Source organism: Ips typographus, linkage group LG6 (assembly GCF_016097725.1).
Source record: "Ips typographus isolate SLU linkage group LG6, UJ_Ityp_2.0, whole genome shotgun sequence".
NCBI lineage: Eukaryota > Metazoa > Arthropoda > Insecta > Coleoptera > Curculionidae > Ips > Ips typographus.
The window spans coordinates 246,108-317,643 of NC_138427.1; the positions used below are offsets into that span (position 1 = coordinate 246,108).

Consider the following 71,536-nt stretch of genomic DNA (forward strand, 5'->3'; position numbering starts at 1 on the left):
TATAGGATGCGGAGTAACACAAAGTCTTCTCAACTATAATTGAAGGGCTTAATGTGAAACAATGACAAGCCACACATGAGTTCAAAAAGAGTGCTATGCTCAGTTAAAGCAATAGTATAATAAGACACTAAAAAATAATTTGGCCCTTCGTATGATGCATTGACATAACTAAACTAAAACAATGAGTTACTACAAGTTGTTACTGGATTTTATATATCATTTATATGATATTATATATATCATTTTTTCCTTTTTGAGGCTTGTCATTGTTTCACATTAAGTCCTACAATTTTATTATAGCCCTCTAAAAGTAAGGGTGCGCTCGACTAGTTTAGAGAACAGAAATGCCCATCATTGCTGCCGTATTTCTACACAGGGACAGACAGCCAGATCCGTTGTGTAGAATATTTTAATTTTTAATGAAACATTGTTAAATAAAGGCCAAATAAACCTATGTTGGAGGAAAAATTAAGAAGGAACTTAACTATAATAACACATAATACGATTTTGTTCGCTTTTACCTTTAGAGGACTGTAAAATTATAGTGGAGAAGACTGTGTGTTATTCCGCATCGGAATTCAACATTTTTTATTCGACATATTTCTGCATACTTACACTGTTGTATATGTTTCAGCCAATGCCCAAGCACAAGGAAGTCCCCACGTTGAAGACGCTGAGCGTCCGAAGTGTCGGCGCCTATGTCATCAATCTAGCCCCAAAAATAGTGTCGGAGTTAAAGGGCGATGCGAAAAAGATAGCGCAACGATTTCAAGCGCACATCAACCACTTGAACGCTATTTTAGAGTTGCACGTGCCGTGGAATGTGTATGATCTAGTAGCTGTTGAAGTGCTAAATGCTATTAAAACGTCAATTGACAAGAAAGAGCGCGGTTATTATATGACAGCTTCAATGACACAATACTTAACGGAAATGAACGTGACGGTTAATTTGGCCGAAGTGGTGTTGAACCGCAAATTAAAATGCCTTGATTTTTTGCGTTGGCCAGCAATAATACGTCACATTTTTTACCAAAATCTAACCAAAATGACCGGATTGGAAGTGTTAAACATTGGCTCATGCGCCTTCAATTACGACACTCGAATCGTCGACGGGTTGCACGAAATGTCAAATCTACGTTCAATTTGTTTGTGCTTTGACTGTAACGATCAAATGGTTGAAACGATTGCTAAAACTTGCCCGCGCATCCAAATCGTTGACGTCACATCATCCAGATCGGTGACTGATCGCAGTGTTCGGCACTTGCTCAAATGCACACTATTGCAAGAGCTTCACTTGCACCGCACTTCTGTTTCGGTTGAAGGACACGCGCAGCTGATTGCTCAGTTGCCACGTTTACAAACTATTGGCAGATGTGATGAGTTGCCACGCATCCTAAAAGTGCTACAACCAAACCGCTATGTCAATTTTAAGAAAATTGACACCCGGGATGTTACAGTTGACACTTTACGCTTGTTGACTGAGTTTTTCCCTGCCATTGAGTGTTTGTCATTGCTATTTGATCTTCAATCACCAGATTTGACAGAACTTACCCAGTTTAAGTGTCTGAAACAAGTGAAACTAGTCAGAGTGTCGTGGTTTACGCAGTGTTTGCCCATCTTTTTTGTAAAAAGCGGCCACCAACTTCTCCATCTACACTTGGAGCACTCCGAGTCACTCCCTTTGCACTCGCTAACATTGATCGGCAATCATTGCCCTAATTTAAGCAGTTTGGTGGTCTACAACTGTGATTTTTTTACCGACTACCGATCACTAACTCACTTACACTCAAAATCATTTAGTAAACTGAATCGACTGTTTTGGGTTGTGGATCACAGTTGCGCCATTTTGCTCGAATTAATCCTTTCCCATTCGATCGACATTGAATCGATCCATTTAGGATCTTCGAGCGGTATTCAACACTTAAATATTGTAAACGTGTTGCGTGTTAATCCAATGTTAAGTTTGAAGGAGTTGAGAGTTTTATATAGTGACGATTTGAGCATGCGTACTGTGCAATTGCTTGTTGCCGCTTGTCCTAATTTGACAGTGTTGTCAGAATTGGAAAGTTGGGAAGGGATTTCCTCGGACGAGTTAATCGATTTTAAAGAGTTTATACGTAAAAACAATTTTGATTTGGATGTTAGTCCCACTTTGTCGTTTAACAGTTACTTAAGCTGAAAGTTACTTTGCCTCTGACAAAAATGGCCGTAAAAAATCACAGTGACACTGGGTTCTGACAACTAGTTAGGGACGTGAAACTCCTCTGACATATTCATATGTCAACATTTTATTTTAAAAAAGTGAAAATTACGCTTTTCATCTATTTCTATTTTGTTAAATTTCCTAAAACTTTGACAGTTTACATTTTACAATGTCGCTATTGTTGATTGTTTAGTAATATTGAAAATTTACACTGCTTAGCTGCTACATTTCAAAATGTTGGAAGATTCAAATGGCACAACTTCAAAATTATTGGAAATTCAAAAACGTACTGTTATTGATATATTTAATGGCAAAATTAAAACAATTTGTATAAACTTTTTTTTTCAGATTTTATTCGTGTTTTTATAAGTTAAAGTTGTTAAAGTTATGATTTTTTTTTGAGTAAATATGGTCCTGGATTTTTTTGCGAACCATGAGACGGTTTTTTCTATTAACTTCTTTGAGGGTAGACATTTAAAAATAAAGTTGGTTAATATAAGTTTTATGTAAAAATCGATTGTAAGTATGTTTTTTTTTTGCTTCCAAATTAATTTTCCCGTAGCAAGGACATAATTAATTTTTTATTTTTAGGTCGGCATGAAGTGAGAACATTTTGATGATTCTGAGCAGAATCTCTTTGTTGAGACGAGTTACTCATTTCTTCTTTTCTAGTTGGGTCTTCTGTCTCACGACACAAACAAACCTTTTTTGTAGCAGGAACTAGAAGCTAGAAACACCTTTGTGTCTTGAAATGAAATGAAATGAAAATTGATCATCCATTTTGTCCTGACTGCCTGTGCGGAGTTAGTGGAATTGGGTTCAAGGGCTGTAGCTTATTTCTTTGGGGCTCACCCTGACCCAAGGCCAATGTAGCTCTTTTTAATTATGTACTCAGTTTAGTTTAGCTTTTCACATGTTTTATATAAATTTAACTTGGGTCTCAGTATCTCCCTCTAGAAACTGTCTAGAAAGACAGTCGGCGGTAGTTTACCAAACTTTAAGCCACTGAATATGAGCATCCATATGCTCGAAACATGTCGGGCGTTATGACTTTTACCTCAGTTTGAGGGTCTAATAAATATATTGTGGAGAAGATTGCGTGTTTATCCACCACTTTTATGAAATAAAAAACTTAAGGGCTAAGTTACACGCTTATAAGTAACACATCAATATGATTATATTGATTTTTTTTTTGCAGAACTGCCTTATCGTAGAAATTTGAAAGATCGTTTTCCAAATTTTTACAATAAAATGTAATATTAACTTGATTAATTAGTTTTCACTTTCTGGTCTTCAATCGGGAATACATTTTCCATTACAAAAATATACTGAGTATCTACAATCAACAACTCGCATTTACAGTGGTCTCTAGCCCAGTGCACCCTGGAGGATCTCCAAGTAGCAAAGCCAAATGCTATGACGTCGCCTGCTTTTGGGCTAAAAATGTTTGTTACCTGTAAAATGTCAACGCTGTATACCTAAGTACCGCGTACGGCGTACCAAATACGAAGTGTCACGTAATAAGCGGCAGTGTCACGTGGAGTTAGCTTAGGGTACGAACATAGTGTAGCGACAAGCAAAACAGAGAGCTATGGCCTGAACCATGAAAGAAATCTCATCTCACTAGGCTCCTATAAAGTAAGCATCCAGAGCGGAGGGCAAAGTGACAAAAATTAACATGCAATTTTGAGTCTACGCTTTGCTCGTCACTATGTGTCAGAAACTTTGTTTTCGTCGCTTTCCTCTTCGCGCTGCTCTCTGCTTTGCTCGCCGCTCCACTCTATGTTTGTACTCTAACAAGAAATTTTACTGCACAGTGTTTTTATTAAACTGTAAAGAATTTCACGGCCGGTTAAAACTGAAATATGTAAGTTATCCAGGCTGACGTTTCGTCCACACCTGCAGCGGACATTATCGCCCCAGTCCGCCGCAGATGTGGACGTCAGGAAGAAATTCCATTGGACCACGGCTTATAAGCACGGATAAGTTACATATTTCAGGTTTTTTATTGTTTACCATTGTAAATTTTATTTTTACTTAAATTTCAGTTTAGCTGTGATAAGTGTCGGTATAGTTAGTTTCGGCAAATTGCCTATACATTGTTATATTAGTTACAACAGGTCTCGTGCAGTTACACCAAAAGAAAGTATTCTAAGGCAAGCACAAAAATTATCCGGCTAAATCTGAGCTCCTAAGGCCGATTCAGTAACATTAACAGTAAACCGTAAAAAAAGTAAACAGTTCATATGTCATACCAACTGTTTAATTTCCTTACTGTTTACTGTTACCTCTTACCTCATACCGTTACGGTAATCTGAATCGGCCTTTACGGTATTGCCCCCGACAGTTCCACTCATGTACAAAAAACATATCTCATCAAATCACGGTTTGCTATCGGCTAATAAGGAAGGAAGAGAGTTGCATTTGTCACCAAAAAAGTTTTTCAGGTAGGGAAAATAGTGACTTAAAAATCTTAGTAATATAAGCCTTTCTTAAAATGAGACTAGCCTATATACGAAATAAGATGATATATAAAATGAGACTAGATAATATAAGCCTTTCGCACATTCTAGCAAGTGTCTTCTGTCATATGCTGTTTAAAAAAATATATTTTTTAAAATTTAATTTGGGTTAAAAGATAAAATAATAAAATAAAATGCATTGAATCTCCCATAAGACGTTTTGCTTTACCGATGCCCTTAAGCAAAAGCTTAGCTCAAAAGAAGCAATCCGTAGTTTTATTCTAGTGCTGGTGTCAGTGGTGTATTGTGCTTTTGCTAGACAACATTGATTTTGTACCTACAGACAAAATTTATCCGATAAAATTTGAGGTCTTGTTGTATTATACAGTGTGTCCAGGATAAGGAGGGCCACTATGGGGATCTTGTAAACGGTTAGAGATACACATTTGGTTAAATAGGAGAAAAGTTGTGTAATCATGACCTTAAGAAAACGATATTTAGAAAACTAAATTTTCTTTGGTTTTTGAGATTTATTTTATATTTGAGATAATGTATGGATTAGCGGTAAGGTAACGCTGCTGAAGCACGTCGCCTTTATGCAGATCGGTATGTTAACAGCAGGCTTCCACATTGGCAAACATTTGTGCCAGTTGACAGACGATTGAGAGAAACTGGTAACTATACAAAATATAACTACTAGAATATCTTATTATTAATGGTTTTATTAGGATCTTTCCAGCCAAAACGAAGTGGAGAAGGGCGTACAAGGATTATAAGAACAGTGTGGCAGTGGAAGAGAAAGTCTTGCAATTAGTTGATGCAGCGCCCTGTAACTACTATAGTGTGCGAAAGATATCTGCGGCCACAAACATTTCCAAATCGACGGTACATGCTGTTCTTCAGGAGCAATTGCTTCACCCTTTTCATATCCAAAGAGTTCATGCAATGACTGAAGACGATTATCCTCCGCGACTTCAGTTCTGTAGAAAATGTTTGGAAAAACAAAGACTTGATCCCCAAATGGGGATCAAGGTTCTCTTTACTAACGAGTCTGGAATTACCCGAGATGGCATAATTAATTCGCATAATTTGCATATGTGTAATGAAGAGAACCCACACACAATCATTCAAACTAAACACCAACGTTAGTTTATCGTAAACATATGGATGAGTCTAATTGGAACGACGTTAATAGGACCGTATCATATCGACGGAACATTAAATGGACCAAAATATTTAAATTTTGTTACGAGAAGACCTGAACCCGTTGCTGGAAGAAGTCCCACTGAATATTAGGAACAACATGTGGTTAATGCATGATGGGGCACCACCCCATTTCCCCTTAAGCAAAAGCTTAGCTTGCGTTGAAGCGATCCGTAGTTTTTTCTAGTGCTGGTGTCAGTGGTGTATTGTGCTTTTGCTAGGCAACATTGATTTCGTACCTACAGACAAAATTTATCCGATAAAATTTGAGGTCTTGTTGTATTATACAGTGTGTCCAGGATAACGAGGGCCACTATGGGGATCTTGAAAACGGTTAGAGATACACATTTGGTTAAATGGGAGAAAAGTTGTGTAATCATGACCTTAAGAAAACGATATTTAGAAAACGAAATTTTCTTTGGTTTTTGAGATTTAATTTATATTTTATTTTTTTGTGATGTTAATATTGGACTTAGATCAAAACTAATAACACTTCTCCACAGCAACTTGTAAAGCTCTTTAAAGTGGCATTATCAGTTTTTCATTTCAAAATTTCTTCTTTGCGAAACCATTATCAACCTCATTTTTTTAATGCAGTCATTGCTTTTTAATATCAAATTCTGAAAGCCCACTTTATTCCGAATTCAATGATTTATGACACTTTATGATTTAAATACGTTTTACTCTGTTTGTTTTTTTTTAAATTAAAAATTGTCGATGCCACTAAATTTTTCAAGTTATTTAGATGGTTATTATTAATTTAAATTTAAAAATAGAAAAAAAAAAAACAGTTTTCTTTAATCCAAAAAAAAAAAAAAAAAGTTAATAAGTTTCATACATCTAACATAAAAACATCAGGACCGTATTTAAAAAAAATAAAGTTGATGATGGTTCCACAAAGATGAAACGTTGGAATAAAAAACTGATAATGCCACTTAAAAAAGCTTTAAATGTTGCTGTGGAGAAGTGTCATTAGTTTTGATCTAGGTCCAATCGAAGTAACCATCGTCCATGGAAATATAGGCTTTCCCGCACTGGTAGGGAAAGAAATTTTTATCTATGCTTAGCATGGTAATGACTCCATTGCTCGTTTTTATAATAGTTACGTAATGAGCGATTTTACCACAATAGTGTGATAATAATTGATTTTACCGCACTAGTGAGATAAAGCACCGCAATTTGCGTACTCTTAAGAGTACAATAAAACAATCATTATCGCACTAGTGGCTGGGAAATCTACCATTACGTAACACCGTGGAGTTAAAAAATGACTAATTTCCGTGTAGATCGTAGATAAAGTATTGTATATACATTACTCGTGTGGTATGGCAAATTAATGTACTCGTGTGATCACTACAAACTCTGTCTACGATCTCGCCGTGGCAATACTTCCCACTCGTGACTATAAAAATGCCCATATCACACTAGTAATGTAACGTTCTTGCACGCTTATACTGGAGTTGAGCATCAGTCCCGCACGTGATAAGAACATAATTTTTCCACATAATTGTATTCCTAACAGAATTTCACTACTATTTAGTTTACTTGTGAATAAAACAATGTTTAAATCGTTGCTAAGCGTTGAATAATTGACCTATAATAGAACGAAATTTAATAAACTCATGGAAATTTTTGCTTGTTTTATTTACACCAAATGCCAGAATAATCAAGTAGGTACTTCTTTAATTCAAGTATACTTTTTTTTCAAATATTTGTTAAAATTCAGTTTCACTGATAGTTGTTGTTTGTAGGTTCAGAGAACAATTTGATGATGAATTCACTATTGATATTAAAGAGGAGCCTTTGGATACTGAGACTCAAATTGCTAACTACAAGACCGAAGATGAACTTGATCATAAATTTGAGGAGTTTTTTTTAGGATTCCAAGGTTTCGATAAATTGGAACAACATTCTATAGTTTGTCATAACTATGAGGCTAAACCAGTAATAGAATCTAAGTCTGTTAAATGCGAAGTAGGTCTGTATAAAGAACACAGCAATGATATTCAATGTAAGGGTGCACCTGCAGAAAGTAATCAGACAACAAAAGATTCTGAAGACTTATCTATAAAAAGCGTTGATAAAAGTAGAATTAAAGCTGCTAAAAATTCGTATTACTGCAAAGAGTGTAAAAAATGTTTTGCGAGTAATGGCAACTTCAAACTTCACTTAAAGATTCACACTGATGGTAAAAATAAGCAACATAAATGTCAAGAATGTGGAATATCTTTTGCAAATAGAATTAAGTTGCGGGTTCATTTGCGAACACATAGCTGTACAATAGCACTTAAATGTAAGGAGTGTGATGAATCATTTACGAGTAAAACTAGCTTGCAGAGACATATACAGGATCATAGCAATGAAAAACGTTTCAAATGCAGCAAATGCAAAAAATGTTTTGCAACTACAACTGAGTTAAAAATTCATTTAAGAATTCACAATGGTCTGAAAATATTTAAATGTAACGAGTGTAATAAATGCTTTCTGCGCGAAATTCTTTTGCAGAGGCATGTACAAGTTCATACTGGTAAAAAATCATTTATATGTAATGAGTGTAATACATATTTTTCGGATCCAACTACTTTTCAGAGACATTTACGTGGTCATATTAGTGCAAAACCTTATAAATGTACGCAATGTGAAACATGTTTTGAAAGAGGCGATCTTTTGACTAATCATTGGCGAAGAAATCACTGTTTGAAACCATTTAAATGCAATGAATGTGATGCAACCTTTGCAAGAGAAAGACTTTTGTGTGTTCATTTTAAAATTCACACTGATGGCAAACCATTCAAATGTAATGAATGTGGTAGCGGTTTTTCGCAGAAAGCTCATTTACAGGGCCATGTCCGACGGATTCATGGTGACGAAAAACCTTAAAAACCACGAATCTCATAAATGGTTTTCGAAACCATTTATAGCTTATAGAAACGTTTAGGACATATTTAAATTAGACGTAGTCATGCTAGAGATATTTTTTTACATGTAACTATGATTTATTTTAAAAAAATATGAATTATTTAATTTAATAAATAAAAGGGTTCTTGGTTTTCCAATAATTTGTACACACGTTCACTTAATTGGACCTGGTTCCTTTCTAACGAATTTAATCATTTTGATTTTTTTACGTATCGAGTTATATGAAGACCATAAATACCTACATATGTTCTGTGTTTGAATTGAAATCTATACAACTGTTACGATATTTAGTGTAGATTTTAGTTTTAATTTACTGTAACTTTTAGAGTTTCCTATATTAATACTTATAGAGTTATAGAATAGTAATAGAAAAGTAGTGCTTTTATAAATGTTTGTTTTGTGCCTCATCGTTTTTTGAGAGCATTGGCTGTATTCATAGGACCTAATTGATTTGCTCAAGTGCATTATTGAATTGAATACAATATTTTTAAATAGATTTGTTCCTATAAAGGTCAAATGATTTACTACATCATAGTTGTACAGCAAAGTATAATGTACCGTTTTTTACATTAAAACCAAAAACACACGCGATATTTTTATTAACTCGCTCCGTATATTTCGTTTTTATACAAACCTTGACAACTGCTGTCTAACCTCAACTGTTTATACAGGGTGTCTCTAAAAGGTCTGTACAAAATCCTATGACATATTCCTAATATCGAAATAGGCCGATTTGAAGCATTATACTGCGGCCGTTAGAGGGCGCTTTACAGTGTACTTCTGATAGTTACCACAACTTGCCTCAGACGAAAAGTTTTTCAATTTTTCCTCGTACATGCATCGCACCGAATACTTTAATTGCAAATATCTCAAAAACTATTGATCTTAGGGTTACCAACAAGGTATACCTTTTTAGTTTAGAACATATTGGTGAACAGATATTCGGATTCCAGTTGTCACTTGGGGTCCTACAGCAAAAAAGTTGGGGCGATTTTAAAGCAAATTATTTACCACAACTGGCGCCCTCTCTGAACTGGCTTAAAACTGAGTTGATAATCAAATTTGTCACCCTCAAAAAGCCCCTTAATTCATAATTTCAGTTCTCAAGTTATTTGAAAAATACTATTTTTAAAAAATAACTTTGATCCCCTGTATTTCTGTTTCCCTTGACTTTTCGTCTGAGGTAAGTTGTGGTAAATCGGATAATTTTGACCTAATAAATACGCCATTAAATTATTTACCATTACTTATGGGACACCCTGTATACTTATTGTTATATTATCGAAGATGACAAAATATAAGGCGAAATGTTGAAAAGCTTGCATTCTCATTTCGATGACCAAGATTTCGTTTATAATGTTATCTACCCATCAGTAAAATCGAAAACTTACTTAAAATGAATTGAATATTTTTTAATAATCTTTGGAATCTATGAAATGTTCAGCATATTTTTTAACTTAAGTACTTTGAAAGGGTTCTGCCACTTATTTGTTAAATTACCCTATTCCCTATTTATATATGTATATACTAATTAAATAAGGATAACAAGTTAGGGGTCACTTTTTAATAAAATTACCCTTTTAACCTTTTTTGCATTTTTTAGAAAAGATAACTAAATAACATACTGCACACATTGGTAGACAAATTGGGGTATTTTTGTGATAAATTTGTAATTGTCTCGAACTGTAATAGGTACGGAACAAATTAAAGAGACATAAAAGTTTTTAAATTGAACAATAATTTTGCTTAAGACAACATTGACTTTTTTCTATTACATTTTTTGGGGGGCCAAATTGGACGTATTTAAATGGGAAGTGCTCTTATTAATCGATAAAGGCGAAAACTGATGTCGGTGTCTGAAGCTCAAATTTGATACATAACTTAATGACGAAAACCGTTGGTTAATATCTGTCACCGTTTGACAGATATAGGGTGCTTCTCAGAATTTGTACTTTTCTTCAAAACTTCCAGGTGCATTATTTTTTATTTCTACACCAACTTTTCTTGTAGAATCCAGTAGTGGAAATAGTTTTTTTTCTATTAGACACGGTTTTTGAGATAATGTATGGTTTAGCGGTAAGGTAACGCTGCTGAAGCACGTCGCCTTTATGCAAATCGGTATGTTCCACATTGGCAAACATTTGTGCGAGTTGACAGACGATTGAGAGAAACTGGTAACTATACAAAATATAACTACTAGAATATCTTATTATTAATGGTTTTATTAGGATCTTTCCTGCCAAAACGAGGTGGAGAAGGGCGTACAAGGATTATAAGAACAGTGTGGCAGTGGAAGAGAACGTCTTGCAATTAGTTGATGCTGCGCCATGTACTATATACTGCGAAAGATATCTGCGGCCACAAACATTTCCAAATCGACGGTACATGCTGTTCTTCAGGAGCAATTGCTTCACCCTTTTCATATCCAAAGAGTTCATGCCAATGACTGAAGACGATTATCCTCCGCGACTTCAGTTCTGTAGAAAATTTTTGGATAAACAAAGACTTGATCCCCAAATGGGGATCAAGGTTCTCTTTACTGATGAGTCTGGAATTACCCAAGATGGCAGAATTAATTCGCATATGTGTAATGAAGAGAACCCACACACAATCATTCAAACTAAACACCAACGTTAGTTTATCGTAAACATATGGATGAGTCTAACTGGAACTACGTTAATAGGACCGTATCATATCGACGGAACTTTAAATGGAACAAAATATGTAAATTTTGTTACGAGAAGACCTGAACCCGTTGCTGGAAGAAGTCCCACTGAATATTAGGAACAACATGTGGTTAATGCATGATGGGGCACCTTCCCATTTCGGTAGAGCTGTAAGGAATTACTTAAATCATGCATTTTCTGATCGTAGGATAGGCAGAGGCGGTCCTTTTCCATGGCCAACTAGATCTCATGACTTAACCCCCCTAGATTTTTTTCTTTGGGGTCATCTAAAACAATTAGTGTATAATACCCCTATAAATACCAGAGAGGAATTGTTAAACCGGATTAAAATGGGCTGTGAAGTCATAAGAAACGACCAACAAATGCTATTTCGAGTTCAGCAAAAGTGTATTATCAGTGTATTGCGGTTCAGGGTTCGTATATTGAACGCCTTCCATAAATATTTTGCACAGAACACAGTAAAGTTCTAAGTAAGTTCATTTAAGATTTATTTATTTTTGTGTTGTGTGTTGTTAATTAAGAAAAACAAAAACGGCCAGAGATGTCGCTTAGAAATACGTATGCCTTTTTTTAGCAAACCTTTGAAGGAATCAAAATACTGTAAAATATCTAATCACTGAAACATTTAACTTTTACACATCCTTTATAAACTTGTCGTTTAGCTACACAATTATGAGTTACTAATAGACAAGTTACATACCAAAATTTCATGGTTGCCATCGCAACCGTTTAAAAAATAATTTGGAAAAAGTTTTTACCAATTACATTTTTGAAGCCCTGTATATCCGACAGGATGCGAGATAGACAAAAAATTTATATGAAGAACTAAATTTATTTTCGTGCAATACTTCCTGGACACCCTGTATATATAGAAGAGTATACACAATACAGCCCTGTCTTACACCGCACTTTGGACTGAAATACTTAAACAGCGTGTTGTTGACTTTCACCTTCCCGCAGCCGTTGTACAGATTTTTAAGCAAAATAATCATACGAGGGCGTATCGAAAAGTAAGGTCTCCAACGATGCCACTTTCGGACGTGAGTTGCTAGGCGAAATTTGACAACAGCGCTGCATTCCTCGGTTTCCCCACCACAGTGTAGAATTGGTAGAATCATTCGCGAGACCTTGGGACGGCCAGTCGCTTAAGATGGAGTTCCCGCTGAGCTCGCCCGCCAGGGGCAAACTGCACTCCGTCATTCAATTTTTGAACACAAAAAAGGTTTTTCCGATAGACATTCATCGCCAGTTAACCAGTCAACTCAGAAAGCTACTGCGAGACTCTCAAGAAACTTCGGCGACCCATCCAAAACAAAAGAAGGGTTAGGCTCACCAAAGGAGTGTGTTTGCATCATGACAATGCGCGCCCACATGTGTCACACCAAACGACCACCCTACCTACAATCCGGACGTTGCCCCCAGCGACTACCACTTGTTTCCCGCTCTCAAAAAACACCTGGGGGGACGGAAATTCAAGTCAGACGAGGAAGTGCAAAAAGCAGTAGTCAGTTGGCTTTGCGACGCGGCGGTAGAGTTGTACAACGCCGGCATTAACAAGCTGGTTACCAGGATGCGAAAAGTGATTGAACGACAATGCGACTATGTAGAAAAATAGCAAAATGTTCAACTACTTCCTCGTATGTTTTGGTACTCCCATGATTTCCAAGATAAGCCACAAATTATTCCATTTTACACAGTCGAATGCTTTGCTGTAGTCGACAAAGCACAAGTAAGTTTTTACTTTAAATTCATATGCTTTTTCTATTATTTGTCTTACATTCAGGATTTGTTTCCTTGTTTCCTTTCGTGGCATGAATCCTGTCTGTTCGTTGGGAATCTGTGGAATTACATGGATAGACCCTCGAATTTTAAGCCTTTAAAAGTATTAAAATAGAGGCTAAATATACGCCTTCTGACATGACGGATTTTGATTGGTCTTGGTGATAATTTAGAGTGGCTGCAGAGTTATCGGCATGGCTACTCTTAAGAAAAACTACTGCTGACTGACTGAAAATAGTTTTAAGAATTAAACAACTCGATCTATATGAATAAAATTTTATTTTGTGAAAAACGAAAAGTAAATTTTGATCAAATTAATAAAATGTAACGGAATCAAAGTCGTCACCACTTAAATTGGGTAGCCGATTTCAGCTTACTCCATCTTCAGAAACATAATATAAGTATGCGAAACCAAGAGACATGGTGTTGGATGATTCAAAACTAAAGATGGTGGAAACTGAAATTGGTAACCCAATCCAAATATGGTATAGTGTCACTACGGCTTTGAAGTTTGATTTGCCTACACTGTTATTAAAATGGAACACTTGTTAATAACAGTGTGGGCTTGAACATTTTTTTCTAATAAATCAATAAAGTGTAAATAGGTACTGTCTATTTTTGTCTTAAACGTCATCTTAAACTAGTCGCAATACCCTCATAAAGCACCAGTCAAAAAACGCAACCCTCTATAAATCGAAACCCATTCCGACTGATGTTTTTTTGCTCGATTTCGTTTGTAATCCCAAACTATTCAACTTAGTTTCAGTTGAGTTAGACTTTTAGCGAATCTTTTTTGGACCAAATATCAAATCAGCGTCGGGAGCCCCTTTAGGATGCTGATATTTCTTCCTTTCGCGATTCAAATTTTGCGTAACCGGTCTACTTTGTTGCGATATGGATTCTTGGTAATCTTCCTCTTCGAAACGCTCCGTTATATTTAAAGTCAGTCGCTTTACGCGTTCCTTTTCCTCTTTCTGCGCCTGTTCTTGGTCTTTTAACTTTTGGACTAACTCAGAGTCGGCTTCCGCTTCAAACTGCTTATATTGTTGTTTGTTTCCCTTGCGGAGCATAAGCACAAAACCTATTTTTGCTTTGTTATCTTCGGAGGGCTCCTGTACGAAAAAAAAAATTTTATGTTATAATATAAACAGTGTATCCAGAATAAGGAGGGCCACTATGGGGATCTTGAAAACGGTTAGCGATACAGATTTGGTTAAATGGAAGAAAAGTTGCGTAATCGCGGCCTTAATAAAATGACATTTAGACAACATCGACTTTGTTTTCGGTTTTTGAGATATTTTTCAAAAAGTGGATTTTTTGGTTTTACGCTTTATTTTTTTGTGATGTCATTAAACTAATGACACTTCTCCACAGCAACTTTTAGTGTTCAGTTTTTCATTCCGACGTTTCGTCTTCGAGGAATCATCATCAATTTTATTATTTTTTTTAACTCGTTGGTGATGTTTTTATGTTAGATCCTGAATTCAATAATGTATGAATCTTAACTTTTTTTATTTTTAGGATTGTAGAAAACTGTTTTTTTCTTGTCATATTTTTAAGTTTAAATTAATAATAACCAAAATAACCTGACAACTTACTGGCATAGGCAATTTTTAATAAAAAAAAAAAAAAATAATTTTAAAATCTGTAAAAGGACATTTATTTATTAAGGTCAAAAAACAGAGTAAAACGCATTTGAACCATAAAGTGTCATACATCATTAAATTCGGAATAAAAGGAACTTTCAGAATATTGTTACGGTTTGGGCCTACTATGCTCGATACTCGATGAAACCGATGCGCCGCAATATCTGACCGGGCGCGTGTTAAAGTAGGCCACAGTGAGGAAGCGACACCTGGAAGCATCTTTGATATTCGAGGCAAATCGCGAAGCGTTTTGCGGTCATTCTAGAACGTGGTTTGCGAATATAAAAGAAGCGGTGTCGACGACGGCGTAGTAGTGGATTTGGGAACGCGGTAAAGTTTAAATAGTGGAATAAGTGTGGAATTGTAGTAGTGTTTTTAGTAGCTGAGTTAATTATTGTACGGAGTGTTTTGGAGTGTAAATAAATTTATTAATTGTTGAGTTAAATTGACTTTGTGTGAACCCACGGGAAAATCGTAACAATATGATATTAAAAAACAATGACCGCATTTAAAAAAATGAGGTTGATGATGGTTCTGCAAAAACGAAACGTCGGGATGAAAAACTGATAATGCCACTTTAAAGAGCTTTAAAAGTTGCTGTGGAGAAGTGTCATAGTTTTGATATAGATTCAATATTAACGTCACAAAAAAATAAAATGTTAAATCAAGAAAGTCACTTTTTCAAAATATCTGAAAAACCAAAAAAATCGACGTTTTCTAAATGTCGTTTTATTAAGGTCATAATTACGCAACTTTTCTTCCCTTTAATTAAATCTATGTCTTTAACCGTTTTCAAGATATTCATAGCGGCCTCCTTATTCTGGACACACTGTAGAAATAGAAATTTCTCAGAAATTAATTTTTGGAGAAAATGCTATAAGATAATTTAGGACATTTTAGAAGAATTCAAGAAAATGATGAAGAAACGGCTAATAAATGCACATCGAAAGCAACAATTCTGGCAATGGAATTTGGACTATTTGGAAATTATAAAATTCCAAGTAAAAGTGTTTTTTGAAGGAACCACACTGTAAGTAGTCACTACAACTCGGTAGAGCCAAATTTGACAGTTCTGGCGTTAAGGAACACTTTTATACTTTTCTTACGTCACGTGACAGCTGTCATAACTGTCGAAACTCGTTCACTTGAAACACTTGAAACTATAAAATTACAAATAGTTGCTTATTTGAGAAATTACATTGGAAGTTGTGTCAGATGACGTAAAAGCATTTCAAAGTGTGTGTTAATGTCACAACCATTAAATTTAACTCTATGGAGCTATAAATACAACGCAATGCGATATATGAAAGAAATACAACTAATTTGAGTATTTAAGTTGTATGATAGCGCTAAATGAGTTTTGACAGCTGTCAGATGACGTAAGAAACATATCGTAATGACACTTAGCCTCACAAATCTCAAATTTGGGGCTTTATTGAGATGTAAATACAACGAATAACTGTTTTGCATTTGATAGTTTCATTTCACTTCAATCACTGCTGCATGAGTTTTAATAGTTTAACAGGTGTCACCTGACTTTAAGCAACGCTGTGTAGTATAATAACTGTCAAATTTAACGTCACAACTGCCAAGTTTAACTTCACAGCGTTACGAATAACTATTTGACATTTTACAGTTTTACGCAACTATTTAATGAGTTTTGACAGCTAACAGGTGCCTAAAAACCTGTTATTGAACGTCATAGCTAGTTCAGTTCGTCAAAGTGGTCCGCGTTATTCCAAACACACAAAAGTTCTGGAGACGTTGAATGAATCAAGAGTTTTGGCTTTAGCAACGTTGATGCTTTTCCACGTGGAAAAAGTCTTTTAAAAGTCTAAAAAACTGATTTTTTTTCAGTTTGTAAAGGTGTGGGGTGAGTTTAAAACGGCAAGGTTACTCGTCCAAAATTCCTTTGCCTAAATTGTTGCAAAGCCATACTTTTCATTTTATTATTGGAATCTACCTGAAATTTTAAGCAATATTTTATTATTTATAGATTTATATGAGCTATTTAGCTCTATCCTGTTCAGTAACTTCTGACTGTTGCGTCACAATCACCAGCCAAAACCGTATGTCAGTACTTAAATGTGATATTGATTGATTGTCAAAATGATTATAATTTTAGGTTATAACTTAAGACAGGGGCTATAAATTATATAGTATATGACCCACCAAATCAATGTTTATATACCCACAATTAAACAAATATTATAAGGTTTAGAAAGTTCTAAGGGGAACATTTAAACGTCTATGGATCTTTCAAAATGGTTCTAGAGGCCTAACAAGTTCAAAACAATAATATTGTAAAGTTTCCTGTTTAAAAATTTGTTTTAACTGATAATTTTAAACTTTACGCCACTAGTTTTTTTTATAAAAAACTGATTAAATACTAAATTGAGCTTGGCACACCCCTGCGCGTGACGTATGTATGGGACAATTCAATATGCTAAGGTATGTGGAATTCTACATTCATAAGCACATTAGGCATTTACGAAAATTATACCTGCTAATTCCACCGTTTACCACAATCGGTGTAACTTTTAAGGATCTGGTTCATTACGGTTAAATGAATTTTAGAACGCGATTGGTAATCCTATGTCTTTGAGATCTGGCATCCAAATGTTCATTGTTGAAATGTTTTATAATATCGGCATACTCTCCCTCCATCTCGCAAACAGAACATATTCCAATATCCATTTTAATTTAACAGGTCACTCTCATAAGCTTGCTAAACTGTGGAACAAACCGCCAAACCGTCAACCATAAACTAATTTTTGAGGTTATGAGTCTAAATTTTAAGGGAAAACCTGTCAAAAGTCACTTTTTTCTTAATTTACCGACGGAACTTCTCGATCCATAAATCATAAACCGGGTACATATATTCGGTATATCGGTAAAATTTCAGAACGGCAATGGTAGTTACCAAAAACAATTTTCGAACGCTCTAGGTTAAACAGGTATCTACCGGCAGAATATTCGTAAATGCCTATTGTGTATTGCCGGTGTTACCACCTGCATCTGTGTCAACCAATGAGTAAAAAGAACAAGTATCAGGAGGTAACAATAATACAAATTATAACCCGTTTGTGCATTAAGCGAGGGGGACGGAAGTTGATTGCGCATTCGCCTACTGCGCAGTTGAATTGACGCAGTCATTGAAAGTTTGGAGTTTCAAACCCGCAAAAATTTGTTGTTTGTATTTGTTGTAGTATAGTGTTAGTTTGTTTTGTTTGTTTGTGGTTCTTTAACAGTTGAGTTTTGCAAATTTAAATTAAGTTGTACAGTGGACAAGATTAAATTTAGATCTGATAGTGCCAACCGGAAGTTGACGGCCGCCATATTACTCCCCCCGCCTCCCCCTTGTTTCTGTCCCCCTCTTTGATTGCTATTGCTTCTTCCTGCTATGTTTACATTTTTTTTATTCATTGGTGTCAACTGTCGGTAGTGTCAGTTTTCAGTGCTTTCATTGTCGACTGGCGACTGCTAATATCCGACGTATATACTCTATTTTGCTCGAGGATCGCTAAGATGAAAAGAAACAGCGAACACCGTTTTACGTCAAAAACTAGTCCCCTTATGACGTCAAACGGGATACAATGTATATAGGGTGAAACAAGCAAATACAATTTTTATTGTCATTTTTCTTAGGTTTAAATGCTTCTCAAGCCGAAAACAAAAAATACGTGTTAAATATTTTTTGAAGCGCTATCGATTAACAAAATTAAAAAAAAATGGTTGATGACCCCATTGTAGGAAGGTATAAGACACTTATAAAAGACTCTTGCACTTTTTTAGAAGGTCAGTAACATTTAAAGGTCTATGGAAGTTTTAAAATGGTCTTAGAGGCCTCTGGCAATTTAAAACAATTCTAGGAATGTTTAAGACACTTGTAAAACATTCTGGCACTTTTTAGAAGGTTGTCAGTAACATTTAAAGGTCTATGGAAGTTTTAAAATGGTCCTAGAGGCCTCTGGCAATTTAAAATAATTCTAGGAATGTTTAAGACACTTGTAAAACATTCTGGCACTTTTTAGAAGGTTGTCAGTAACATTTAAAGGTCTATGAAAGTTTTAAAATGGTCCTAGAGGCCTCTGGCAATTTAAAATAATTCTAAGAATGTTTAAGACACTTGTAAAACATTCTGGCACTTTTTAGAAGGTTGTCTGTAACATTTAAAGGTCTATGGGACTTTTATAATGGTCCTAGAGACCTCTGGCAATTTAAAAAAAATTCTAGGAAGGTTTAAGACACTTGTAAAAGACTCTGACAGTTTTTAGAAGGTTGTCAGTAACATTTAAAGATCTATGGAACTTTTAAAATTGTCCTAGAGGCCTCTGGCAATTTAAACCAATTGTAAGAATGTTTAAGACACTTGTAAACCATTCTGGCACTTTTTAGAAGGTTGTCTGTAACATTTAAAGATCTATGGGACTTTTATAATGGTCCTAGAGACCTCTGGCAATTTAAAAAAAATTCTAGGAAGGTTTAAGACACTTGTAAAACATTCTGGCACTTTTTAGAAGGTTGTCTGTAACATTTAAAGGTCTATGGGACTTTTATAATGGTCCTAGAGACCTCTGGCAATTTAAAAAAAATTCTAGGAAGGTTTAAGACACTTGTAAAAGACTCTGACAGTTTTTAGAAGGTTGTCAGTAACATTTAAAGATCTATGGAACTTTTAAAATTGTCCTAGAGGCCTCTGGCAATTTAAACCAATTGTAAGAATGTTTAAGACACTTGTAAAACATTCTGGCACTTTTTAGAAGGTTGTCTGTAACATTTAAAGATCTATGGGACTTTTATAATGGTCCTAGAGACCTCTGGCAATTTAAAAAAAATTCTAGGAAGGTTTAAGACACTTGTAAAACATTCTGGCACTTTTTAGAAGGTTGTCTGTAACATTTAAAGGTCTATGGGACTTTTATAATGGTCCTAGAGACCTCTGGCAATTTAAAAAAAATTCTAGGAAGGTTTAAGACACTTGTAAAAGACTCTGACAGTTTTTAGAAGGTTGTCAGTAACATTTAAAGATCTATGGAACTTTTAAAATTGTCCTAGAGGCCTCTGGCAATTTAAAATAATTCTAAGAATGTTTAAGACACTTGTAAAACATTCTGGCACTTTTTAGAAGGTTGTCTGTAACATTTAAAGATCTATGGGACTTTTATAATGGTCCTAGAGACCTCTGGCAATTTAAAAAAAATTCTAGGAAGGTTTAAGACACTTGCAAAATATTCTGGCACTTTTTAGAAAGATGTCAGTAACATTTAAATGTCTATGGATCTTTCAAAATGGTCCTAGAGGCCTCTGGCAAATTAAAACAATTGTAGGAAGGTATAAGACACTTGTAAAAGACTCTGCCACTTTTTAGAAGGTTGTCAGTAACATTTAAAGGTCTATGGAAGTTTTAAAATGGTCTTAGAGGCCTCTGGCAATTTAAAACAATTCTAGGAATGTTTAAGACACTTGTAAAACATTCTGGCACTTTTTAGAAGGTTGTCAGTAACATTTAAAGGTCTATGGAAGTTTTAAAATGGTCCTAGAGGCCTCTGGCAATTTAAACCAATTGTAAGAATGTTTAAGACACTTGTAAAACATTCTGGCACTTTTTAGAAGGTTGTCTCTAACATTTAAAGGTCTATGGGACTTTTATAATGGTCCTAGAGACCTCTGGCAATTTAAAAAAAAATTCTAGGAAGGTTTAAGACACTTGCAAAATATTCTGGCACTTTTTAGAAAGATGTCAGTAACATTTAAATGTCTATGGATCTTTCAAAATGGTCCTAGAGGCCTCTGGCAAATTAAAACAATTGTAGAAAGGTATAAGACACTTGTAAAAGACTCTGCCACTTTTTAGAAGGTTGTCAGTAACATTTAAAGGTCTATGGAAGTTTTAAAATGGTCTTAGAGGCCTCTGGCAATTTAAAACAATTCTAGGAATGTTTAAGACACTTGTAAATAATTCTGGCACATTCTCGAAGGTGGTCAGTAACATTTAAAGGTCTATGGAAGTTTTAAAATGGTCTTAGAGGCCTCTGGCAATTTAAAACAATTCTAGGAATGTTTAAGACACTTGTAAAACATTCTGGCACTTTTTAGAAGGTTGTCAGTAACATTTAAAGGTCTATAGAAGTTTTAAAATGGTCCTAGAGGCCTCTGGCAATTTAAAATAATTCTAGGAATGTTTAAGACACTTGTAAAACATTCTGGCACTTTTTAGAAGGTTGTCTGTAACATTTAAAGGTCTATGGGACTTTTATAATGGTCCTAGAGACCTCTGGCAATTTAAAAAAAATTCTAGGAAGGTTTAAGACACTTGTAAAAGACTCTGACAGTTTTTAGAAGGTTGTCAGTAACATTTAAAGATCTATGGAACTTTTAAAATTGTCCTAGAGGCCTCTGGCAATTTAAAATAATTCTAAGAATGTTTAAGACACTTGTAAAACATTCTGGCACTTTTTAGAAGGTTGTCTGTAACATTTAAAGATCTATGGGACTTTTATAATGGTCCTAGAGACCTCTGGCAATTTAAAAAAAATTCTAGGAAGGTTTAAGACACTTGCAAAATATTCTGGCACTTTTTAGAAAGATGTCAGTAACATTTAAATGTCTATGGATCTTTCAAAATGGTCCTAGAGGCCTCTGGCAAATTAAAACAATTGTAGGAAGGTATAAGACACTTGTAAAAGACTCTGCCACTTTTTAGAAGGTTGTCAGTAACATTTAAAGGTCTATGGAAGTTTTAAAATGGTCTTAGAGGCCTCTGGCAATTTAAAACAATTCTAGGAATGTTTAAGACACTTGTAAATAATTCTGGCACATTCTCGAAGGTGGTCAGTAACATTTAAAGGTCTATGGAAGTTTTAAAATGGTCTTAGAGGCCTCTGGCAATTTAAAACAATTCTAGGAATGTTTAAGACACTTGTAAAACATTCTGGCACTTTTTAGAAGGTTGTCAGTAACATTTAAAGGTCTATAGAAGTTTTAAAATGGTCCTAGAGGCCTCTGGCAATTTAAAATAATTCTAGGAATGTTTAAGACACTTGTAAAACATTCTGGCACTTTTTAGAAGGTTGTCTGTAACATTTAAAGGTCTATGGGACTTTTATAATGGTCCTAGAGACCTCTGGCAATTTAAAAAAAATTCTAGGAAGGTTTAAGACACTTGTAAAAGACTCTGACAGTTTTTAGAAGGTTGTCAGTAACATTTAAAGATCTATGGAACTTTTAAAATTGTCCTAGAGGCCTCTGGCAATTTAAACCAATTGTAAGAATGTTTAAGACACTTGTAAAACATTCTGGCACTTTTTAGAAGGTTGTCTGTAACATTTAAAGATCTATGGGACTTTTATAATGGTCCTAGAGACCTCTGGCAATTTAAAAAAAATTCTAGGAAGGTTTAAGACACTTGTAAAACATTCTGGCACTTTTTAGAAGGTTGTCTGTAACATTTAAAGGTCTATGGGACTTTTATAATGGTCCTAGAGACCTCTGGCAATTTAAAAAAAATTCTAGGAAGGTTTAAGACACTTGTAAAAGACTCTGACAGTTTTTAGAAGGTTGTCAGTAACATTTAAAGATCTATGGAACTTTTAAAATTGTCCTAGAGGCCTCTGGCAATTTAAAATAATTCTAAGAATGTTTAAGACACTTGTAAAACATTCTGGCACTTTTTAGAAGGTTGTCTGTAACATTTAAAGATCTATGGGACTTTTATAATGGTCCTAGAGACCTCTGGCAATTTAAAAAAAATTCTAGGAAGGTTTAAGACACTTGCAAAATATTCTGGCACTTTTTAGAAAGATGTCAGTAACATTTAAATGTCTATGGATCTTTCAAAATGGTCCTAGAGGCCTCTGGCAAATTAAAACAATTGTAGGAAGGTATAAGACACTTGTAAAAGACTCTGCCACTTTTTAGAAGGTTGTCAGTAACATTTAAAGGTCTATGGAAGTTTTAAAATGGTCTTAGAGGCCTCTGGCAATTTAAAACAATTCTAGGAATGTTTAAGACACTTGTAAAACATTCTGGCACTTTTTAGAAGGTTGTCAGTAACATTTAAAGGTCTATGGAAGTTTTAAAATGGTCCTAGAGGCCTCTGGCAATTTAAACCAATTGTAAGAATGTTTAAGACACTTGTAAAACATTCTGGCACTTTTTAGAAGGTTGTCTCTAACATTTAAAGGTCTATGGGACTTTTATAATGGTCCTAGAGACCTCTGGCAATTAAAAAAAAAATTCTAGGAAGGTTTAAGACACTTGCAAAATATTCTGGCACTTTTTAGAAAGATGTCAGTAACATTTAAATGTCTATGGATCTTTCAAAATGGTCCTAGAGGCCTCTGGCAAATTAAAACAATTGTAGGAAGGTATAAGACACTTGTAAAAGACTCTGCCACTTTTTAGAAGGTTGTCAGTAACATTTAAAGGTCTATGGAAGTTTTAAAATGGTCCTAGAGACCTCTGGCAATTTAAAATAATTCTAGGAATGTTTAAGACACTTGTAAAAGACTCTGACAATTTTTAGAAGGTTGTCAGTAACATTTAAAGGTCTATGGAAATTTTAAAATGGTCCTAGAGGCCTCTGGCAATTTAAAATAATTCTAGGAATGTTTAAGACACTTGTAAAAGACTCTGACAATTTTTAGAAGGTTGTCAGTAACATTTAAAGATCTATGGAACTTTTAAAAATGGTTCTAGAGGCCTCTGGAAATGTAAAACAGTTATGGGAAGGTTTAAGACCCTTGTAGAGAACTCTGGCACTTTTTAGAAAGTTGTCAGCAACATTCAAAGGTCTATGGAACCTTCAAAATTGGCCTTTGGCAATTTAAAACAGTTATCGGAAGATTTAAGACACTTGTAGAGGGCTGTGGTACTTTTTAGAAGGTTTTCAATAGCATTTTAGCATTTAGAGGTTTAGGAAACTTTCAAAATGATCGTAAAAGCCTTTGACTCTAGTAAGGAGGTTTTCAGTAGCATTTTGAGGTCGATGGCATTTTTTTTTAAATGATCCTAGAGGTTTCTGTCAAATTTAAAACAGTTCTGGGAAGGTCTAAGACACTTACAGAGGGTTCTGGCACTTTTTAGAAGGTTCTCAGTAGCATTTAGAGGTCTATGGAAGACCTCCGGCAATTTAATACAATTCTAGGAAAGTTTAAGGCAATTGTAGAGGATTCTGGCACTTTTAGTGTTAGGTATGAAAATTTAAAAATGGTCCTATAGAGGCCTCTGGCAATTTAAAACAGTTATGGGAAGGTTTAAGACACTTACAGAGGGTTCTGGCACTTTTTAGAAGGTTCTCAGTAGCATTTAGAGGTCTATGGAACTTTCGAAATGGTCCTAGAGGCCTCTAGCACTTTTAAGAAGGTTCTCAGTAGCATTTAGAGGTCTAGTGAACTTTCAAAATGGACCTAGAGACCTCTGGCAATTCAAAACAATTCTAGGGAGGTTTAAGACACTTGCAAAAGATTCTGGCACTTTTTAGAAGGTTTTCAATAGCATTTAGAGGTCTATAGAATTTTCAAAATGGTCCTGTATGCCTTTAACCAATAACAACAACTAAGGAAATGAGTTAAGAGATATGACATTCAGAAGTCACTGAACAGATGCTGTTAAATTAAATGTATTGATAGACAGGTTTATTTCGTTCAAGGGACAGCACTTTCACTTCAGAATAAAGATAATTTCTATAGAAACCGTAAAATCAGCTACTGTTGGTCACATTTGTTATCCAAAGTATGACTAACATGCAACTATCCTATGCTATAATCCACACCCTGAGGAAAACATTCAACTCATTACATATTATGGCCTCAAGTATAATTCCAGATTGGTTTAAAACATAAACTTGGAGTGTAACTATTTTTTTTTAATTTCAAAATTCATTGTTACTCACCTGCAACTGGTCGTAACTTTTCTTCGCGTTGCTTTTCAACACAACAGGAACAGAAATATCAATGTTGCCTACTTTGACCGGCTCTCTCATTCGTTCCTGAATGTTTTCGGAAACCATCTTGTCTAAAGCGTTTAAAAAGTCAGCGTCCTCGGGACAGTCCACTTTTTTGGGACCTTTCGGTACCGCTAAAGATTCGGAAACCTGCTCGACTTCTGCCTCGCTAGTGTCCATTTCGGCTTCAGCTGAGTTATTTTTTTTTTAATCGGGAACAACGGGAATTTTTGGTGTTTACTTACCTTCCTCGTCTGTGTCTTGTGTATTAGCAGTTTCGTCTTCAGTGGCCGTATCGTCTGTAACTGGTCCTGCGGCTTCGGACGGGTCCTCATCTCCGGCATCTTCATTGTCGGTTTCTGTTATGGTGTCCAAACCATCTTCGTCAGCTTTCTGTCTGACGTTTTCCACTAATTTTTCTATTAAATTAATCCAAAGTAAACAAAATAAATAAGAATAAAAACGTATACATACTAAATATTATGAATACACTCTAAATGTATTAGTAGCCATGCCCGAACCTTTGCAGCCTTAAAGACATTTTTTTAATAAAATCGTGTAAAAAAGTACACTTTTTTTAATGATTTTTAGTGCAACAAAGTCTTTTTTGCACTATGCTATATCTGCTCTAATTTTCTTATCAAACAAGTCCATTTTTTTAAAAAAATGTTGTATGCAACCTAAGCAAAAAGTTTTTTTTTTCACTTTCCTGTTGTTATAGGAGACCGAAGGTCGAGTTTAACTTTCACTGCGTGTAAAAAAGATGTACTTTTTGTACTTGTTGCATAAATACCTAACTGTTTTTACTACATTTGGCAAGAAACCATAGAGGTTCAGAATTCAGACTTTCTGTACTCATGGGAGTACTTAAAACCGGATAAACGCGTCTGTCACAACTGACAGAGCGTTAATTTCAAATTATTAATGTTTTTATGATCATCTCAACCAATTTCTAACACACATACAACCTACAATCAAATTTACAACAGAAACTGAACAAAATAACCAACTTTCATTCTTCTTCAGACATTCTAATCAAAAAAGACATACAAACAAATTTGAAACAAAAGTATACAAAAAACCAACCCACACAAATAGATATTTAAACTACAAATCCAATCATCCAATAATGGTAAAAAAAGGTATTGTAAAAAGTTTATTTTATAGAGCCAAAATTATTTGCAATAATGTTTAATAACAATTTAATAAAGATAAATTGTTCATTAAAAATGTTCTAAAAGAAAATGACTATCCTGAAACATTTATTAATAAATGTTTTAGGGATTTAGAACATCCAAAACCATCTGGAAATCAAAATCAAATTTTACCTTTTACAAACCTTTTTATACCTTATATTTCAGGTATTTCTGACATCAAACAAAAAGCTCAAAAATATAACATCAGAACAATATTTAGAACACATTAAGATCCTAAGATATTTAGAACACATCAAACCTCTAGACCTTTAAAAAAACGAATTAAAGAACATCAAAATTATTTCAAAACTGGAGACTTCCACAAATCTAATATATGCCAACACGCGTTTGATAATGATCATAGAGTCAAATGGAATGAATGAATTTTTTCAAAAAGACGTAAAAAAAGACTAAAAGAAAGTGCACAAATTAGATTAAACCATGACGTCTGTCATTGCGACATCCTCGGTTAAGATTGACCAAACTTGGTTAAATATTCTAGAAGAGAAGATAACACTTGTCAAACAAAACTGAAATATCTTGTAATTTTGTTTATTTTCAACCAGGTATGTAATAACGTTATTTATTATGTGTAAACCAGGTGGAAAGATGAAAATTACCTGCTTTTACTTTCCACCCGGGTAAATGTCACTTTCCACCAGGGTGAATGTCAATATGCGTTTTGTCATATCTGGGCTTACTTTTTATAGTGAAGAGACTGTGCCGCCACCTCTGCAACAGCTCGCAGCTCAGGAGATGTTGAGTAACAACTGCGTCTTCAGAAATCTTCATGTTAAAAGCACTTTAAGAAACGTTTCAGCTCAAAATATTAAAGACGGAATAACACAATAATGACGTTGTCAAGATTGTAAACAAATCACCAGACGTTTATTATGGTTGAAGTCATAACTACTCGTACACCTATACTACCTTATTGTTAGAGACTATTAGCAATCAATATTTCAACTGAATGATTTATTTAAAGTTCGATGAGATTTTGATAAATGGTTGAAAATAAAATAGTATACAAACCACGGTAGAAAGTTTAATTTCTGTATCGAGATAAAGTTAACTTACCTAATCTCTCGACACAAATCAAACACTTTCCATCTGAGTATGTATACCAGGTGTCCAAGAGCACCCTGGACATAGGAGATTAACATGGGAAAACGGTTTTGATTTTTTTGCGCCTGTACGGTTGATTTCATTGAAAAATCGTATTAATGAAAGTTGTAGTACCTATCACGGACTAATTTTCTGTATTTTTCGGATCTCTAACTTGAGCCCTTTCGTCGTAAAACACGAACAAAAATGAGAAAATTTAAACTTTTGGCCTGCACTGTATAGGCGGTTGTCGGGCAACGGGTAAACATTTCATTGTTGCTGGTACGGTTGCTCGACAACCGCTTATACAGTGCAGGTAAAAAGTTAAAATTTTCGCATTTTTGTTCGTGTTTTACGACGAAAGGGCTCAAGTTAGAGATCTGAAAAAAATACAGAAAATTAGTCCGTGATAGGTACTACAACTTTCATTAATACGATTTTTCAATCAAATCAACCGTACAGGCGTAAAAAAATCAAAACCGTTTTCCCATGTTAATCTCCTATGTCCAGGGTGCTCTTGGACACCTGGTATACTATTTCATTATAAAACCCACCTTTCACTACAACAATAGATAACCTTTCCTATTGGAATGACAAAAGTTAAAGTTAAAGTTAATGTCAATTTTTATTGACAAAAAACCCTTCTCGGAGTTCCAAATTGAACATTATCAGGTTTAATATTGTTACGGTTTGGGCCTACTATGCTCAGGCCAATTAGTGCAACAAATGGCAGCATTAGGAAATGGTCAGTCCACACAGTTAGAACGGTCACGTCCGATCACTAGAGTGGAATGTTATCGATGTGGACGCAAAGGACACTATAGAAGGAATTGCAGACAGCGGTCTTGTTCTCCAAACCCACAGTGCCGACGAAATCAGGACATTAGAACAAATCACCGGAACTCCTCTGCTAAAAGAAACATTACGTGCTATATTTGTGGACGTAAAGGACATTACCGCTGGAATTGCAGACAGCAGTCTCGTTTACCGACGCCGCAGAACTGGCGTAACCAGGAGCAGAAAATGAAGAATCCGGAAAGACATTTACCGCGATATGTAGAGGATCGTCAAGCTTTGGATAGTGACTTAAGGTACCGGAAAGGACAAATTCATAATGGTTGGAGGATTGGTCAAATCGCGATGGTGACAGATAAAGAGGCTACAAAAAGAATGAAGAGCAGCGTTTCTAAGGAAGACATAATAAAAGGACAGCGCTCAGACTCTGATTTGAAAGTAATCAGAAGATGGTTGGAGAAGGATTTGAAACCGGATTGGCAACAGATTTCCAGATATGGACCAACAGTAAGGGGTTACTGGTTGCAGTGGAATTCGCTTCGACTGCGAGATGACTTAATTACTCGCAAATGGGAAAGTCCAGACGGAAAACGCTTTGTTTACCAAACAATAGTGCCCAATTCCTGCAAAGAGAATGTGCTGCGAGAACTACATGACACAGTCGCGGAGGAGGACACTTTGGAGTAAACCAGACTTTGGCTAGAATAAGAGCTCGATTTTACTGGATTAACTTCAGAAAGGACGTTGAGGAATGGTGTAAACGGTGTGACCAGTGTTCGTTACAGAAGGGATCCATCACAATTCGGGAACTTGAGAGAGAGAAGATGAAACCAAACAACGACCGTATGAAGATGACACTGGACCACAGACCAACTGGTGGCAATTATAAGGAAGGTGATGCTGTGTGGGTGTTTCAACCCAGGAGGAGCAAAGGATTAAGTCAAAGATGGCAACGACACTGGGAGGGACCTTACATTGTGGTAAAACGGTTAAATGACGTCGCGTACAGAGTCCAATGCAGCCCCAAAGGCAAGATGAAAATTATTCATCTGGACAGACTCAAGAAATACCAGGGATTAGATGAAGCGGATCGGGACGATCAGCTTTAAGAGGGGGGCAGTGTTACGGTTTGGGCCTACTATGCTCGATACTCGATGAAACCGATGCGCCGCAATATCTGGCCGGGCGCGTGTTAAAGTAGGTCACAATTAGGAAGCGACACCTGGATGCATCTTTGATATTCGAGGCAAATCGCGAAGCGTTTTGCGGTCATTCTAGAACGTGGTTTGCGAATATAAAAGAAGCGGTGTCGACGACTGCGTAGTAGTGTAGTAGTGAATTTGGGAACGCGGTAAAGTTTAAATAGTGGAATAAGTGTGGAATTGTAGTAGTGTTTTTAGTAGCTGAGTTAATTATTGTACGGAGTGTTTTGGAGAGCAAATACATTTATTAATTGTTAAGTTAAACTGACTTTGCGTAAACCCACGGGAAAATCGTAACAATACTTATTAAGTTGTTGTTTTCTGTGTTCTGCCGTTGTGTTCTTTTTTAGATTCTCTGAAGACAGGGGTAGATTTTCCACCAAAACATCAGCGTTTTTAGGTATTAAGACCGAGCCGAAATCAGTGGTCGGTTCTGGTGCACTTTAGGTGCCACCGTATTTTTAGTTCTTTTTTGATGAAATCGATGTCAGATTGTTTATTTAAAATAAGGTTGGATGAATCACTTTTTCGCAGGAAAAACCTATATTTTAACGTTATTTACTTTCGTATGGCATTCTCCATACTAAACATAAATGACTTGTTTTTGATCGGTACCAGCACCACCAGCGTGATTGATGAACGTTTTGTTTGGTGTCTAACAACCCTAGCAACGTTGTCAAACAGGAGGCGAATTCCGTAACGATGTAGGAAATAGAAAACGCATAGAAATAGACAAGAAAGAAAATTCTAAGGTATTTTCTATCACATTCGGCTGACACCGTCAACAGAAGACGGGAAGTTATCGGTCCTAAAAACATTGACTAATTTCTAGTAATAAATCTAGGGCTTTTACTTGTTTCCTCGTATTCAGCGTTAATGACAAGTATCAATGACAATAATTTGAATAATTCTACGTTTTTTGCTTTCTTTCTCAGTAATTAATCATATATTTCAAAGTTTGCATTCTAAAATCCGTTTTGTTCCCATTATTGTTGTTGTATTTATTGTAGTTCTGTCGTCAGTTTCTTATTTTCTTGTTAGACCATTAATATGTCCCAGTTCCTTGTAAACATGCTACCAACTGTTATGCATTTTGTGAAGGAAGTAGGATGGGACTTTAGGATGTGTTGATGGAACTCATATAGCCAGAACACAACCATTCCATCATGAACAGCTTACACCTCAAAAACAACAACTAATAGATGCATTAACACTTTTACTAAAAACTCAAAATCAATGAAAGGGGGGTGCAAACACAATCAATTGGTCCCCAACCCAACCTTATTATTGACACAATGTTGACACTGACAGGCATAAAGGTTAAAAGCCAAAACATTTGAATTTTAGAAGACGACGGAAAAGAAAGATTGACAAATACAAAATTTCATAGCTCCAAAAGAGATAAATTCATAGCAAGACCTCATTTGGGTTTTCTATTTTGCACAACCCGAATAGCTACGTTGAGTGCCGATCTTCGAGAATCGAACCGTAGAGAGTACCATATATTACAATAGAGAAGGGTTTTCTATGATAGCAAAGAAATTTCCTTGCTTTTCGTTACAAGCCATGCATCTTTTTCAATACATTTTTACTCTTGTACTAATCGGACACTTAAGCTGAATTCATATTTTGAAATCCGCAAGAAGTAAGAAGTAAGCAGTAACCCGAATTAAAAATAAACAATATACTTGTAGCACTTTCATTGATAGTTTGACAAATAAGCGCAAGCCGCATGAACCGCAAGCAGTAAGCAGCAAGAAATGAATCATTTTCATTTCTTACCTTGCTTCATACTGCTTCGTGCATCGTCGGCTGCCTGTTTCACCCATTCGTGGGTTTTCGAATTGTCATTTGTCAAATATCCGATCTTTTCTAGTTTTCACTCGGCTTACTTGCAGCTACTATGATAGAATAGTCATCGACAAAATCCATTTTCCGTAAAAAAAACATTCAATGAATAGAATAGAAATAAAAAATTCTAACCAAATTTATATTGTAAACAAAAAAATAAACTGTCAAATAATCTGTAGTCTGTCAATTTACTAACGTCGAACTATGAATTGAAACATTTGCGGAAGGCTACTTCTTACTACTTACTGCATGCTGCTTACTTCTTGCGGAATTAGAACTATGAATCCAGCTTAAGGTTAGCATTGTCAACAGTAATTATAGATAGTAAAGTGTCACTTTGCATGTAAAACAAGACATTGTTGTTAAACGGCTTATACGTTGCACATTTCCAGTAGTAAGGGGGAGACATTTTTCCTAGACTTGTTGTAACCTGACCACTTTCAAATCGTTTTTTTACGATTCTTTTCCCAAAAAACCAGATTCATCCACCCTTTTTTGGGTAGAACTAAGTTAAATAAACAATCTGACATCAATTTCATCAAAAAATAACTAAAAATACGGTGGCGCCTAAAGTGCACCAGACCCCAGAGGTCTTGTGTTGGGACGACTAGGTTAATGTTATTTTCAACATAGTTGAAAATAGTGCAAAATTCCATTTTCTCAATAAACCTTTTTTGTGTGGTGAGACAGTAAACCCAACTATCAACGAAGAAACTAATGTTTTTCTTTTTGCTTTCTGAACACAATTTTCAAAAAAAAAGTAAAAAAATCGAATATTTCGGAAACGTTAACGTTAGTTACGCAAATTTTGCAAGATACTAAAAAAGTCCTGATTGACATTCTGCACCCATTGGACTACTTAGAACCGGGTAAACGCGCTCACAATTGGCAAAGCGTTCAAACTTAACTGTGTTTCTTTTGGTTTTTTGAACACCATGTATTTGTTCAATCATGTTATGGTTAGCAATAAGTAAAAGAGTAGTTCAAGATGAACATTTTCAGTTTTTTACAGTAGGTGAAACCTCAAAAATGACGGATATACGAAAGTTAAAAAAAAAAACAAAAAACAAAAATCGAGTACTTATCTCGTAAACGGTTAGAAATATGTAAATTTAGCAAGATACCAAAAATGTTCAGAATGACCTTCTGCACCCAAAATTACAATTTAGATATGCTTCTGAGGAAGATATGACATTCGGAAGATCTCGTACATATTGTGCACAAATGAATGAAACAGCCAATTTACGCTTAATAATAATTATTCCCGATTAGTCGTAATTTTAGCAATTATTGGGAAATCTTTTTTTTAATTAGAATTATTGTACGGACTGCAAAGCTCCCAGCCTACAAGGCTTCTTCTGCTGCTGTTGCTTATCTAACTGTAAAGTTTGGTTGACTATAGTTTATGACTTTAAAAAAAGTTTAAACTTACGATCCAAAAATTATTGATAATTAGTATTAATAAAAAAATCAAAACTAGACTTACCAATGCCTAAAACACTCCTGATGTTGTTCACCTCAGCTTGGGTTTCTTCATAACTTTGGCATAGCTTTAATTTAGGTCTCAAAATACCTAAAGTCTCTTTAAATATGTGTTCAAGGGTAGGAGGAAAAAGTTCCTTCAATATTTCCTTTTTATGCCAATAGTACATTTGGAGAAAAATCAAGTAATAATCCAATTTTTTCTTACTACTCCCGCTACTAAAGTAAGTTCCTATGAAGTGATTAATGTGAAATTACATTTTTAAATCAAACAAGAAAACTTACCACAAGTTTCCAGCAGAGTGCAAGCCAGCCGAATACGGAATAAATGATTCGGTGGGTCTAGAAGTGATGGTTCATTTGGATCCATCGACACTCCGAAAGAAATCAAAGAGTATAAAACCTAGCAAAAAAAATAAAAATTTAATAGTGTCCGTAAACAGGGTGACCAAAAAAGAAGTTAGAACTGTCAACTTAATTTTTTCAAATTCAAAAAAAAATTAAAATTTTTTACGTCACATTTGGATTCTGCATAGAATTCAAAGGTATGCTGCACGTATAAAAAATAAAATAAAAAATTGAAATTTCCATTAAAAAAATTAAGTTTACTGTGGAAAACTGTGTTATTGGGCCTCACAGAATTTATTATCAAAAGATCCGCAATAAAAATTGACGTGTCCGAGCAGTTTAAAAAAAACAAACTCCTGATTTTTATAATAGAATTATCGCGTGACTTTACGGACACAGTGTATAGAGGGTGTTACAAATTCGATGCATTAGCATTGCTATCTCAGAAACTACAGTTGATAGAGCTTTAGTTAAATGAAGGCAAAGTTGCGGATTTTATTTCTAAATAATTTGATAACAAAAAATTCAAAAAATGTTCATTACTTCCGAAGATATCCGACCAAAACCGAAAAAGTCAATTTTCTATTTTTTTCCACTTTATTAGTGAATATTTTGGAAAATCAATGGCACCTTCTGAAGGCACTTTTTTATGCTCTTTAAGAAAATAGTTTTAGTTTCCAGCTCCGACGTTTCGTTTTTTAGATTTTTTTGTCCAATTTTTCAAATATGGACCTAAACTTCCTATTTCGTTTTTTAGTAGCTACACCTCTTCCGAAACCAACGATGTGTCACACTTGTCAAAAAAGTATATTTAGTGTATTACGTACTTGGTACTTTAAGTTTTTTAAATAAATTAAGCAATTGAAATTGATATGTTGTCATAATGAGTAGATAATTTAGTTTTATATAATTTAATAATTAGGTGCATTGCTCCTTCGAAAACAAGATAGTTTCTTATAGTACTTTTCATTTATTTAAAAAAAAACAAGTACCTAAGTGCACTAGGTATAATTTTTGTGTGGCACATCATTGTTTTTGGGAGGTCTGTAGCTACTAAAAAATTAAATAAAAAGTTCAGGTCCGTATTTGAAAATCGAAGTTGATGATGGTATCTAAAAAACAAAACGTCAGAGCTGAAAACAAACTATTTCCTTGAAGAGCATAAAAAAGTGCCTTCAGAAAGTGCTATTGATTTTCCAAAATAATCAATAATAAAGTGGTAAAAAAATAAAATAGAAATTTGACTTTTTCGGTTTTTGTCGGATATCTCCGAAATTAATGAACATATTTTAATTTTTTTTTTTACCAAATTATTTAGCAGTAAAATGCGCAACTTTGCCCCAACAATAGTTTCTGAGATAGCAATGCTAATGCCTCGAATTTGTAACAAACTCTTTTCACGAATCAAAAGCATTGCTCACTCATGCTTGATAAAAAATAAAGAAAATCAGTCAAAAAATCTCCTTTTATTTGACAATTTTCACTTATAAGGACTTTTAGTCTGGTCTACCGCCTTTGTTGGTTTTGTTGTTGCTTTGTTTTTGTTGCTCTAACATTTTGTAATTAACTTAACTCAATAGTTATCAACCTATCTAGTGCGGCAAGTGGTACTTTTCCACACGAGACTGCAGTCATATTTTCGCTAAGAATGCCCTATAATACGTCTTTAAGTGCAGACAGTTAAGTGTTTTCAGAAGACAATATAAAGAAATTCTAAAAAATAAAATCAGTGAATTTAGTATGAATTTACTTGAATTGTGTAGTACGTGGTGTTAACTATGTAGACTGTGGATGTTATTTTCTTTATGGTGAACCTGCAGACACAATAGATGAAGTAAAACATAATGAAGAGAAGTAGAAGTCCATTATCTGAGTTGTTTGAATACGAAAGGGAATAAATAATACGCAGTCCTCTCCACAATACTTTACATCTTCAGGAGCTTAATTTGCAACTCAATCCGCCGGCTTAGTTTGATATTCAATAATCAACTTTCATTTTTCTTATGGACGCTTTAGTAGATTTTGACATTTTCGAATAAATTCTTGTTTTTCCTCATTAAGTGGTGTATAATGTGATATGGTTCAATCTTGCAGTTTTGCAGGATTACCAAAAAATATGTTTTTATTGTAGATAATTCAAAGTAATTAATAATTTATCATTTCAACTTTTTTCCCTTTAGAACATAATTTTTTTTAAATACGACCTTATTTTAAGGTAGAATTAAAAAAAAAACTGTGATAATTTCTCAAATTATTGTTAGCAAAAATAACATTATTTACAACTATAAAATCACAAACTTGTCATTTTCACTCTGTTTTTTAGTTTTCAATTGTTTTCATAAATTCAAAGTGTTTTTTCGGTATGGATTGATTTGAATTTTTATTTTTAGGTCATCTAAAATCAATGGTTAATTTTCAATTTACAATTTTTAAAGTTATAAAAAATTTTCAAAAAGTATTTTTTTATGTCAGATCAATTTGCAATATTTAATTTGCAATTTTTGCTCTTTTTTCACTTTCCAAAATTTCTAAAACTTCAAACACATTATGAAAAATGTTTTTTGAAATTTTTAGAGTCATTTCAGTTTAATTTCAAATTTTATAGTTGTCAATATTAAAATTCGGTTCTCTGCGTCTATCTTCAATAATACCCGCTTGGCTACTCTTAATTTAAAAAACCACAATTATTATCTAATAATTCAGCAAATTCTAACAAAACTAAAAACAAAAATTTAACCAAGACTAATTGGTACGCATTAATTAAATCAGGACAAATTGTAGTTTCTGATATAAAAAAGGAGCGTGATATAAAACATTTTGATTATGGTTAATTGGTTAACAAAGACAAAAGAGTAGGTTATCCAATGTGATGTTATCATGTTTTAGAAGGAGAAAAAAGTTGCAATGGCAAAAAGGGGCCCCTTTGAGGGAAAAAAAAAAATTTCACACTGCTCACTCAAACCGTTTTCAAGAGATTTAGCAAAATGTCCGTAAAAAGGAAATCAAATGTGACGCCCTCTAGCGGCCAAACGGAGCAACTTATCAGTGCGCGCTCAACGTCACGTGATAGCTCCATTAGCTACCTACGATCATATGATAGGTCTACAGAATGTTTCAAATAATCTATCCATTTTTGGAAAAATGCACCGACATTTTCTTCAACTGAAGGGTTTTCTTGGCCTACTACCATATTGGATTTAGACATGTCAAGGGGCCATTTTAACTAATTTTGGCATGGAGAACATGAACCTGGTGTCCGTTTTGCTGCAACTGCCGGCATTTTGTCATTGACTTTAAAATTAGGGCATTTTTGACGGTATTCAAAGCCAGCTTAGGCAAAATTAATTTTTTGCAATTGATTTTTTCGAGATATCTGAGATGAAAGTGCAATTTTTGTAAAAACGCCCTCTATCGACAGAAAATGCTCTTGAAAATGCCGCCAAAACGGAGTTTTTACGATTAGCCGTTTTCGAGATATTTCATTTCTTTCAAAGCAAACTTTGGACTATCACTTTATTTGAAGAGATAGAAAAAAAGTTAAATAGGAAAATTCTTCGTAGAGAATAGGGGATTACTTTTATAAGATTTTTACTATCCTTTCCATTTAAATTTTTAGAGTTTTTGGACCTTTTTCATTTTAATGGCATCGAAACGCCTCCTAGCGGTGGATTTAGAAAGCTGAAAATAATTTCCAGAATTGTCTCTTGGCCACATTTACTAAAAAAAAAATGTTCGTAACCATACTATGTATAGTTTTCGAGAAACAGCCGCGTGCACAGCTTATTGGGACACCCTTAAGACAATTTACAGATTGCATAACAAATTGAATATTTCAAAGTCAAACTTAAAGCTTTAAAGTCAATTTTCAAACTTGTAATGTTGGGAATTAGAAAGTGCGAGTTTTCAGGTCAATTTACAAAGCTAAATGGCTACAAATTGAAGTGAAAAATAGGAAGATTTACTTCAAAAGACTACTTTGAATCTGCAGGATAATTTTAACATTTAAAAGTCGAATTCAAACCTTTAAAGTATTTTTCAAGCTGAAAATGTTCAGATCAGAAAGTTTGACTTGCTAGGTAAATCTTTAAAGCTAAAATCGTTAGGAATCAAAGTGAAAAACATAACAATTTCAAAATTTAAAAGTCAAAATCAAAACCTGTCAAATTTCAAGCTTGTAATGTTTATGTTAAACAAATTAAAGTATGCAATATAATTTAAACATTTAAAAGTCAAGCTTAACGCTTTAAAGTCAATTTTCAAGCCTGTAATGTTAGGAATCAGAAAGTTTGACTCGTTACCTTAATTCAAAGACAAAACCGATAAAAAACAAATTGAAAACCCCAAAAATTTAATTAGAGCAAGACAATTTCAACACTTAAAAGTCAAATTTAACTGTAATAATCACTTACTTTGAATACGTCAGCACTTTCCACCATTCGATAGTTGTATAGTTCCCCAAGATATTTAATTTGAGCTACGCGTCTCTGATTAAATTTCGGCAAATTAATTTCCATTCCTAGTCTGATATCCTCTAAAACTCCATCAACCACTTTAGTACCAATTTCCTCTTGATAACCGACCAACCCTGACAACAAACTTGCCAGACACCTAAAAAAACAACTGCTTGGTGATGACAACTATACCGTTGATTATATTTACCGTATGTTGAAATATTTTACATTGTGAGCACCGGTCAGGCATTTAATAGCGTAAGAGTAGGTTTCCTCGTTATTCCAATCTAGTCGTCTCATTAGTCGCATTATTTTGTCCGTGTTGTTTTTTTGTAAATCTTGATACAACATTTTTCTAATAAACTGGTGCATAACTGGTCGTTCCTTTTGCACAACAGTGATTACCTCTGGCGGGTTTACGTAATAGTAAGCGTTTTCTGAAAAAATAGTTTAAGTTATTTGCATTAAGCAGGCATCGGATACGGACGAGCAATAATATAATATAGTATATTATCTTGTATATTAAAAAAAAATATAGCTTTTAATTAATAACCATATAGCGCCGCACACTGGCGCTATAACGCTCACGGAAAAAATCGACACAGCAACATTTTTGACCATTTTTAACGGTCTGTATCTCCAAAATTCCTCAGCCGAATTTAATAATCAAAAAAGGTTTTGAAAGGTCGTTTCTTCTAGAATCAGGACAGTTAAGTAACATTCACATGACATGCAGTGCATTTGTACTGTTAATGGCAAGTGCACTGCAAGAAGTAGACAAATGACATCATTCACAATAAACTCAAAATTAGAATTAGAAAATAGGAATCAGGTTAGAATTTCAGAAACACAAGACATAAACGTCATACTAATAATCGTAACCATCGTCTAGACTTCGACTATTTGTTTTAAAAAAGATAATTAGGTACAAACTGAACAGACATTCATAAACAAATACAAGAAAACATTCTTTCAAATTTTCGAACTTTGAACAGTCAATTGACAACAAAAATACACATGTGTCAAACGTCTGAAATGGCTCTCCTTATTGGTTGCTTGTATTAAGGATTAAGGTGGCAAAACTTAAGAGTAAAAGCTAAAAGCTAGATAGGTTTTGCACTACTATTAAGTTATTAATTCAACAGTATACAAGTATGAACAGTACCGTAGTTTATAATGTACCTAACCTTTAGCAGTACACATACCGTACCGTTGCAATAGCCATCAAGTTTATGTGAATGATGCTTTATTCATTTTGCCTTAAAAGTAATTTTTCCATAGATATACAAGGTAAAGAAAAATGTGCCGCAAATTTTTTGAATTTCAAGCTAGTGCATTTGAAGCTGAGATAATTTTAAAACATTCTTTCTTATATCCCAAATAGCACTCTTCGTACTTAGTACGTACTTTTTAGGGTTTATTTATGTTGGTACGTAGTGTACCTCAATTGTACGTTTATAATTCGCACTTTGATGGATCTAAAATGTACGTACACATCTATACGTACTTAGTATGTACTTTTTAGTACCTATAATATTTGTACATAGTGTAATTAATAGCTATTTATATAACCAGTTACGAAAAGTGCGGCTTTGTGTAACGAACGAATGTTTGCAGGACGAGCAAAGCGTGTTTCTGCAATTTGAATGAGTTACACAATTAGACATTTTCGAAACGTGTTTCATACATGATTTTTTCTAATTTTGGATGGTAAATAGTTAAAAGTGGTACAAACTAAGTAAATTATAGTTTCACATCCAACATCTATGCCTACCTCCCGATCCCCCTAGTTGTTCCAAATGAAATATCCATGGTGACTTGTCCGTGTTTTGTTAATATATCAAAATTTTGCCACGTCAAGTATTGTTTATGCTGTAAACATTGCGAGAAATTTTGTGACAGATATTTAATGGTGCGATAATTAATTGCGTATTTAAAAACATGCAGCGATGGGTATAAGGCGAAGAAATCTAATGTGTTTACTAGAGAAAACATGTCGGAGTTTATAAATTGTACTTATTTTTGATTTTCACAGTTTAAATGAGTAAAAAAGAAGTTAGAAAAGCTAATAAATTGTCGTATTCATTTATTAACTAGTTAAGAAATGGCCATTACATCACTAGTTACAAAAGTGTTACTTTTCGTAACTAGTAAAACGTTACGTCACTGTTGTCAGTTTTGAAAAGTACCACTTTATATGTCAAAATTAGAAAAAATGTATTTTTCTACTCCTACAGGGATATTGGTTCATTCCTTAACAGTTTAGAGAACGCATAAGTAGGCAATTGCCAACGGTTGAACGAATACAGAATCCTAGACTTTCCGCAACTGTGCGATATGAAATAGACCAATCACAGGCAATTTTCAGCGTGCGATATGTTATAGACCAATCACAGACAATCTTCAGCGTGCGATATGAAATAGACCAATTACAGCTAATCTTGAACGTAAACAAAATAATTCTTCTGATTGTCATCCTCACTGACAGTTGGCATCAAAACATTGAATTTTGGCTTATGTTTTGAGGCAATGAAAAAGCCATTCAAGTTTCAGTTAGTGTTCAATTAAAGAATAAAAACATCTACTTTAATATATGATAAAGCAAATGATACAAACTTACAATTTACAATGAATCAAATCCATTCAACACCTCAACCTAAAAGACGAAGTTAATCAGCTGTCACCCGGTGACAATCCGGGACACCGGTCAAACTTTGGCTGCGTCGAAAACGTTTCAAACATTGTTTATTTGTGTGAAATTTGGTAAGTAATTCCAATTAGTCCGTCGACTGTAGTCTATAAAAAACGTTTATCTACTCCTAGCATGGTAATCATTCATTACATAGCTCATTTTGAGTTACGTAATGAGCGATTTTACCGCACTAGTGCGATAATAATCGATTTTATCGCACTAGTGCGATAAAACAACTTTAAATGAAAATTTCTGCTGTAATTGTTTATTGAATTTAAACATAACTTTGATACATTTTTTCATATTTCTCCTTTGACTTGGCAGGCAACAAGCCAGATACCACGTTTGCGGCAGCTTCTTCAATATCTGACGGAAGTTCTTCAGACATGTTCATAACGAAATGCACTTTTAAAAATTTGTGACTGACACTGTTAAATTGTCGCTTAAGTGATATGTGGAAACAAATGGCCACCATAGCAACAACACCGAAACAGTACAGCGTAGATGACAAGATTTAAGGGTAACAAATAACTACCCGTAGCAAGCATATACGAGACGTTCCTAAATAGTTCACATTGCACAAAATATGAATTTTTTTCTTACTTTACGCTGCTTCTGATGGTCGTAGATAAAATGTTGTACATCACGCGTGGGGTATGGCAAATTAACGTACTCGTGTGATCACCACAACTCGGTCTACGACCTCGTCGTGGCAACACTCCCACTCGTGACTATAAAAATGCTCATACCCCACTAGTAATGTAAATAACTATTATTATCCTAAATTGTATACGCAACACGGCAAACCGAAATCATAGGCAATAACTAAATAATGTGCGTCTATTTCTCTCTGTTTAATATAAATAAAGAATGATGGAACTATACTATGAGCGTATTTTGTTGCCTATGATAAATTCGTGCATTAAAGTAAAACAATTAAAAAATCATGCATTAATGGGACTCATTAATGAACGATTTTGGGGATTTTGCATTCGTTATCGTCCATTAAAAAAGGCTGTTAGGTAATACATGGTCGACAGAAAAAGTACTTTAATGTACTTAAAATATACGTAATAACTACCTGCTCGTACAACAATAAGTAACCTTGGTTGTATTCTGTTTTGCGTCAGACGGACGCATGTCGGACATGTCGCAAGAATGACCAACGAAAGATGGACCAAAAAGATCATAGAGTGGAGACCTAGGCAAGATGTGTTCAGGAACAGAGGTCGTCCGCCGACCCGGTGGACGGATGACATAAAAAGAGTAGCACCAAATTGGATCCAGGATGCCCAGGATCGAAATAAATGGAGATCGTTAACGGAGGCCTATGTTCAGCAGTGGACGAGACAGGCTGTTTGATGATGATGATGATGGACGCATGTCGTTTTTGGCACAAACTTCAAATTTTCTCCGATTGAAGTTGTGGATTCACACGTTCATGCACGACGTTAAATTAAAGCAAGTCAGAATTTTACTAAATTAAAGTAAGGTTTGTAGTTACATTCAATTTATGCAGCACGAAATTAACAACTTAGAAAAAATACGCATGCGCACGTAGATCTTTTGTTTATCGGCGTTGTCAAATTGTGTTTTTCGTACTTAAACTATTAAAATAAAATGTTTCTGCGAAAATCATGTTTTAACAAGAATTTCAATTAACAAATACCAAAATATTTTTTTCTACAAACATTCAATAATGATGCATTTTTCGCTTCCAAATCTCAACGAAAAGTTACCCTTTACTGAGGAGTTTCCTTTATCGCGCGTTTCCAAGGGTAGCGAGCGATAAAATTTTTTTCGCTTGCTGTCCAGAGCAACGGCCACAATGCATGCCATTATTGGAAATGTCAGTGTCACCAGTTTTATGTCAGTATTCAATTGTGTATAGTTTTGATCCTGTTTTTGAGTACCTACGCAGTAAGTTTAGTTGTATTAGATATTTAGCGATGTTTGTAGAAAAAATATTGTATGAATTACGCGCACAATGTGACTTTTATGCTCTCGAATGACGTTTCAATCGGCAATCATTCATGGTTTGCGCGCTTAATACATAAATAACTACTATTATTATTTTATTACCTAATTATTTTAATCTGTAAAAAAACTGTAACACAACCCTGATCGTTTTCTAGTTCATATTTAAATATTACAATATATAGATGATATTGCTGCAATGCTAAGATATTTATCTTTTTAAATGGAATTTTGGCAATGTCGCAAAACATTTGTCCAAATCCTATTCCGCCCACACGCGATAAGCATCAAAATTAATATTAAGTTAAGAAAGTTAAAAGTTGACCAACTTCTTAATAGAAAATTTGGTTGCATAAATATCCACATGTCATTACACATGTTGATGTTTCTTAGTACCAAATTAGTTTAGCTTCATTTTATTTTAACGTCGTGCATAAAACCACCTTAAAAGTGTTATTTTAGTTATGTGCACCAAATTAGATATTAAAATTGAATGGTTTAATGTGTTTTAATAAAATTACTGCAAGCTTTAGAAAAATAAGATTTCATTTAAAAAAAAAATAAGGCTTGTCATTGTTTCACATTAAGCCCTTCAATTGTAAAGGACACTTAGACCAGTATAATTTCTAATATAGTTTTTGCAATAACCTGCTTTAACTTCTTAACAGTTTGACCAATTTTAACAAATTTGGTATTGTTGAAAACAGCATTTCTTGGGCAATAAGAATCAACCAAAATATAGTTAATTTAGTTGAATCTTTCTGCGCCAGGGGGCTACTTTTGACACCATAACTAAAATTCCAAAAAAATAAAATAAAAAAAAATAAATGGAATGATATGACTTTTTCTTTATGAAAAAGTAGCCAAATAACATCCAAATAGGCCAGTAAAAACCGTTTTTCAAATTCTCGTTCCTAACCTGAAATATTGAGAAAATGAGATTATGAGATATGGTTGAGGAACAGTCTTATTGGGTCACCCGGTACAAGAAAGTGTAAACTTCCTATAACCCCATTAAATTTTTCCAATTTTGCCCAACACTAAAAAACTTTGTATTAACTTCCGTCGTACGTTACTGATTTTACAACCAGTAAATATTTTGTGTTAATTTATCTCCTTAAAATTAGTCGTGGTATTCCCGAGATACAAAGTGATTTATCAAAAAGTACATCTGTTTCGAAAACACCTTCCTTTTGTAGAGCAAAATTTGATAAATTCTAATATTCCAAACATCCAACCCATTATATGACACCACAAAAATGTTCTAAAATTATCCCATCATCAAAGGCACTTGGTAGAAATTCAAGAAAATTGCAGAACCTTTTTCTTTATCCTGTATATCGGTGAAGAAATGACTGTAAGTCAAAAATGAATTCCTAGCTCTAATTCTACTAAAAACATTCTTTTCAAATCCTTTTCATTCATTAAATTCGGCTAAGGCATTTCTGAGATACAGTTCAAAAGCAGTTTATATTTATATTTGGGCGATATATCTTACATCTGTAGAAATAAGTATTTGAAGCAATATTTTATATTATAGCATGGAACAACCAACCAACCAACCAAATTCATTGTTTCTTTTAATTGTGTTATTTGAAAATGAAAATTCACTTTTACCTGTAGTGTGGCAGGTCCTATACGATATACTTATTAAATTTATTTGCCATTTTGATGTTGATATAAACTCTACAGACACCAACTACATTACACACTTTTAAAACTGCATAAAAAAATATTTTAGTGAGCGGCAATACTATGGAATAAATTCGTTTAAAATTCAAGGAAAATTTCTTTCAATAATTTGCGTAAACACGTCTTTTATTGAAGAGAAATAGAAGTTCATTATCTCTCAGTGGATTATCTGCTCTATTAAATGATAAAGACAAAAAAATATGTGATCAGGTCATTAAAGTTGCACTTACTTTCGACTGAAAATCGAAATCTCCTCTAAAACATACAGGGTTCCATTTAAAAATAGAACTTAACTATTTTATTATTAATGGTTTAGCTGTAAATGACCGATGCAACTAGGTATAATCGGGACTTGAATGTAAATTAACTGTGAAGTATCCAAGAAAATACAAAAGTTACTTACCAATTTGCGTAACATATCTGGAATCTAAGGTCATGACTGTCTTTTTCCTCATCATCAGTTCCAAATAAACTTTAGTACGCTGATGCGAATCTGGACTGCAATACAAAAATCTACCGCACACTTCCAACAAATTGCAAGCCATCTCAATGTGGTGATGGGAAAAATCATGCAGCAACACTTTCAAACAGTATAACGCTTCAATTTTCGAATACAATTTAAACTTAACCAGTTCTCCGATAAATCTGACCACCTTCACTTTCGACTCGATATTAATTTGATCTTTCTTCTTCACGTGGAACTTAAAATCTTGTCGCAGCATTTGACACAAATCGTTACCGACCTCCGGTACTGCTGGATACAAAATCGCCACGAAACGAGCGTAGAATGGTAACAAATCTAACCTGTAAATATATATTTTTTACTTCAATTTATTGAAGCAGTCTACAAAAGCGTAGAAGCAAGCGTTTCAAATTCGATAATTATATCTCGTAAATGTGATACAATTTTGACAAGAATTAGTGAGTTAGTAGTGAGAAATTTGCGCGTAATAATAATAATTTGCTATGAGGATAATTAAACAAGACGTAACAACGACAGTAGACCGGTAAATGTTTGGAATGTTACGAATGTGCCAAATAAAGGGGTAGCTGTCACATTCAAAACATGTTCAGGGTTATTAACTATAAGTTACCCACCCCTTATCACCGTTATTATTGCTCCTAGAATAATAAGTTGTATATGAAAGTCATATTACTTTACGGGAATTTTCTATGCCTGTAATCATACAAGATGAAATCAAAGAATGATGCACTTATTTAAACGTAACACCCTGTATGTTATTCCATTTGTGAAAAGCGTTCTTCTTTCTGATTTAAATAATATGTCATATTTATCTTAAAATGTTAATGAAATATTAATCTGTGAAATGTTGCTATAATAGTCTATTTTGATAACATAATTACTGAAATGTCAGTTTTTAAACAGAATAATCGTCATTGTTGTTTAATTCGGCTTTGTTAACAATTTTGTAATTACAGCAAGTTTATTATTTCACTATGAATAACTCAAGTTCGGGTTTTTATGAAAAAACTAAACATCTGACAACGTGGCGTGTTAAACGTCAATGACGTGCATCGGCCGATATATTGCCGTCTACTGTACCTAATTTCTCGACAGAAATCAAACACTTTCTACCTGAGTATGTAATATACTATTGACAACGTCTAAAATCTAAACTGACAACCCACCCGTAAGAAATGAACGTGACTGGTTGGACTGGTTTTCTATTGTAACCCCTTTAATTAAATTATTATTTATTATTAAATGCTATTGTTCGCATTGTAGTGTCTTTGCCGCTCGTTTTTTTTTTATGCTTTTTTGCGCGTCCGCTTTGCGTCGTTCGGTCAACTGCAATCAGAGTGCGGAAAAGTGTCACTTCCCGCACTTGTTAGGTAAAGAACTATTTCCTCATTTATACATTGTAATTTTGTGATACGTATTCTGCACCACATGTGGAGCCCCAAAAAATAGTTAGAAATTAAACTGCACGCCGCCTCAACCGGGACAATTTTTTTAAGTCATTTTTAAAACCTCGCCAGTTCTAAACGAAACGACAGATTTTGATGCGGTTTGGACTATCATTGAACTTAATTTATTGGCGTTTGGTAGATGGGAAAAACTCTGACTTAAATGCACCGCCACTGTACTAAACAGGGTGGAAAAGAAGCGGGTGCAAAAAAGTGAGATTTTCAAGAAGTTCCCAATTGATCAATCATTTTCTTTGGTTTGTTTTAACATAAGGAGGTGTTGCTTAGGTCGAGGCTTAGGTCAATATCTCGGGACATTTTTGGCCATTTACCAATTAACATCCTGTGACTCAAAAAATATCGATTTATCCAAAAAAGGCGACACAGCAGTGCTCAATCTCGAATTAGTCATTTTAAGTCACGCATAGGTCCCATATTATGGGTTGTATAATTTTAAAGCAACTCCCTTGACCGATAGAACCATACATGGTGTCTAGAGGCAGTTAAAGTGGAAGAACAACTTGTGCAAACAATTTCAAGTTTCACACACGGTCGCTGGACACCCTATAAAGTCCTACCAAATATGGGGCTTGACATGAAAAGAACTCAGATTATGTAACAGATAATGTTGAACATACAACGGAATTTGAATGATAGATCCAAACCATGATATGATATCCATTTTCCGGAAAAAATTATATTTCTTCGGACACATGACATTAACATGATGTTAAGTAAGAAACGCCCAAAAACGTCCCGAGATATTAACCTAAATAACACTTCCTTATGTTGAAACAAAACCAAAAAAATTCTTAGTCAATTGAGAACTACTTGAAATTTTCACTTTTTTGTACTCACATCTTTCAGACCCTGTATAAAGCAGTGAAAACGCATTAAAGCAAAAGTTTTTTAAATCAGTGAAAAGCCAATAAACCAAGCCCAATGACAGTCCAAACCGGATTAAATTCTGTTGATACGTTTCAAAACGGCAAGATTTTAAAAATGCATAAGATTATGATTTACATTGATTGTATTGCTTTTAAACAAAATATGTAGATTTATTCCTTCATGGGACGGTATTTGACAGTTACCACCATTGTGACAAATTTAAATATATCCAAAATGAACGCGTTACCTGTCAAAATTTAACTTCTAAAGCGAAAAAGTACATACAACGTAGCTTAACACATCAGATCAGAAACATATACCAGGTGTCCAAGAGTACCCTGGACATAGGAGATTAACATGGGAAAACGGTTTTGAATTTTTTACGCCTGTACGGTTGATTTGATCGGAAGATCGTAATAATGAAAGTTGTAGTACGTATCACGGACTAGTTTTCTGTATTTTTTTCGGATCTCTAACTTGAGCCCTTTCGTCGTAAAACACAAACAAAAATGAGAAAATTTAAACTTTTGGCCTGCACTGTATAGGCGGTTGTCGGGCAACGAGTAAACAAATCATTGTTGCTGGTACGGTTGCTCGACAACCGCTTATACAGTGCAGGTAAAAAGTTGAAATTTGCGCATTTTTGCTCGTGTTTTACGACGAAAGGGCTCAAGTTAGAGATCCGAAAAAAATACAGAAAACTAGTCCGTGATAGGTACTACAACTTTCATTAATACGATTTTTCAATCAAATCAACCGTACAGGCGCAAAAAAATTAAAACCGTTTTCCCATGTTAATCTCCTATGTCCAGGGTGCTCTTGGACACCTGGTATTTGTACGTAAAAACTGTCAAAACTGTATTCATAGACCTAAAAACAAATATTAAATATTATTGACTGATTGTATACTGATTTTAAGGAATGTTTCATAGTTTGATAGATTCATGGAGTTGTATTTGACAGTTACCACTATTGTAACTTATCTAAATAGACCCACAATAGAACCAAAAAACAACTCATGGAACTATAAAATGCATAACAATATGATTTACACTGATTTTATTGCTTTTAAACAAATGTTGTACTTTTATACCTTCATGTAGTAGTATTTGACAGTTTTATGTCAGAGCTTGAGATTAAAATATGTCCAAAATAGACGCGTTACCTGTACTGTAGCTAAAACAAGCATTAAATATTATGTGTACTGATTGCACTGCCTTTGAGCAATGGTTTATAGTTTGATAGCTTCATGAAGAAATATTTGACAGTTTCCAAGTTTATGCCAGATGAAAATAAACAGATACACTGTCCAATTTATTTTTCTAACCCTGTATATAGGTAAATATTTTTTGTTGCTTTAATGAATAAGTTAAATGAAGCGTTGTATTAGTAAGTATGAACGTTTAAAAAAAAGGTTTTAAAATTTAAGTTTTTCTCAAATATCCAAATGTGGGGGGAATTTAAACATAGTTGATAACAAATACTGTAAGCGTACGCTGATAATCAAAAGGTTTAGCTTAAAAAGTATAACTTTTGCTGAAATTATTGTTCACATGACTGCTCTACGTTATCGTCAATGTTAAACTGCTGAAACTTACCTCGTTCGATTAACTCCAAAAAGGGTGCGAACCAGTTTCCGTCTGTTGTGTTTCATGTTCAGGGTAACCAAAAAATCTATGGCCGCATTATCAATCATTTCCCTATTGACACAGTTTGGCAGGTTATTCAAAAATGCTTCCAGCATGATTTTATTACTAGCGTTAGATAAAGTTTGGTCTTCAGTTTCTTCTTCGATAAATGGTGGAGCTTCTTCGGACTTACCTTCAATAATCAAACAATGTCAAAGTCAACAATAGTAATAGCATACAGGGTGTACAACACTGGATGTATATGTCTTCCATTTAAAATAACAATATTGCTACTTTTCAATACAAGTGACAATGTGGCGATGATATTTTAAATCAATAGAGCCTCACGCACAGTGGCGGCTCGTAGTAAATTTGAAAGGTAGGGCACAAAACAAGGGCCAATTAGCGCCGATACCAATTATTTGTGGTCTCAAAAATTTTTTGAGACCACGCCCAAAATTCTTACAATTTTAAAATATGTAATTGTTTTCAAATATTGCACACTAACGTTAGGAAATACTGGAGGCATTTTAAAAAGTCGCGAAGAAAGATAACACGTGACTGATAAGAAAAACCCCGAGTGCACGATCTAATTGTGCACACCGTAATTCGATCCGTAATTCGTCCAGATTTCGTTTATTTATTAATAAAAGCTTATTTATTTCCAAGATTAATACTTGGTATTAATAGAAAATTATTTCAATCATTATAAGATTTATAATAAAAACATGCATTTTTGGACTCAAAATTTGGGAGTGCACGTGCACATGTGCACTTATTGAGGAGCCGCCACTGCTCACGCATTACCTGAATACGCAAATTACGTCATACGTCATAAACGTTTAAGGTACTATACACGGTTGGACACCCTGTATGTGTAGGTAAAGCATAAACAAAATCTAAATTTTGCACAGCAAACAAATTTATGAACTAGTATGACTTACTATCCTCTTCAGTGTCTTCAGCTTCTGCAGCCAGATCAGAATCCAAAACTTCTTCCGTAACAGTTTCAACTGGAGCCGGAGGTGGTTGGTTTTTCAAATAAGCGGTAGGCAAAAACACCGTCAACTCTGGTAAATCACAGTAAAACTTTTGGGTTTCCATATCGCACCAGATACTCTCAACGTTTGAATTGTTTTCATCGAAATCGGCACCCGATCCCGTCACAATCATATTCTGTAAAAAAAATAGTATATTAAGTATGAAGAACCGTTAGTAAGCTTTCGATGACAAAGTTTGGATTCCAATTTGTCTGAGATCAGTAAAACTGTTACTGTTCCTGATGCTTACACTATCACGGCCTAGGTATACAAATAACTATTGTATAATATAACACACAGAACAGAAAGAAAAACAACAGAACATAACACAACAGAAAAATATATTTTTTTAACACCATTCTGGAGTTAATTTTTTGTTTTTGATAAAGAATAGATCTTAAAAGCTACGTTCTGTTAAGCTTAAAGTACGATGGTGCAGTAACTACTTAAATACGTTTCGGTAGATAGTGATATCAGTTCTCCATAGGGGAATGTACTGGTATATGAATGATTAATAAATTTTCACTCAACCACATATTACTTAAAATAGATGGGAAACCTTTATAGGTACAGGGTGAGTTGTTTTCAATGTTTAGTAAAGGGATTTTTGGAAACTAGCAGAGTTAGAAAGTTGGTTAAATGGAGAACGAATTGCAGTTTTAGAAGACCAATTAAAAACCGTTTTTGTACAATCGCCATCTTGGTTGATTAATTCCCTGACACTGACAGTTGATATTATGTATCTGTTTTAAGGTTTTGTATTAAACTACAGTTTTCAGTCCTAAAATAAGCTAAAATAAGCTAAGGGCTCACACCTTTTCATTTTATACATCGTATTTAAAAACACTCTGTAAGTTCGTTTTACTACGAGCATGCGCGAATGATAACATTCCCGCACTAGTGCGTAAAGAAATCATTTTCCCGCACTAGGGTGGGAAAATTAAATTATGATAATTTATGTGTCATATTCATAGGTATGGTTCAATCTTTATGACATTTTAACTCTTGTCTTTTTGATTTTGACTCTTGTCAAAATGTCATAAAGATTAATGATTAAAAAAAATCACTTCCTTAGGTTACCTAATTGCTTTTCCAAATTTTGAATACCCAAAAGCTTAAAATGTATTTTTTTAAAACTCATGTGACAGTTTTTAGGTTAGGTTAGGTGACAACGTAAAGGTTTTTCCAAATTTTTGACACTTGATTTGACCTTGTGCAGAAAGCTTAAAATTGAAAATTGAATAAAAACTGTCATAGTAAACAAGTTAGCACGTGTAAAATAAAAACACACACATCATTTAAAAAAAAAACAGTTTAAAAATTAAATATACAGGCAAAAAAAAATAAAAAACATAAAAAAAATAAAAATAAAAATCTAATACTAATAATAATTAGTATAATAATAAAAATAATAATTTGTATAATTTTTTTTATTAAATATAAATATTTGTTTTCTTATTTTATTAGTATTTTAAAATTTTGAGTAAAACTGTAACAACTATGTCACGTGACTTTGATGATTTGTGATTTTTGAGCTTGCAACACTGTAAAGACTAGTTGAGATTGTCAAAAACAGTAATATAAACTTCAAAACGCAGTTTAAACTTTGGAAAATTGATAAATAAAATTTAGACAGTTGTAAAAACTGAAACTGGAAAATACGTGTCAGGTGACTTGGATAATTAAGTTTTTGAGCTTGCAACACTGTAAAGACCTGTTGACATAGTCAAAAACAGTGACGTGACCTTCAAAACGCAATTTAAATTTGGAAAATTGATAAATAAAATGTTGTAAAAACTTAAATTGCAAAGTACACATCACTTGACGTTGATAATGCAATTCTGAGCTTGCACCGGAATTCGTACTTTTCTTCAAACTTTCCAGGCGCATTATTTTTTATTTCTAAAAATACATTTCCACAGCAACTTTGCGCGTAGAATCCAGTAGTGTAAATAGTTTTTTTCTATTAGACATGGTTTTTGAGATACGCACAAAAAAATCGTTAAAAAGAAAAAATGTATGTAACATAATATATCTCAAAAATCGTGTCCAATAGGAAAAAACTATTTACCTACACTACTAGATTCTACGCAAAAAGTTGCTCTAGAAATGTATTTTCAGAAATACAAAACAATGCACCTGGAAGATGCTAGCACACAGTTTTGAAGAAAAGTATGAATTCTGAGAAAGTACTACCCCTCCTTATAACCTAAAACTATAATCATTTTGACATTCAATCCATATCACATTTTTAATCACTGACATATGTTTTTTGGCTGGTGATTGTGATGCAACAGTCAGAAGTCACTAAACAGACTATATTTCTTTGAACTCTTTGAAAATCAAATATCTCAACAAAAAGCAAGCAAAAAGGCTTTAAATTAAAAATTATCTGATAAAAACCCCTCTAAAAAATTTAAAAAATTTACCAAGATATAAACTAACTTAAAAAAGAATATGCAGTTTAAAAATTGTAACCTACTTAATTATGAAACACTTACCTCTTCAGCTTTTGGTAAGTTTTGTACTTTAAGTATTGGTAGATCCTCATCCAGAGTCTCAGCAAAACTTTGGGTATTAGCCAGTAATTTTTCATAGTTTAACTGCATACTTTCCAGTTTTTCTTTACGTTCCTGACTCAATTCTCCTTTTGTTTGTAAAATTTTGACATTCTGTTTCTCAAAATTTTGCAGCTCCTGATGATCCTTCACTAAATGTTTGCTCAGTGACAAATAGTAGTCTTTTAGCAATCCTCTAACATTTTGCTGCTTTTCAGGTGGTAAAAAAGTGCTTTTAGGTAGTGTAATTTCCACTTTGGCTGAAAGCTCTCTAATCCGTCTCGGAATCAACCCAGCATAGTCATCACCACAATGTTTACAAAAACTCAAAATAATTGAAACATTAACATGTTCTTCTTTATCCATATTTATTAATGTTGTTAAAACAGAGCCTAATAGTGAAAAGGCATTTTTATTTGAAAAAACACCTGATTGAACCAGCTCAGCATAGAAGCGCAGATCCACTCTTAGTTTGCTGGGATTTGAAATTTTTTCATTTGCCTTGATTGCCAAAGCCTTTTGCCAGTTTTCAAATAAATGTTGTGAAAACTCTGCATAAGTTTGGTGCAAAATGCTACACAATTTTACTGCAGCAGGCACATCAGCCATTTTTAGTTTTGATTCAACTATAGCAGAAGCCACTTCAGAGATATACTTGGACAAATTTAATCCAGCCATGTCTTTAAGATACACATCAATTTGGACAGAGGTAAAGTTTTTGATTTTTTTAACAAATGCTGTGTTTTTCTTCAAACTTGAGTCAAGCTTACTAAAATCCGAGTCGGCTGGCCTGGACTGTGATGCATTCTGGTTGGCATTTCGCAGATCCTGTTTCAGTTTTAGTTTTTGTTCCACATCCTTTATAAAGTTTGTTAATTCCTCAATTTCCTTTTCTTGAGAAACACTTTCAGATTGAGGGGGTTCCTCTGTGGTGACTCCTTCCATAGCCATTTTAAACCTTAAATTTCTATGGTTTTTGTTTAAACTCACTATCACCACATAGTTTTCTAATTGTATTGTTGGTCTTTCTTAGGTTTTACGGTCTTGAGCGGCTAGGACAATTCCGCCCGAAATACTCACATTGATTAAGAATAAGTAAAATAAACAATTAACTACAGAAATCAAAACATTTGAAGCTTGAAGCACTTGGAACAACCAACACGAAATTGTAAGGTTAGGAAGTCAATTTGACAGTGTGACTTGATTAACTAGTGCTGGGCAAAATACCTTGAAGTAGGGAAATTTTTAGAGATGGGTCGAAACGTTTATTCTGTCTTTTTACAATTGATTTTTTACTTTTTAATTTTCCATACGTGTGTAATATATGGCAGATTTCTAAACTTTGAAAATACTGTTTTAATAATTGATTATTTGTTCATCACAGGCATTTTATCTAGTTCAACTTTATGTATTAATGTCCGACAGGGCTATTATTTCATCAATAATGACAAGTATTAAGGTCAATTATCTAAGAAATAATGCCCTAGGGCGTTATTTTTCATAATGGCCTCAGGTGAGAGCATTATTTTTATGATGCCCTATCTGACCATTTTTTAAATACATATCTACAGAATGAAAGTCGGAAATTAAACATTGAAGACACCACAGGCATTATAGGAAATAATGACCACGGTCGAAGTAGACCTCTCGAGCCAGAGGCTCTCGTGTTCTACCCTATCGACCTCATACATATTATTGTCCTTATAATGCCTTTGGTATCTTAATTACTATTGTTCATGCCGTAAGATGTAATAAAAGATTTTTATGTTTCACTTATACGTTATAAATACATACAATACCTTGGAAACGGTGTAAGTTATACTGTTCATAACAACCTGAGGGCATTATAGGCGGGCGTTATCATAACGCCCTGAAACCTTTTTTAATCTTAGCAATGGCATTTTTATTCTTTCCTGCGATAAAAACTACGTATTGCCTACCTTAGGATGCTCTTGACTTTTTAGGTGATAAACTTTCGTTAGCTTTTGCTGCATTTTTTATATTTTCTAAAATTTCTTCACATCATTCAGGTAAAATAAACAGTAAACAACATACCGGTAAAGGTATACCTTTACCGGTATGTGCATTTGAAGCTGATTTTGGAGCAAATTATTGTTACAAAGTCTGTTATTACTGCAAATTATTGTTACTTATCAAAAAGAACCCAGTAAAGTGTAAACATTATTTTGGGAGAAAATACGGTGGATCGAATTAGTTTTGGATCGCTTTATACAGTGCGTTTTTTTTAACGCGCAACATAGGAAGCCCATGTTAGACCATGTTATTTTGGAACTGCAGGTCTAAAACTTGACTGGTGTGTCTTTAGTATCCTGAAGCTTAAGTAAGTTTACCAATTTGGTCTAAAAAGTGATTAAAAACTGGCAAAAAATATTTTTTTTTCGAAAAGATTTTATCGTTTCATATTCCCTGTATGCATTGTTGTTCTTTGTTGTTTTTGATATCGGCAGGGCAGGTAGCAGGTAGAATGACATATTTTGACTGCATCATGGCCCGACATCTTTTGAACGTCAAAAGGGCATTTTGTGATTGTTTGGAATACTGTTTGGCTTCAAACCGGGGTCACTATGAACAATTTACTTATAAAAAATACTTCTTTTGTTCTTAACTTTCTTGATATAAAGTTAATGATCACCCTGTTTTACTTTCTACGCCAAATTTTACCTGCTACCTGCCGTGCCAGTATGAAAAACAAGCACCTATCATACATACAAGGAGTATGGAAATATAAAATCTTTTCGAAAAAAGATGATTTTTTGCAAGTTTTTAATCACTTTTTAGGCCGAAGTGGTAAACTTACTTAAGCTTCAGGGTACGAAACAACCACCTGTCAAGTTTTATACTTCTAGTTCCAAAATAACATGGTCTGACATGTGCTTAAAAATTTAACACGTAAAATCCTATGTTGCGCGTTAAAAAAAACGCACTGTATTTGCTTCAATTATTTTGAAGCAAATTATATTTGGTCGTTTTTTTTTTGGGAAAATTTGCTGGTGGATCATTTTTTTTAGACGCATTTATTTTGGGTAAAATTATTTTGGATAAAAACCGGCATCCCCCGAGTGTAGTGATGGTGTCGGAACAATTGCGGAAGTGTTTAGCAGAGTACCCGAAACGGAAGTAGGACTTACGCGTACAGGTCGACAAATAAAAATACCAAACCGGTTTTTGTAAAATCGTTATTTTAATTTGAAATTAAGTTTGGTTGATTCATGTTAAATGGTCAAATTTTATTATTTTGTGTAGTACGTACGAAACATTTATTATCATAGGTTCTCAGGTTTCACTCCTCTGCTTATAGATCGAGATCGTGTCTCAGGTGGGTATGTTAGATCCCAAATGTGTGTAGATATTTTTATTTCATATGATTCATGATTTCATGTATCTCCAAAACTATAAAAGATATCGAAAAACTTTAATAATTGAAACTTGTAGAAAACTTAATCCGCTTTTATTTTGTCATATCGGTAGAAGATATAAGCCAGTTGTATGCTAATAACTTTTTACAAATAGTTTTAACCAATAATGACTATTACATTAATGCGATTTGGGTTATTCACTAGTTATGCCTCTGACGTTCTTATTATAACCTCATTAATTAGCTGTTATCCATCACACTTGTCACCAAAAACTTTTGGTTAAAACTTATTTCCAATAGTGAGTTATGAGTGGTAATTGTGCAAAATGGGGATTGGTGGATTTGATGCGTTTGATAAAAGTGATCTGCTTGTGTAAATAATAAAGTTTTGAATTATTGTTTCTATATTGTCAGGGTTTGGTTGCATGGTTGAGTTTTTCTTTTCAATGGAAGATCAAAATTTATACAAATATGTCCTCAGCATAAATTAAGTAATGATATGTCTAGGTTTCTCTACACATGGAATATAATTGAAAGAATTCGTTTTTGCTTAAGTCAATTAACCATAAAAGCGTAAATATCTCATTTGGAGTCATTTGGTGGCCTATGATTATGATTTTTTTTTTAAATACCTAGGAAGTTGGATCACCAGGGATCTGAACCCTGACATAGAAATTAGATCCCGTATAGAGCAAGCTAGAGCCAATTTCATTAAAATGCGGAACCTGTTAACCGACAGAACACTTAATTTAAACATAAGATTCAACTTCGTTAGATGTTATGTGTATTCCACGTTACTGTATGAAGTCCAGGTCTGGACGCTAAAAGTCACCAGTATTAACAAGCTGGAAGCATTAGAGATGTGGGTATATCGCAGAATGCTGCGCATTCCATGGACCGATCATACCACCAATCAAGAGGTCTTACATAGAATGAACAAATATCGAACACTTCTCGAGACAATAAAAAAAGCGAAAGACTGCTTACATTGGAAATGTCAGGACACAGGACAAGAACAGATTCCTACAACTGATTATGAAGGGGAAGACTGAGGGAAAACGTGGTCCCGGACACATAACGGAAACATAAGGGATTGGACAGGCTTAGATTCAAACTCCCTAATAAGAAAAGCCCAAGACAGAGACGAATTTGCCAGCATTGTTGCCGATCTTCATTAAATGGAGAAGGCACTTCAAGAAGAAAAATGGTTATGAATAAGGACCACAAATTTTTTCCAATCAATCTTTTTGAATGCATCCTAGACGGAATCTCACCAATTTTATATGGGTTATTTTGCTATCAGCCAAAATAAGTACTTACCTATATTTTTTCTTAAACTATATACCAAAATAACCACACTGGGTTGGTTTTAACTTCTGTGTTAATGCGAGACTCCAAATTTCAATATGAAATAATTCGTTGAATCTGAACCACTAACCATAGTTTTAACTACATTTGATTATTTATTCGCATTAAATTGACTATATATAGTTTCTGAGATATAAACAAATAAAACGAAAAATGAGACTTTTCAAACCGCCTTTCTCGTTTCTCGTCCGGCTTATAAAGGCTACGAGCGTGGACTTTTGATATGTTCACATTCTATAACTAGTCCAAACTAAGTTACAAAGTCAAAAATTTCGTTTGTTTTTTGACCATACGCAACTTTAGATACGTTTGGAAATTATACGCAAATTTGCGAAGAAGCTTTTGAAAACACGTATCGCAACTTTGCGTATAATTTTCATGCGTTTCTAAAGTTACGTATTGTCAAAAATAGACCCCCTGGACTATATTGCGATACGTATACTGTTCTGAATAGTTTTTACTATATTGGGAAAAAGTTTCAGATTTTATTTAAATTTTAATGATAAATATATCGATATTTATTAAGCCAAATATTTACCTTTCAATATTCAAATGCTGGAGTGGAACTACTAGTTTCGTCTTGAGAACTGAAAGTAATAGCTATTAGAGAGAACATAATGTCCTGAAGGCCGAAACATCCAGAGGTGCGTATTGTTGAAACAAGGGAAGGGAATAATCAAGAGAAAGACCTGTAGAATGTGACAGGAACCCGCCTTTGTCAGCTTGTTCTTCAGAATTTCCCTGCTTTCAAGAATTATTAGAATTATTTTAATTATTTTAGCATTATTTACTGTTTCAGGCATTGAAAAAGTAAACAACATACCGGTAAAGGTATACCTATAGCTTGCTCTATACGGGATCTAATTTCTATCTCAGGGTTCAGATCCCCGGTGATCCAACTTCCTAGGTATTTAAAAAAAAAATCATAATCATAGGCCACCAAATGACTCCAAATGAGATATTTACGCTTTTATGGTTAATTGACTTAAGCAAAAACGAATTCTTTCAATTATATTCCATGTGTAGAGAAACCTAGACATATCTTTATACCTAGATATAAATTTTGATCTTCCATTGAAAAGAAAAACTCAACCATGCAACCAAACCCTGACAATATAGAAACAATAATTCAAAACTTTATTATTTACACAAGCAGATCACTTTTATCAAACGCATCAAATCCACCAATCCCCATTTTGCACAATTACCACTCATAACTCACTATTGGAAATAAGTTTTAACCAAAAGTTTTTGGTGACAAGTGTGATGGATAACAGCTAATTAATGAGGTTATAATAGGAACGTCAGAGGCATAACTAGTGAATAACCCAAATCGCATTAATGTAATAGTCATTATTGGTTAAAACTATTTGTAAAAAGTTATTAGCATACAACTGGCTTATATCTTCTACCGATATGACAAAATAAAAGCGGATTAAGTTTTCTACAAGTTTCAATTATTAAAGTTTTTCGATATCTTTTATAGTTTTGGAGATACATGAAATCATGAATCATATGAAATAAAAATATCTACACACATTTGGGATCTAACATACCCACCTGAGACACGATCTCGATCTATAAGCAGAGGAGTGAAACCTGAGAACCTATGATAATAAATGTTTCGTACGTACTACACAAAATAATAAAATTTGACCATTTAACATGAATCAACCAAACTTAATTTCAAATTAAAATAACGATTTTACAAAAACCGGTTTGGTATTTTTATTTGTCGACCTGTACGCGTAAGTCCTACTTCCGTTTCGGGTACTCTGCTAAACACTTCCGCAATTGTTCCGACACCATCACTACACTCGGGGGATGCCGGTTTTTCTCCAAAATAATTTTACCCAAAACAAATGCGTCTAAAAAAAATGATCCACCAGCAAATTTTCCCAAAAAAAAAACGACCAAATATAATTTGCTTCAAAATAATTGAAGCAAATATAAAGCGATCCAAAACTAATTCGATCCACCGTATTTTCTCCCAAAATAATGTTTACACTTTACTGGGTTCTTTTTGATAAGTAACAATAATTTGCAGTAATAACAGACTTTGTAACAATAATTTGCTCCAAAATCAGCTTCAAATGCTCTTGATTAAATATTGGGTTATGACTCTTTTAAGCTAACACGTTCTTTGTTGATGCTGGACAGTAGGTACTTCTAAGTTTGTCATTCTTGCAGTCCACGGTATCTTAAGCATTCTGCGGTATGCTTCACACATCTCGAATGCTTCCAATTTGTTAATGTTGTTGACTTTAAGGGTCCAACCTTCCATCCCATGAAAAATTTGATGGACAACTGGTGTATCCTTTTTTTATACTACAATTATATCATTTCATGCTTTCAGTAGAAGTACCGACCATAAACTTCAAAAATCTCAACCTCAGACCAAGATCAAAGTCAGAGCAACAAAATTCTTTTTTCAGTCCTAGGAATGCTTGTCGAGCTTGTTCAATACGACTCTTATTTGGATATCAGAGGTCAAGTCTCCGATATCGAAACATGCCCAAGTACTTAAATTTGCTCGCTCTGTCTATGCGCATTGCGGTGAATGTTAACTGTGAGTTTACAAACGCATTCAGGGTGCGTATTCTTGAAAGGAGGGAAAGGAATTATCAAGAGAAAGACCTGTAGAATGTGACAGGAACCCGTCATTGTCAGCTTCTTCTGTCACATTCTATCAACATTTCTCTTGAGAATTCCGTTCCCTGCCTTCAAGAATTAGGCCCCAGGTTTCTTGTTATTATCATAAACTTCGTCTTTTTAGTGTTTATGTCTAGACCCATGTCTAGACCGACTGTGTTGATCAATCCTTGTAAGTCCTGCGTGTTATCAGCGATGAGCATTGTGTCATCAGCATAACGTATGTTGCTAACCCTCACTCCGTTGACTTTAATACCGAATTAAACCCTATCGGGGTGACAAAGTATTTTTTTATGAATTTTGCTCTCTAACCCATCTCTAGTATATGGACAGACTGCTTTTAGTTGTAAAAAAGGAGAGTAGAAAAGAAGAAGAGAGATAAATATTTAGAAATAACATAACCCTTCTTTGTAATATTTTATAAATAAGCCTAATTTTTTATTTGATTGTTTTGTTTTCCATATTGAGTGTTATACTTGTAATGACTGAAATGTTTATTTTCATCGGACGTACCGGAGGCCTTTTATAGTGTCTTTTTATTACCTTTTGGTTTATTAGTATTAAGTTTTTACAGACTGACTGCAAGCACAGCAAGCAATCAACATTTGTTGTGGTAAAAATTTGATGGACAACTGGTGTATCCTTTTTTTATACTACAATTATATCATTTCATGCTTTCAGTAGAGGTAAGGCTGTTGGCAACAAGTATTTAGAAGATTAAATAGTAGGCTGCAAATATATTTATCTCTGTTCAGAGACTTCTGACTCTTGGCTCACAATCACCAGGAAAAAACATGTCTCTGATTAAATCTAATATTGATTCGAGGCGTAGATTGCCGAAGTATTTTGGTGTACACACTCCAGGTAATTTGTGGGATTATGAGGCACTTTCCCAGTATTACCGGCATTTTCAGGTATTACAAGGCATTTCATAGAATTTTGAGGCATTGACTGTATATTTCAAAAGGTTTTGCAATATTTTCTTTGGAATTTTGAGCAAAATAAAGCCTAAACAAAGGAAATTTTGCAATATTTTAAGGAATAAATTGTAGTAGATCAAGCAGTGGACAACATAGTATATCAATATAGCAAAATTGACCACCCATGTAATTATTATGGTAAAATCTTTGTTACAGGATATTAAGTTGAAACAATATTCATTACAAATTATTATAGTTAATAGTTTTTTACCAATTTTTCAACATTTAAACTACATTTTTTAAGGTCACATGACAGGTGTCAACTGGACTTTACAGTGTTGCAAGCTCTAAAATTGCATATAATCAAAGTCACGTGATGTGTCTCTTTACAACTGTCTAAAATAGTCTAAATTTAATTTACCAAGTATTTAAAGTTTAAACAATATTTTAACGATCACATGATTAATTTTGACAGATATCAACTGGTCTTTACAGTGGTGCAAGCTCAGAATTGCATTATCAACGTCAAGTGACCTGTACTTTGCAATTTAAGTTTTTATAACTGTCCAAATTTTATTTATCAATTTTCCAAAGTTTTAAAGGTCACATGACTGTTTCTGACAATGTCAACTGGTCTTTACAGTGTTGCAAAAGCTCAAAAATTGAATTATCAAAGTCACGTGACGTAGTTGTTACAATATTACCACCACTTGTCTAAATTTAAATTACTATGTATTTAATGTTTCAACTGTTTCTTTTAAATGATAGGTGTCTTTATTTGACTCATAACTTGGTTACTATGACAGTTAGAAGATTGAGGTATTGTAAAGGAATTTTAGGGAAATTTTTGGTTCAAACAGCATTTTTTTAAAAGCATTGAGGTATTTTAAAGGCATTTCAAGGTATTTTGTATGTAAAAAGGCATTTTGGTGTACGAAAAATTATCGGCGGTCTACCCTTCGTATTGATTGTCAAAATGATTATAGTTTTAGGTTACAATTTAAGGCAGGGGCTACAATAAATTATATTTTAAGCTGGTGTTGTACTTACAGCAATAACCTAAATCTGGAATTTCAATTGTTGTAAAATACAAAACTACTTAGCACCCGTTTTTAATTATGGGATATTAAGGTTGTTCAGCACAATAAACCAAAATTTGCTGATGAAATATAGAAATGTTTTTGAATCAATGATATTGAACAGACTACATAAAAATTCAGTTTTACTGTTAATATTTTTGTTTTCATAGCAACAGCTAAACACTTATGAAATGAATAGATTACAATATATTAATTGTTGAATATAATATTTGTATATTATATAGCCATTCCTTAAGGGAAAACAATTTAATGCTAAGCATTAATTTGGATGAGCTGCCAATATGAAAAACAATTATAATCATGAATCAGTCATTACTTCATTTTAAATTACTGCCCTAGCTGCTGTAACTGCTGTATAGCTTTCCGATGCGATTCCTGCATTTCAGTTTTTCATAATTGTCGCTAGATTGAACTGTTTCAACCTTATATGTAATGTCATTTCTTACGAGAACTAATACTCCTCCTGTTCTTCTATTGTTCGTAACACATTGCTCCAAGCAGTAATCCTCGATATCCAATTCGACTCCCTCCACATGAGCTGATACCTGAGTCTCCGACAAGAAAACCAGTCTGTGCCTCCAATCTCTTATAAGCACCATTATATTGTCTTTATTGTTCAAATAGCCTTGGCAGTTGAAAGACGCAATACCTCATGATAGGGCAACATTATAATTCAATTGCTATTGTAAGTTTCGCAACTTTCGTGGTCCCATACGGTATGATCGGTGTTTAAATTCATTCTGTATTTTCCATTTGACAATATACAGTTTATGCACTGGGGTTGGTTTCCTGAACATTTTTTTACGTCATGTTCTCCAGAACATTTGGCGCATGTTTTTTGTTTATATTTACAGTCCTTTTGAATGTGTCCATACTTATTACAGTTGTAGCATCTTATTATCCCATAATCGTTGAACACATCTTGTACACAATGGTTGTATCAGGATTGGTTTCAAAAATCATGAGTTTTTGGTCTATCAACTTTATACTCATCACCAAGTTTTGCTTGTATTTCCGATTGGACGTTTGACATCTCTTTTTCATTGCTACATGTAAGTATTCGAAACTCCAACCAACTCCAACCCAGTTCAGCCGGTTTGACCCTGTCATGCAAATCTTTCTTAATTTGGTTTGCATCCTTTAGTCCTTTTGTTTCACCAATAACCTCTTAGTGTTATTGGGTTGTTCATTTGTGTTGTTTGCTTGTTTTGCATCAATTGAGGCATATGATACGATACTTTTGGCCCTTCTTTAGTTTAGCTTGTTGTAGTTTAACTATTTCTAACTTAAGAACTTGATTTTCTGCTAATAATTGTTCTACTTTCATGTTCAATTCATCTGTTTTCTGAAGTACTAGATTTAGACTTTCATTTATACGATTAAGTTCTAGTCAATCATATCATCTACCCTGCTTCGTTTTCTTTCTCTCACACTCCCACTCTGTATTTCCAAACATCCTCCGCACCTCCATTTTGCTTTTCTCAAATGAAAACCTGAAGGTTTTAGCTTCTCACTTGGTATGAGAGTGATTTGGCAAAACATACCACTATTGACCGATTAGTAACTTGAGAAATTAGTTTTCTCTACAATAATGGTCATTGTTGACCTAGGTCAAAAATAGAGTCTAATCTCTAGTTCTGTCTGGCAAAATCGCAACAAAAAAGAAAATTTTATTTACCTAGGTAAATAATAATGTCAATATCTATTAAGACATATGACATATGAAATATACTTCACTTGACAGAAACAGTTAAATTAGGATGTCTCTCATTTAGAGGGTGCTGTACTTTGAGGTTGAAGAAAACAAAACCGTGTAAACAAATCTATGGTAACTGATGTCTTCAAATTTCGTGTTTGTTCTCTGTAGAGTTTTTCGATGCTTTTCCATATTCGCTTTTAAAGATTTTGCATTCGTTTGTGTTTCATGGTTGAAAAACTAAAGAAATTTGAGATAAACATGTTTCATGTAGAGAAATAGTGCATTTTGATCTGATACTCCTAAGAACGACTAGATAAGTTCCAATACATGAGTTAAAATAGAATGTTTTAACCCACCGACCCATTTTTAGGTGTCTATGTTGACCTGTGTCTGGAAGTAACCAATTAAGTGTCTCGGGGATGGTTAGAGAAATTTTAAGGATATGTGAAAGCAATTAAAACACTCCTAATCCTCCACAAGGTGGATTTGAATGAATTTCACCCAAAAATTAAGCTTTGAAATGTTTGAAAACTTTTAAAAGCTCAAGAAGTCTAAGGTAGGGCTCAGCAAACGGTCACTAAGAACGTCGTGTATATGTGTGTTATTATTTTATTATTGTAACCTTTTTTGAGATCTTGTGTCTTGAGAACTTCGAAGAGATGGCAAAATAGCTGATCTAAACACATAAACATCAGCTTCATACTACTAAAGTAAGTTTTAAAAGTTTTCAAGAGCAAAGTCATCAATACCTATTTCTTTAACTACTTTTTGACTGGATAAGTGATGTTTCAAATCAGGTAGGTATGTAAATGTGAATAAGCTAACCCGATCAGGCTATATTTGTAAGAGCAAATTTAAAAGGTAGTATTTTATTGATTCTTACAAACTAGGAATTCAATGTTCTTTTTAAACTAGAGACCACAATACAAAGTGGGTCCACATTTAAACAATTCCTGGAGATTTTTATTTTATCAGCTTAAAACATATACAATTATTACTCCATTCAATCTACCACAGTGTGGCAAAAAGTTCTAGAATGCCTAGCCATAAAAACCTAGCTTAACATATTAACAGCACCCAGTGGAACTAAGTGATTGAGCCATCTTCAAGTTTGGCTAAAATCATTCAGTAATAAATGTAAGCTGTCTGCTTAGGGTACCCCATTCTTACTCCTGTTATAGGAAGATTTTCTCATAGGAAGAAGAGAAACAACGGAACATACTATGCAGATCGACTATGGTCTCGGTTTCATGATTTTTTTGGTTATCAACACTTCAAATGTGTTCAAGTTTTACCTACAGTCTTGAAGATCTTATTGTTGGGTATCAACAACATATTTAAGAGAGCTGAGGTGCTGGAAAGCATATTTGTGTATTGAAAGGGTACTGATTTGAGGTTATAGGTGCGACGACAATTTTGTAGATTTATCTCCAGTACCTTCTAATCTAAGTATTAAAAACATTTTTATCTTCGTTAAGGAACTATAAGGCAAAGTTAAAAATGCAATGTTTCACGTTTTCCCAATTTCCCGGAAAACGGCAAATGATAATCTAATTTCAAAACCGGGTATGAATGTGTCATTGAATTCTCTAAAACTTTAACCGATCCTGTATCTCTTACGATAATGGATATCCCCATACATGCTTCACCAATTTGGACCACACGGTATAGTTACCGTGTGGCGGAAGATCTTTTACGTTTAAATGGCTAAACCCACAGTATTGAAAAAATTACAGGTTGATAGCCGAATATGCACTCTACAACTATTATTAAGGAAGTTTTTCAATTAATTGAACCATATAGGCGCAAAAATATCAAAAACAATATTTAATTTTCAAATAGTTACTGCGTGTATTTTTCTAAGAAAACATTAGTATAAAGCTGTTGCCCGTTGCTGTCCGTCAACGGATGGTGCCATATACTGATATGGCTCCGTTTTTCTGTACAAGTGAGCGGCGATCCATTTATTTTTATGGTTTTTATCCTATTCGTCTTTTTGACGGTACGGTCCGGAACGTGCCGTGACGGTCTAATGGGCGACAAGTTTAAGTCTAACATCTCCCCAATTTTGCTTCGCTCTTAGGTTCAATGTCAAAAAACTTGCCAAACATCACACTGACAATGTCACTAAATCAATACGGAGGACATCAGGAACAGGATCCGGAGATTTACATTTACCAGCAAAGTTTAGAGCGAGATTAACATTTCACTATTTGTATAGAAATAAATATTAGGATATTAAAAATCAATTTTTTTTTATTGAAACCTTTGAACACATGACAATCAGTTGCGATTTTAGTAATTAGGAATTTATTGGTTCTTAACCATTCACTGATTAAGATACACTTTGTAGATGCGCTGAATTGAACGTGCTTCATGAAGAATCTGTTCTATTTCTAATGAAAGAAGAGCCAAAGCACCAACCTATGGGATTCTTTTGTACGGAATGTTACCTGACTTTTCACGAGTATAAAGAAATTGAGCGACACTCACATCAGGAAGGTTACAGTTTCTTGTGCGTGGAATGCGGTGAAAATTTTGTCTCAAATCAAGAAATCGTAAACCACGCAAAGGAGCACGGCTTTGATGATGGTCATAATATTGAAGAGCGTATTCATTTGGCAGATGAAAAACCATATCAACAGTTACCAAAGAAATCCAAAAGCAAATATGAAACTACCTACCAAAGATTTATGAATTGGATCCTACAAAATAATGCACAAACACTATCAGAAAATGTCATAATTGCTTACTTGAAGGAGTTATCGAAAGAATTGAAACCGTCGACACTCTGGACCACCTATTCAATGTTAAAAACAATGCTTAAATTGAGAAACAACATTGACATTTCGACATACACCAGGTGCCTGTCATTTCTAAAATTTCAGTCAAGCGGGTATAAATGTAAAAAGTCACTCACATTGACTTCAGAACAAATCAAGAAGTTTCTTTTAGAAGCACCGGACCAGGAGTATTTATTTACCAAAGTAAGTTTCTCTTGTAAGTGCGAATGTATTGTACGGTATCTGTAAAAATGATGTACAGGGTCGCCAACTAAGAATACGAAGTTCTGTGTCTAGACAACTAGACAAGAATTCTACAAGTCAAGAATTTGTCAAAAGCTGGTCATATTATATTATATAATATAAACTATCTGCTGATATAGAATAATTAAACAAACAACAACTTTGGCAAACAAACTTTTTTGAAATATCTGTTACCAGTTACCTTTAGATATTAACTTCTGATACTACCTTCTACTAACTGATTCTGTTTTAGGTTTTACTAATTTTTGGTGTTTCTGGTGGATGTGGCCGCAAGGAGTTAAGGAATTTAAAAGTAAACCATGTAAGAGACTTGGGTGATGAGTTCCAAGTGAAGATAGTCGGCGAGAATACAAAAAAGGAGCGATTATTTGTAGTCTCGGGTAAATTTTATGAATTGACAAAAAAATATGTACTGCTCCGACCACCAAAAATGGAAGAATTTTTTGTGAATTATAAAAATGGCAAATGTTTTCGGCAAATTGTTGGTGTGAACAAAATTGGAAATCAACCAAAAGTAATTGCCCAGTTCTTGAAATTGCCAAACCCAAACTTGTACACTGGGCACTGTTTCCGGCGCTCGGGGCCACTCTGATAATCGCATTTGTTTGTTTGACGCTTGTGGCAAATAAAACCACATGTTAAGAGCACTGAGGAAGGAAATATATTTTCCGAACTGACGACGAACTAAAACTAGTAGTATTATTACCATTTGAGACCCTAATAATATCCAAAAGCAAACACCGTATTCACACTTACGAGAGTCAACAAATACACAAATTTTAGTTTTTAAAATATGGTTTTGATGAAATTGGTTTTGTCTCTTTTTTTACAGGTTACACCCGTAAGTGTTTCACCATATGTTTGTCAGTTGGTTTTCGAACTGCCTGATGAAGCCAAGAAGCAGAAACACGTGTCGGTGGGTTACCGTACTGCTTCGGTTTCATTCTGCTTCCCTTTTTTTTCTGTTTATAAAATATGTCCATTCATTAACAAAACCTAACATTGATTCGTGATCGAACCGTAACCTTTTTGGTGATCTCCAGCGGCAGGTTCATAAAAATATACTATTCCGACCATATTCCGACCATGTAGGAAGTTTGCTGGAAGAAATAGTTAAATCTGATTGGCTAGCGTAATTATTTTATTCAGTAAGTACAAAGTCACCTGGGTGCTTACCCCAATAGAAACAAAACAAACGGCCAACAGCGACACAATTGTGATTTCCGCGAGAAGATCCACATATTGTAGACATCTCGCTTCAGCACGGGTGACGCTATAGCCAACCGTTGCGAGTGATCTTACCCCAAGGAAGTGCAAAACATGGAAGAAATATTTTATTTTAAGGATAATAACCCGACGACACGTTTTTCTGCTTGTTGGTTTCATCAGGCATGTAACTCCATCTGTATGAAAGGAGGTTCGAAAACCAACTGACATACACATGTTGAAACATATACGGGAGTGACCTGGACAAGGAGGGACGAAACAAATATGGATATCACATACGGTCAGCAGCGCGCAGCTACCTGTATTGAATTTTGTCAAAAGTTACTGGTGTCCTTATAATCCATATCTTTTTGCTTCTCGCAAGTTTTACTAAATAGCCCTCTGCTGACTGAAACATGACTACTCATATTTAGTACGTTTCCATGCAATTGAAGGCGTTTTTAAAACGATTTCAAAATTGAGTTTCCATGCTAATTTTCAAATCGTTTTCAATTCCGTTTTGAAACTAGATTGAGCTTTTGACAAATCGCAGAAACGATTGAGATGTGTTATTTGAGTTCCGATGCACTTCTTTCTTCATATTCGTCAAGAGTGTCCGTCCACCCCACAAACTGGATGATGGTCTGGCACTTAATATTTCATTAAGCATGGCAAAATAGTTACAGTCTGAACGGACTTCTCCACTTGTCTTATTTTTACGCTTCACTTTATAATACATGCACTTCAAGGCTTTCCATTTATTTTTAATTTGCAAAACACTTTTAGTAGTTACACCTTTCTTTACTAATTCCTCATAAACCAATTGGTAAATTTCTCCATTTTTATACTTGGTATCAAAATACCGATTGATGTTTTGTGTTTGGAAAATTTCCAGTAGAAGTTTTAGTTCTTTGTCCAGCCAAACATTTCTGCTAGCCATGATAAGGTAAAATGTAATTATTGCTTACTTTATTAGTAACAACAATTAATGAAATTAGAAACAATTCAAATGATAAAATGAAAAATTTTTAGTTATGTTCTCTAACTTAAAGAAGTGAAAAAATGACATTTACACGTTGACAATACACAATTGTGAAGTATTTTCTCGATTTCAAAATCTTTTTCATCTTTAAGGTGTTTCCATGCTATTTCAATCCCGATACGATCCCAAAAATTGGCGAATCGACCTTGAAGTGAAATAAGATTTGAAAATTTGAATTGAAAAAAGAGAACGTTTTGAGAACGTTTTTAATTTGCATGGAGACGTAGTAATTATATCTACCCCTTATAAATTAATATATTTACTGTATAGTAAAAGTGTATTTTGTAGGAGTTGCAAGTAGTAATAGTAGTGTTTAGAATTATTAATTTTAACGTTGTACTGTTATAAATAAAGAAACTTTTCGGCAGTTATGTGTTATGTTATGCACTGAATTTTTATCGTCACCCGATATAATTTTTTAAATTCGAATAGGTTTACTTCGAGTTTAGTAATAGCATGTTAGCGTATTTACTCCTAATTTTTATTATCTTTTTAGATTGAGCGAGCTGAACAAACTTTATGGTGAGAAAATTAAAGAGGAGCCGGACGATAATAAAATCGAGATTACGCGTTACAATATCGATGCTGAAGAGAAATTTGAAGGGTGTCTTTTAGGGTCCCAAGAATTTTACGAAACAGAGCATCACCCTACCATGTGTCATGAAAATGACGGAAACGTAGTATTGGTTTCTACACTTGCTAAAATGGAATTAAATTCGTGTATTGAACCAAACCATGAGTTATTTAGAGAGATCGAATGCGAAGAAGCATCCACAGGAGAAAACGCTTTATCAGTTCGTTGTAGCTCCAGTATTCATGAAACTCACCGAGAAACTAATCATCATCAATGTAAAGAGTGTGGAAAATATTTTACTAAAAGTGCTTATCTAAAAAAACATTTAAAAATCCATACAGGTCAGAAACAGTACAAATGCAATGATTGTGGCAAATCTTTTGTTAGAGAAAACAAATTGATTATTCATTCACGAAGTCACACTGGTGAAAAACCTTACAAATGCAGGGAATGTGGAAAATGTTTTGCACAAGCAGGTCAATTAACCGCTCATTTGCGGACTCACACTGGTGAAAAGCCATTTAAATGTAATGAGTGTAATAAATGTTTTGCTCAGAAAGATAAATTGCTAAGACATGCACGGATTCATACTGGTGAAAAACCTTACAAATGCGAGGAATGTGAAAAATGTTTTTCAGACTTAGATAACATGCAAAGACATGTGCTAGTTCATAAAGGCGACAAACCTTTCAAATGCCACGTATGTGGAAAAGGTTTTGTAAGACGAACTTACTTGACTTATCACTTGCGGAGTCATACTGGTGAAAGACCGTTCAAATGTATGAAGTGTGATAAATGTTATAGAGATGCAAGTGGCCGGCAGAGACATTTTTTACATGTTCACAGTCTTGAGTAATAACATCAATATTGTTACGGTTTTTCCGTGGGTTTACACAAAGTCAATTTAATTCGACAATTAAATAAACTTATTTACACTTCAAAACCTCAAAACACTCCGTATAATAATTAATTCAGCTACCAAAAACACTACTCCAATTCTACAATTATTCTACTATTTAGACTTCACCGCGTTCCCAAATCCACTACTACTCCACGAAACCGCTCCTTTTTATTCAGCAAACCACGTTCTAGAACCACTGCGAAACGCTTCGCGATTTGCGTCGAACATCGAAGACGCTTCCAGGTGTGTCGCTTTCTAACGGCGGCCTACTATAACACGCCAAGTCAGATATTGCGGCGCATCGGATCCATCCCGAATCGAGTGCTCGTTCAGTAAGTATCGAGCATAGTAGGCGCCAAACCGTAACAATATCAAGGATATAGGCAATATTTCTTAAGAGAATGTGTTCGGTTATTGTTTACACACCACAATATCAAATCCCCCCTCTTAAAGCTGATCGTCCCGATCCACTTCATCTAGTCCTTGGTACTTCTTGGGTCTGTCCAGATGGACAATTTTCAATTTCTTGCCTTTGGGGCTGCCTTGGACTCTGTACACGACGTCGTTTAACCTTTTTACCACATTGTAAGGTCCCTCCCAAACCGGTGTTAATTTCGGTGATTTGCCTTTCTTCCTCTGAGGGTTAAACAACCAAACTTTATCGTCCTTCTCGAACCCTCCCGAATTGGCCCTAAGATCATAACGAGATTTCATCTTGTCGCTAACTAGATTCAAACATTCGCTGATAAGACCATGGATGTTCAGTAATCTTTCTTGCAACTCGTCAACGTAGTTCTCAATGTTCGTGCTGTTGGCCTGTTGGAGATCCGAACACAACATCACATGGAAGTCGAAGTTCTCGACCAAACAGAACTTTGGATGGTGACTGTCCCGTTGAGTTGTGGACTGCTGCTCTATACGCCATCAGGAAGAGTGGAATATGCTGGTCCCAATCTTTCTGATGCTGATCAACAACCTTTGAGAGATGTTGCTCTATGGTCTTATTAAATCTCTCGACCATTCCATCCGACTGAGGATGAAGCGGCGTTGTTCAGGTCTTCCTAATGCCTAGCAGGTCACAGAGCCTCTGAAAGAACTTGGACTCAAAGTTTCGTCCCTGGAATGTAACTCCAACGGCACACCAAATCTACTGAAGACATTTTCGACGAGAATATCAGCGACTGTGCTGGCTTCTTTTTTGGAATCGCAAACATCTCAGGCCATTTGCTAAAGTAATCCATAGCAACCAGAATGTACTTGTTGCCTCTATTGGTCTGAGGAAAGGGCCCAGCGACGTCTATGGCCAAACGTTCGAATGGCAGTCCTACGTTGTACTGCTTCATAGGTTCCCGGGATCTTGTCTGTGGTCCGTGGCTAGCTGCACAAATGGAACATTGTCGACACAAAGTGAAACCAGTCACCCAGTGAAAGCGTTGCAGGATTTTGTCCAAAGTCTTATTTACTCCCAAATGAGCACCAGTCTTTCCATTGTGCATTTCCTTTAGTACGTTGTCGACCCTTCCTCTGGGAACTACCAGCTGCTTCCTTATCTCTTTTCTTGTGTGTTGTTGGTCTTGGCTCGCTTTGTTCCTTTCTCAACAACAATGTGCCTATGTCGCTGTCTTCTAGTTGATCCTTCCTAATTTCATCGGGACTCCATTTATCATCGGTCGTCAGCTAAACCATTCTGACGGACACAACTCCTTCACGTTGTTCCGCTTTCTGGCATTGTTTGCATGGTTGGATGGTTGTACGTCCCTCGTTGGTGAGCGGGACGGTATCCTTACTTGACAATCTCGTTTAATGTGTCCCGTACGTCCGCATCGATAACACTCCACTCTAGTGATCGGGCGTGATCGTTCTAACTGTGTGGACTGACCATTTCCTGATGCTGCCATTTGTTGCACTAATTGGCCGACCATTGATTTAATTTCATTTATTGATGTAGCAAGCTCTCCTCTTGAATAGTCACG

General features: G+C 34.4%; 4 protein-coding genes across 4 annotated transcripts; 3 read left to right on the forward strand and 1 right to left on the reverse strand.

Annotated features, from left to right (window-relative positions):
* Positions 1–584: 584 nt before the first annotated feature.
* LOC145731061 (uncharacterized) lies at positions 585–2,720 on the forward strand. Its single transcript, XM_081982645.1, has one exon. It carries the CDS (start codon positions 626–628, stop codon positions 2,177–2,179), a length of 1,554 nt encoding a protein of 517 aa, XP_081838771.1. The 5' UTR covers positions 585–625; the 3' UTR covers positions 2,180–2,720.
* Positions 2,721–7,587: 4,867 nt separating this feature from the next.
* On the forward strand, positions 7,588–9,373 carry LOC145730440 (uncharacterized; the record flags this gene model as incomplete). Its single annotated transcript, XM_081981653.1, has 1 exon — positions 7,588–9,373. A coding segment is annotated over one exon (1,161 nt), but the record flags the coding sequence as incomplete, so codon positions are not given.
* A 4,140-nt stretch (positions 9,374–13,513) lies between these two features.
* Upf2 (UPF2 regulator of nonsense mediated mRNA decay) lies at positions 13,514–52,853 on the reverse strand. Its single transcript, XM_081982635.1, has 11 exons — positions 51,622–52,853; positions 49,025–49,256; positions 48,051–48,273; positions 44,039–44,439; positions 37,483–37,711; positions 37,233–37,431; positions 32,761–32,878; positions 32,480–32,707; positions 25,091–25,264; positions 24,795–25,036; positions 13,514–14,365 (listed from the first exon to the last, which is right to left on the reverse strand). Exons 1-11 carry the CDS (start codon positions 52,627–52,629, stop codon positions 14,033–14,035), a joined length of 3,387 nt encoding a protein of 1,128 aa, XP_081838761.1. The 5' UTR covers positions 52,630–52,853; the 3' UTR covers positions 13,514–14,032.
* Positions 52,854–62,584: 9,731 nt separating this feature from the next.
* Positions 62,585–68,455, forward strand: LOC145731068 (uncharacterized). The gene is made up of 3 exons (XM_081982653.1): positions 62,585–63,349; positions 65,147–65,780; positions 66,073–68,455. The coding sequence occupies exons 2-3, from the start codon at positions 65,193–65,195 to the stop codon at positions 66,430–66,432; spliced, it is 948 nt and encodes a 315-aa protein (XP_081838779.1). The 5' UTR covers positions 62,585–63,349; positions 65,147–65,192; the 3' UTR covers positions 66,433–68,455.
* Positions 68,456–71,536: the final 3,081 nt, after the last annotated feature.

Excerpts from the sequence above, each read along its gene's own strand:
- LOC145731061 (XM_081982645.1), top strand. The coding sequence starts at position 626 with ATGTTTCAGCCAATGCCCAAGCACAAGGAAGTCCCCACGTTGAAGACG.
- Upf2 (XM_081982635.1), bottom strand. The coding sequence starts at position 52,629 with ATGGCTATGGAAGGAGTCACCACAGAGGAACCCCCTCAATCTGAAAGT. Across the intron at positions 32,879-37,232 it reads AAAGTGCTGACGTATTCAAA|GTTTTATACTCTTTGATTTC; the intron begins GTAAGTGATTAT and ends TTTTTTTGCTAG. Across the intron at positions 14,366-24,794 it reads AAAGTTACGACCAGTTGCAG|GAGCCCTCCGAAGATAACAA; the intron begins GTGAGTAACAAT and ends TTTTTCGTACAG.
- LOC145731068 (XM_081982653.1), top strand. The coding sequence starts at position 65,193 with ATGAAAGAAGAGCCAAAGCACCAACCTATGGGATTCTTTTGTACGGAA. Across the intron at positions 65,781-66,072 it reads AGGAGTATTTATTTACCAAA|GTTTTACTAATTTTTGGTGT; the intron begins GTAAGTTTCTCT and ends ATTCTGTTTTAG.